Below are 72089 nucleotides of genomic sequence, written 5' to 3'. Positions count from 1 at the left end.
TCCTTCTGATAGGGACTTCGCACTTATAGAAAAGCGACACCGAAGGTATGCACCACAAGTTTTTTGTCCAAATGAATGGTACGATATTATACGGCGATCAAACAAAAAAACACCTTTTGCAGTCACAGTTATGACGCAGGAAGATTTTTTAAACTTTACACCTACTCTTACAAAGTTTATTTGACATTTATAAAAATATTTTGAAATGATTGTTGACAATTTTGAATTGTCAGTTTCAACAACATGTTTACTCATCTAGAATAAGTGTTTTGAAATGTAAAAACATAACAATTAATGTTTATAATAAATAGTATTGTTTCTCTGTAAGTAGATAGCAGTTTTTCTTTTGTATTGTTGCTCGTTTCAATAAATTAAGTCTGTTCTGATTAGGCTAAAAATGCGTTACGTAATGTAACCAGTGCGGTAATGAACTTCATTACGCAACTCAAATCACCTCAAATGAGTGCGGTAATGATGACTTATCCAAGCAGTCGTAGATAAAATAAATTTATCAATTGAAGGGCTTAGTGTGAAACAATGAGAAGGCACAAATATAAAATTATTTTATATCGGAAAAATCGATTTTGAAATTTGTACAAAATCTGTAAAATTAATGTTTCCGTCTTTTTACCTTTTGGGTTGTTTACATTAATAACACAACTGTATATATCTATCCAGGATACTGAAATAATAAAAAAAATATATAGAAAACTATAATAAATATACAGGGTGTCTCAGCGAGACCGGTCATTAGACGTTTCTGGTGTTCTGGCCTAAATAAAAAATTGAGAATTCAAACGTAAGTATTATCAATTACGTTCTCTTCGTCTAAAATATTTTCAGTTTTCTAGCACTTCTGGTTATACCGGAAGTCGCCACCTACTTTATTTTTTTTAAATGGAACACCCTGTATATTTTTACATATTTGGATTTGTCTGTTTTGAAGGTTTATAAATAACTTTACTTTTTGCAATTTGATTCGGCCGTTCTCGAGTTAATCGAATTTTTCTAGAAAAATCTGCTCCAGCGGACATTTGTTCAAAAAATCATAGAACACTCGATTTTTGAGATAGCAATTTAGGATTCAGAACATGCTTAAACAACATGATGGAGTATGTTTTGGTGCCAAGAACGGCTGTCTAGATCGTTTGGTCACTTTACTATGACACGTTAACTTTTCGAAATTTGGAAGCACCATAACTTTTTAACCATATTTTATTACTTAGTCGTCTTCGGCGTCTCATTTTACATCTTTTCTACTCCATATGTCCTATGCCTAACATTAATAGTTTGAGAAATAATTAGGGTTTTTTTGAAAAATGCTCACATATCATATAGATATTAACCTAGTGTGCCATGGAAAACAAATGTTTAATGACTTATTGACAAACATCAAAGTCTGATTTACGTTGTTTGATGCTTGTGAGTCTAAAACCAGTTAAAATGGATATTAATAACGTAAATAATGTTTATACAAATAAAGAAGTTCTTAGTAGAACTTGCAGAATGTTTAATGAAAATTATTCGCATTTACCTCCGATGACAAAAGATAAATTTAAAAGAATAGAAGCAAATTTTTTGCATTTTGGACGAATTAATCACGTGTTAAACTGACCAAAAAATGTAGTAGATAATGCAACGGGAGAGGTGAATGCCTTGGCTTATTTCGAGCCCAGTCCCAACACCTCAATTCGAGCTGCCAAAGAAGATTTAAGAATCATACTACGAACTTTGTCGCGCTTTTTATGAATAAAAAATAAATTAAGAATTTCTTGATTTGTGTAAATATTACTTTCGTTATTGTTATCGATTTTAACTCTTTTCAGTACTAATATTAAGGGACATAACAGATAATTATTTGCTCACATGCGTCAAGTGACGTAAACAAGTGAGTCTTTGACAAGAACTCATTAAGAAGGCTTGTTTTTCATGGCACACTAGACTAAATATCCATATGATATGTGTGCATTTTTCAAAAAACCCTAATTATCTCCTAAACTATTAATGTTAGGTATGGGACATATGGGATATAAAAGATGTAGAATGAGACGCCGAAGACGACTAAGTAATAAAATATGGGGGGTGCCATTTGAAAAAATTAATTTATGGTACTTCCAAATTTTGAAAAGTTAACGTGCCATAGTAAAGTAACCAAACGTTCTAGATAACCGTTCTCGACACCAAAACATACTTCATCATGTTGTTTAAGCATATTCTGAATCCTAAATTGATATCCCAAAAATCGAATGTTCTCTGATTTTTTGAACAAATATCTGCTGGAGCAGAATTTTCTAGAAAATTCGAATAACTGGAGAACGGCCGTATCAAATTGCAAAAAGTAAAGTTATTTATAAACCCTGAAAACAGACAAAGCCAAATATGTAAAAATATACAGGGTGTTCCATTTAAAAAAATAAAGTAGGTGGCGACTTCCGGTCATACCGGAAGTGCAAGAAATCTGAAAATATTTTAGTCGATGAGATCGTAATTGATAATACTTAAGTCTGAATTCTCAAATTTTTATTTTCACCAGAACCCCAGAAACGTCTAATGACCGGTCTCGCTGAGACACCCTGTATAAATAGAATTTTATTTTATCGGGAGGTGGTACAACCGGCCCTAAGTCAATAACAAAAAAGAAAATAAATATAAAGGAATAATGTTTAAACTAAGAAAATGGCTCTGCTTCATTAATAATTTCAGGTTCCTCTGTTTCTTCAGCACTTTCAGTTATTTTCGGCTGTAAATTTTGGAAAAAACAGCCTTTTCATATTGTCGTATTTTTTTTTTTGAAATTTTAATTGGTTCAAGATACTTTCTATCTAACTGATCAAGTGTAGTGTATACTGGCCTTCCTCGTTTTGACTCATCATGAACGGAATGTTTGACGTAAAAAACTTTAGTATTCTTATTACTAACTCGAAATGAAAACGCATTAGCAAAGTCTAAGTTATGGCCAGTATTATTTTTTATGTTTGTAAGAGTAGGTGTAAAGTTTAAAAAATCTTCCTGCGTCATAGCTGTGACTGCAAAAGGTATTTTTTTGTTTGATCACCGTATAATATCGTACCATTCATCTGGACAAGAAACTTGTGGTGCATACCTTCGGTGTCGCTTTTCTATAAGTGCGAAGTCCCTATCAGAAGGAAGATGAGTATGACCACTTTACCAGTTGTAACCATAAACTCATCATTAGCCAATTTTTATTTTGCCCTGGGCAATTATCTGTAAATATAATTAGGTGGTCAATTTCGGTCTTCGTCATAAGAAATTTTAGGAGGATTGAAGCGACTTCATCACTTCCTCTTTTTGCTATATCTTCTGGTATCTTTGCCATTTGTACAATCATGAATGCCTAAGTTGTATAACCAGATTTTTCTGCAATAAAACGCTGGACCCGTTGTTAATTTCGGGATTGGTAATGCCTGTTGTAAGTCAAATGAAATTATTTGTGTTTTTTGATTCTTGAGTCGTTATTTAACAAATCCTGCATTGCTTTCGCTTTAGTTTTATGTGTCGTCAGGTCAATGTTTAGTCGAGACAATTTCTGATTTTCATTTAATTTTGTTGCAGAGTCTATTCTGATGTTAAGTTGATCACAAGTTTTGCAAGTGTCGGATTTGGGTAATTTAAAGCCAATATTGTATTCTATATGTGTGCTCCAGAACAGGTTTGATATGTTGTTGTTGACACCACGGAACATAATACTCAGAATAAAGACGCGATATGGTCATATCACAGTTAAGGTATACTTTCCCTAGATTTTCAGCCCTGCTATAGTGACTTTGGTATTTAGGTATTAAATCTATATGCTGTCTAATACTCTGGTTTTGCTGGTCACTAATTTGATTGGGTCGGCCACGTTTATCTTTTTCTGGTACAGGAGTTCCTCTTATTTTCTTTGAAACGATGTTGTTCAGTCTACCCTTTGATTTTTGCAGACCGTGAACATTTAGAAACTCGGTTTTACACACGTTTACTGTTTGGCCATTAGCATTGACAGAATAAATCGCATTGGAATCTACTTGATTCTTGTCGTTTTTGCCTTGTCTTGTAAGATCTCTTTTTCTTTGCTATAGCAATGCATCCAAAGAGATACCCATTCTGCAATTCCCATGATCCCAAATTCCAAAATTCATTGAAAATACGGTTTTCATTACCATCTAGTTTCTCTCTACATCTTTTTTTACACTCACAAGGAGGTTCTAACTCTCGAGCTGCAACAGTCTTTTTGGTTTTGTCACTGCTGTCCCAGATTTCTTCTTATTTTTCTTTTTGATCGTGGATATGTGTCTTCTTTTCGATGTTTCCATCTACTTCTAGGGGCAGGTTCAGGTGTATCAGCCCTAATCCGTTTTAATGTTCTGCTCCCTGTTTCCCCATCTGATTCTTTTATACCATCGTTCTATATTGAAAAAGCAATACTAAACTAGCCACCCAATGACAACCCAATTTGCTTGCATAGAATTAACAATGGCAATACAATAACATGCCACATAAATGAAAAAAAGTCATTTACCTGTTGATTTGTATCTACCTTTTCTGCATCACTAGGTACATAATCTCTATCAATATCACTATCATCGACTGGAGAATCTACATCGCTCATTTCACTGTTCATTATATTAAAATTATTCGATTCACATGCACTTAAGTCACGACGCGTTACAATTTTTGTGTGACTTGTCATTGTTTATTTTCACAAAACAAATGCGTATGTAGCAACGCAAGATCATTACTACGAATTTGTGGTGCTATGCTTTGGAATATTATCAAGCTATTTATTCCGTGACTTATTATACTTTTATCTACGACTGCTTGGATAAGTCATCATTACTGCACTCATTTGAGTTACGTAATGAAGTTCATTACCGCACTGGTTTCATTACGTAACGCATTTTTAGCCTAATCAGAACAGACTTAATTTATTGAAACGAGCAACAATACAAAAGAAAAAGTGCTATCTACTTACAGAGAAACAATACTATTTATTATAAACATTAATTGTTATGTTTTTACATTTCAAAACACTTATTCCAGATGAGTAAACATGTTGTTGAAACTGACAATTCGAAATTGTCAACAATCATCAATGTCAAATAGACTTTTCTAAAGAAATTGAATTTTTAATAATTTTTAGCAGTCGTAGATAAAATGCTGTATATCACACGTGGGCTAGAGCATAATTACAGTACTCGTATGATTACACTCGTACTGCAATTATGTTTCTAGCCCACTTGTAATATAAATAACTAATATAGTATTTTTTTTTTTAATATTTAAGGATAAGGGTGACGGAAAATTCTCGATGTAAGATCCTTGGGACGACCAATTGGCAGTTAGGTTATGAGATATAGGAGTTGAATTATAGAAACTGACCAGTATCCAATTTAAGTTTGGCGCGAACGAAGGGTCAGAGGGGCGGTAACGGCCCCTAAGGGACAAGCCCTCTTCCATCCAATGATTCAGGACCCTACGACTTCAGCTATCATATCGCAGTTGAGGGTACGACCACCTTCAATATGCCCCAAAGCAAACAATGAATTGATAATGAATATTAATTTTTGGAACGAAATTAAAATATCGATTGATTCGAAATTCTAAATCTTTTGTTGTAACGTTATTCACCTTAAACATTAAGTAATAATCGCGGGAGATGTCGGAGGGTACAAATCCGTTTACGACTCCCACGTCGAGCCGGAAGTTATTTATATTACAATGAGAGCGACCGCGGCTTCCTGATTTGACAAGAATACCTTAACTAAACGACCCCGCTCAATCTACTCGACGGTACCCGAGACTATAAAACCATAAAACGCGATTTATAGGTTTATTGCTGCTGCTTCTCATTTGCCGGGGCGTTGCAAAATGTAACCTTTTATACTCCACCACTTTCAACCCCCTATTTCACCACGTTCTTCACATTTTCTTTAACTTTAAACAAAAAATATATCTTCATACAATTTTTTTTGTGAAATTTATATCATTAGAATTATGTCAGTAAGGCCCACTTTTACCACCTCTTGATAAATTTATCCGATAGATAAATCCAGCTCTTAGCCAATGAGAGCGCTTAAAACCGCCGTAACCATGGCAACTATCCTCTAGATAGTTTATCAGGAGGATGGTAAAAGTGGGCTTAAATGTGGTACAAATTCATTAATCTGTTATTGCCATATAGATAATTATTTCGCAAGACAAGGTTTGGCAAGCTTTCTTAATTTGACATAGAAATGGCTGCAAAAAGCTTGTTTGGAGACGATTATCCATTATGATTAAGAATGGTGGTGATATTTTTTCAGCATTTATTTTCTGACAAGTTTCACATCATGTTAATGACAGTTATGATGCTGAAATCATTTACAGTGACTCACATAACTGATTGGACACCTATGTATTATACATAAAATATATATTTATCTTCACAATTGATGATTACCCCTTCTTTAGTGTATTTAGTATATTCTTAGAGACCTTTCCTTGAATAATTTAGTAAAATTTTCTGTAAAGTTACATCCATTTTGAAAATAAACACACATAAATCATCTGACACTCGATTTGCTACTCAAATTTAATCAGCTACTTATACACAGATGGTACCACTAATTAAAAATTTGATTGTTGTTAATGACAAATACAAAGTTTGTGTAAAGACAACAATATTATTTGTATCTTTGGAACAATGGCACCGAAAAGAACAGAAACGACCATTCAAATAAGAAAATTGGTTATTGCCCATCATGAAGAAGGAAAATAGGTTCGGGAAGTTTCTAAAATTGTGAAGATTAGTCGATCAACAGTACATGACATTATAAAGCGCTTCAAAGATGAAGGTAGGGTAACAAATAAACCAAGAAGTGGCGCACCAAGAATGTTAAATGAGGCGGAAAAACGAATTATTGTGCGAGAAATTAAAAAGAATCCTCGCTTGAGTGCCCCTAAGATTTAGAAAGTAATCGCCGCGTTATTAGAAGTGCAGGGTATAATGGTAGAATGCTCGAAAAAAATTCTTTATAAACTACAGAAATCGTATACTTCACTTGAAGTTTGCAAAAAACATGATTGAGAAGTCTATTGATTATTGGAACAAGGTAATTTTTGTAGATGAAAGTAAGTTTTGTAAAAGGTAAAGTAAGTAAGGTTTGGCGGAAATGTAATGAACAGATGAACTTCTAAACAACTTCCAATTTTATCAGGATAATGATCCGAAACATAAGGCCCATAATGATTACTTTACAACTGCCCAAAAGTAATCGAAACACCTTCACAATCACCTGATTTAAACCCATATGACCCGAAGCGAACCATAATCCTCCAAACCAGAACTCATTAAAGAGTTGAAAGAAGAATGGGTAAATATATCCTCCACAATTACCTAAAATTTGGCCAACTCGATTCCAAACAGATTGACAGCTGTTTATCGGCCAAGGGAAATCCCACAAAATATTAAAATTCGATTAAATAATATGATATAATATGCCATCGAACAGAACTCTCTCGTAATTTGAGTTATTTTTTTGTTTTGTTTATTTGGTGTCGTAAGGCATGATATAAATAAAACTTTTTCGCTGTTTTATTATTAATAAGTATATTTTCTGCATATTCTCTCTAATAAACATCTTGCGTTCTTGTTGATTTATTTAAAATTTGCTTATTTTTATGCTATAGCTTAGTGTCCGATCATTTATGTGAGTTATTACTTTTGGCTTTTCTAGGACAGTAGGTGGCTAATATGGATGTATTTAGGCCATAAAATGTTGTTGAATACACATTCTTTTCCCGCGTGACGGCCGATTCTCGAGGAAGTTCCAATTTGTTCTTTTGAATTGTATAAAGATATCTTTTCTCCAATTTTCTAGCTAGGCTCAATGGTAACACTCGGGAAACGGAGCATGTTATAAAAAAAGCTTTTAGAACAAAAGTTGTAGCAAATTTTATTCTTAAAAATATTGTTCTCTTGCACTCTTGCTCTCAGATGGATAGATATCGAGGAAAATATGAAAATTTGATAAATTTCGTTGTTTTGCTAGTTATTAGTGATAACGTGATAACATTCGGAAAACGGAGCGTGTTATTAAAAAAGTTTTGGAACAAACGTTGTAGCAAATTTTATTTCTAACAATATTGCTTTCTTGCATTTTTGCATTCAGATGCATAGATATCGAGAAAAATACGAAAATGTGAAAATTTCATGAATTTCGTTATTTTACTAGTTGTTAATGGTAACACTCCAGAAAAGAAGCATGTTATAAAAAAACTTTTAGAACAAAAGTTGTAGCAAATTTTATTCTTAACAATATTGTTCTCTTGCACTCTTGCTCTCAGATGCATAGATATCGAGAAAAATATGAAAATTTGATAAATTTCGTTGTTTTGCTAGTTATTAGTGATAACGTGATAACATTCGGAAAACGAAGCGTGTTATAAAAAAAGTTTTGGAACAAAAGTTGCAGCAAATTTTATTTCTAATAATATTGCTCTCTTGCATTTTTGTATTCAGATGCATAGATATCGAGGAAGATACGAAAATATGATAATTTGATGATTTTCATTACTTTACTAGTTGTTAATGGTAACACTCCGGAAAAGAAGCATGTTATAAAAAAACTTTTAGAACAAAAGTTGTAGCAAATTTTATTCTTCACAATATTGTTTTCTTGTACTCTTGCTCTCAGATGCATAGATATCGAGAAAAATATGAAAATTTGATAAACTTCGTTATTTTGCTAGTTGTTAATGATACTTAACTAATTACGTGATAACATTCGAGAAACGGAGCGTGTTATAAAAAAAGTTTTGGAACAAAAGTTGTAGCAAATTTTATTTCTAACAATATTGCTCTCTTATATATTTGCTCTCAGATTCGTCAATATTGAGAAAAATACGAAAATTTAAAAATTTGATGAATTTCTTTGTTTTACTATAAGCTAATGGTAACATTCGGGAATTGAAGCATGGTATCAAAAAACTTTTAGAACAAAAGTTGTTGCAAATTTTGTTATTAACAATATTGCTCTCTTATATATTTGCTCTCAGATTCGTCAATATTGAGAAAAACACGAAAATTGAAAAATTTGATGAATTTCTTTATTTTACTATAAGCTAATGGTAACATTCGGGAATTGAAGCATGGTATCAAAAAACTTTTAGAACAAAAGTTGTTGCAAATTTTGTTATTAACAATATTGCTCTCTTGTATATTTGCTCTCAGATTCGCCAATATTGAGAAAAATACGAAAATTGAAAAATTTTATGAATTTCCTTGTTTTACTATTAGCTAATGGTAGCATTCGGGAATTGAAGCATGTTATAAAAAAACTTTTAGAACAAAAGTTGTTGCAAATTTTGTTATTAACAATATTGCTCTCTTGTATATTTGCTCTCAGATTCGCCAATATTGAGAAAAATACGAAAATTGAAAAATTTGATGAATTTCTTTGTTTTACTATAAGCTAATGGTAACATTCGGGAATTGAAGCATGTTATCAAAAAACTTTTAGAACAAAAGTTGTTGCAAATTTTGTTATTAACAATATTGCTCTCTTGTATATTTGCTCTTAGATTCGTCAATATTGAGAAAAATACGAAAATTTAAAAATTTGATGAATTTCCTTGTTTTACTATTAGCTAATAGTAACATTCGGGAATTGAAGCATGTTATCAAAAAACTTTTAGAACAAAAGTTGTTGCAAATTTTGTTATTAACAATATTGCTCTCTTGTATATTTGCTCTCAGATTCGTCAATATTGAGAAATATACGAAAATTGAAAAATTTCATGAATTTCTTTGTTTTACTATAAGCTAATGGTAACATTCGGGAATTGAAGCATGGTATCAAAAAACTTTTAGAACAAAAGTTGTTGCAAATTTTGTTGTTAACAATATTGCTCTCTTGTATATTTGCTCTGAGATTCGTCAATATTGAGAAAAATACGAAAATTGAAAAATTTGATGAATTTCCCTGTTTTACTATTAGCTAATGGTAACATTCTGGAATTGAAGCAAGTTATCAAAAAACTTTTAGAACAAAAGTTGTTGCAAATTTTGTTATTAACAATATTGCTCTGTTATATATTTGCTCTCATATTCGTCAATATTGAGAAAAATACGAAAATTTAAAAATTTGATGAATTTCCTCGTTTTACTATTAGCTAATAGTAACATTCGGGAATTGAAGCATGTTATCAAAAAACTTTTAGAACAAAAGTTGTTGCAAATTTTGTTATTAACAATATTGCTCTCTTGTATATTTGCTCTCAGATTCGCCAATATTGAGAAAAATACGAAAATTGAAAAATTTTATGAATTTCCTTGTTTTACTATTAGCTAATGGTAGCATTCGGGAATTGAAGCATGTTATAAAAAAACTTTTAGAACAAAAGTTGTTGCAAATTTTGTTATTAACAATATTGCTCTCTTGTATATTTGCTCTCAGATTCGCCAATATTGAGAAAAATACGAAAATTGAAAAATTTGATGAATTTCTTTGTTTTACTATAAGCTAATGGTAACATTCGGGAATTGAAGCATGTTATCAAAAAACTTTTAGAACAAAAGTTGTTGCAAATTTTGTTATTAACAATATTGCTCTCTTGTATATTTGCTCTTAGATTCGTCAATATTGAGAAAAATACGAAAATTTAAAAATTTGATGAATTTCCTTGTTTTACTATTAGCTAATAGTAACATTCGGGAATTGAAGCATGTTATCAAAAAACTTTTAGAACAAAAGTTGTTGCAAATTTTGTTATTAACAATATTGCTCTCTTGTATATTTGCTCTCAGATTCGTCAATATTGAGAAATATACGAAAATTGAAAAATTTCATGAATTTCTTTGTTTTACTATAAGCTAATGGTAACATTCGGGAATTGAAGCATGGTATCAAAAAACTTTTAGAACAAAAGTTGTTGCAAATTTTGTTGTTAACAATATTGCTCTCTTGTATATTTGCTCTGAGATTCGTCAATATTGAGAAAAATACGAAAATTGAAAAATTTGATGAATTTCCCTGTTTTACTATTAGCTAATGGTAACATTCTGGAATTGAAGCAAGTTATCAAAAAACTTTTAGAACAAAAGTTGTTGCAAATTTTGTTATTAACAATATTGCTCTCTTATATATTTGCTCTCAGATTCGTCAATATTGAGAAAAATACGAAAATTGAAAAATTTGATGAATTTCTTTATTTTACTATAAGCTAATGGTAACATTCGGGAATTGAAGCATGGTATAAAAAAACTTTTAGAACAAAAGTTGTTGCAAATTTTGTTATTAACAATATTGCTCTCTTGTATATTTGCTCTCAGATTCGTCAATATTGAGAAAAATACGAAAATTGAAAAATTTTATGAATTTCCTTGTTTTAATATTAGCTAATGGTAACATTCGGGAATTGAAGCATGTTATAAAAAAACTTTTAGAACAAAAGTTGTAGCAAATTTTATGCCTAACAAAACACTCGTTGATAAAAATACGAAAATTTCATGAATTTTATCGTTATATAAATATTCTCTTTCTAAAGCGTTTAAATTGAGTTGTTTCCTTGTTGATGTGTGGTTGGTTAGATAGCAACCCTTGAAAACCGGGTGTTAATATTAATTGTATCGTACGTTCATGCTAAATAACTAATTATACAGTGGTACACTAGAGACAGGACGAAACCGGGTCCCTGAACACTTAAAATAGTAGATGGTGTTTTAGTTTCCCCGTTTCCAGCTCGACGTTACTCGCACATCCCCGGGGGTTTTTTCCGTTCCGTGAGTTATTTCATTATGTCAATAACCGACTTTCGTGATGTTTGCATTTGTAAATTGACCACACCAAGCAGGTTTAGTTTTGTCATAACATTTCTAAACGTTTTTTACTTAAACAATCTTTATGTTCTTCCAGAATTAATTTTGTCATCGCAGTTGTTGTTGGTGATTAATCGACGAGTGTTTGTTTAGGACATGTTTGCGGCCCGATGTAAAGATTAAAATGAAACCAAGCATGAGACTTTATAAATAAATATTATACCCGGAGTAAACATCATCAGCGATTGTCCACGTTGCCCAAGCACAATGCGATTAACGAACGGAAGAAACGAAGAATTGGTTAGGGGGGTTAAAAAATGAAGGAAATAAAGGGGAAATAAATAACAGCACCCCTTTGACTAATATTTCTTTCTAATTGGATCTTTGATTAAAATTCGTTCGATTATTAGTATAGTAAATGGTTATTAGTAATTTTGTTTGGGTTCAAAGCGAACCAGTTTCCGGATTAAGTTCATTTATATGATGATTTCGCGTTTGAATAGATCATGTATCCGTCTAGGTTGGGTCCGTTACAGAAACGATGGCCTAGTAACTAGACTGAGGCGAAATGCAATTTGGCCATTTCATAATTTATGCCGGGATCAAACGGCTCTAACGTATCGCGTTAGGAGGATTAATATTTATGGCAATTAGGATCTAAACCCGGTTCAAATTCGAAATTTAAATTTAATAATTCGTCGTTTTAATAGAAAGTAATGTTAAAAATACTGATATGACGTCATTTCGTGTATGTGATCTGGTGCCCTCTGTTTCTCATAACTTCCGTCGACCCGATCATGGCCCTCGAGAGACCTTATGACAAATGTATCCTTCCGCCAACTTCAAATTAGTTCGTAGCCGTGCGCGGGATAGAGATATTACCTTTCGGGTGACCCTTGCATCCTTATTCTACACGTTACATAAACCATCCGAAGAACCTTCACATATATAAGGGAAATGGACGTAATTGATTCTCAGAAATTGATACATCTATTTGCTTTACCCCCCAAAACCAACTTGTAATAACTTTTTGAAAATGAAAATCTAATATTTGTAGTGGTTAATTTTTTTTAACGTTTTCTTTACTCCCCGTCACAAGAGTAAAATAAAACTGTGGAACGCCCAAACTTTATTATCAGCAATCTTTTTATGACCTTCAAGCATATTCACCCCGTCAACTTTTGCATTGTACCGAGCTGAGCACAACGCGAAAAGTGTAGCCGAAAAGAAACTTTGTACTGATACGAAGGGAAATTCTCATACATTATGCATTCGAACAAGAAACATCTAACGTTACGTATATCGTAAAAAAGTAAGATGTACTAAAATTATCATATAATGTAACTTAACTGGAGGGTTAAAAAACGGTTAACAAGTTTTCCACAAATTTGTTCTCTCTTATTTTTGGTCTACTATACACTAATATTGCTCTTTCTGCCAAAATTGGGATTTTTGATGGTTTAAATCATCAACTACAACCTTAGCTTTAATTTATACAAAAACTTTTATCGCTAAAAAACACAACGAAATTGCTAAAAAGACCAATAAAACCCCTAGAATAGAAAAATATTCCGATCCACACCATTACAGATTCAATGATTGCGTTAATCTTGATTTGAGGTGGCTTTTCTTGATGGGACACGTTTGTAGTTATTTTACTAAATACGCTTTTCATACACATTTTCCATAATAGTTACAATGTCATAATGAACCTTACAATGACCCTTCTTAGTATTACAATGTCATAAAGAAGATCAAAACCAAGCAAAACGACATTTCTTACTATTCGAAAAAATTGTTGATTATTTCAAAAATTTATTTCTCAAGAACTAAAAGTGATTTTTCAAAACGGCTTTTTGCATTAAAAAGAGGATACTTTAATTAATAAATGGTGATATTTCCACAAGGATCCTTCAAGAAATTAATTTTATAGCGAATTTTAAAAATTATCGATTACATCGAAAATTTTATCAAAACTTCAAATATTGTTTTTTCAAAAACTAAAAGTTATTTTTCAAAACGGGTTGGTTCATTGGAAAGAGGGCACTCTTATTAACACTTTGAGAAATTTTCATAATCATATTCCAAGAAATGGATTTTATACGAATTTTTAAAACTTAATCAGTGAAAATTGCAAAATCGATCATTTCAAAAATTTATTTCTCAAGAACTAAAAGTAATTTTTCAAAACGGCTTGTTGCATTAGAAAGAGGATACTTTAATTAATAAATGGTGATATTTCCACAAGGATCCTTCAAGAAATTAATTTTATAGCGAATTTTGAAAATTATCGATTACATCGAAAATTTTAATAAACTTCAAATATTGTTTTCTCAAAAACTAAAAGTTATTTTTCAAAACGGGTTGGTTCATTTGAAAGAAGACACTTTTATTAATACTTTGGGAAATTTGCATGCTCATATTGAAATTTTTAAAACTTAATCGGCGAAAATTGCAAAATTCGAAAAAATTATTGATTATTTCAAAATTTTTTTTCTCAAGAACTAAGTGATTTTTCAAAACGGCTTTTTGCATTAAAAAGAGGATACTTTAATTAATAATTGGTGATATTTCCACAAGGATCCTTCAAGAAATTAATTTTATAGCGAATTTTGAAAATTATCGATTACATCGAAAATTTGATCAAAACTTCAAATATTGTTTTCTCAAAAACTAAAAGCTATTTTCCAAAACGAGTTGGTTCATTGGAAAGAGGACACTTTTATTAACACTTTGGGAAATTTTCATATTCATATTCCAAAAAGTGGATTTTATACGAATTTTTAAAACTTAATGCGCGAAAATTGCAAAATTAGAAAAAATTGTCGATCATTTAAAAATTTATTTCTCAAGAACTAAACGTGATTTTTCAAAATGGCTTGTTGCATTAAAAAGAGGATACTTTAATTAACAAATGGTGATATTTCCACAAGGATCCTTCAAGAAATGAATTTTATAGCGGATTTTGAAAATTATCGATGAAAGTTGCTACATCGAAAATTTTATCAAAGCCTCAAATATTGTTTTTTCAAAAACTAAAAGTTATTTATCAAAACGTGTTGGTTCATTGAAAAGAGGACACTCTTATTAACACTTTGGGACATTTTCATATTTATATTCCAAAAAGTGGATTTTATACGAATTTTTAAAACTTAATGCGCGAAAATTGCAAAATTAGAAAAAATTGTCGATCATTTAAAAATTTATTTCTCAAGAACTAAAAGTGATTTTTCAAAACGGCTTGTTGCATTAAAAAGAGAATACTTTAATTAATAATTGGTGATATTTCCACAAGGATCCTTCAAGAAATTAATTTTATAGCGAATTTTGAAAATTATCGATTACATCGAAAATTTGATCAAAACTTCAAATATTGTTTTCTCAAAAACTAAAAGCTATTTTCCAAAACGAGTTGGTTCATTGGAAAGAGGACACTTTTATTAACACTTTGGGAAATTTTCATATTCATATTCCAAAAAGTGGATTTTATACGAATTTTTAAAACTTAATGCGCGAAAATTGCAAAATTAGAAAAAATTGTCGATCATTTAAAAATTTATTTCTCAAGAACTAAACGTGATTTTTCAAAATGGCTTTTTGCATTAAAAAGAGGATACTTTAATTAACAAATGGTGATATTTCCACAAGGATCCTTCAAGAAATGAATTTTATAGCGGATTTTGAAAATTATCGATGAAAGTTGCTACATCGAAAATTTTATCAAAGCCTCAAATATTGTTTTTTCAAAAACTAAAAGTTATTTATCAAAACGTGTTGGTTCATTGGAAAGAGGACACTCTTATTAACACTTTGGGACATTTTCATATTTATATTCCAAAAAGTGGATTTTATACGAATTTTTAAAACTTAATGCGCGAAAATTGCAAAATTAGAAAAAATTGTCGATCATTTAAAAATTTATTTCTCAAGAACTAAAAGTGATTTTTCAAAACGGCTTGTTGCATTAAAAAGAGAATACTTTAATTAATAATTGGTGATATTTCCACAAGGATCCTTCAAGAAATTAATTTTATAGCGAATTTTGAAAATTATCGATTACATCGAAAATTTTATCAAAACTTCAAATATTGTTTTCTCAAAAACTAAACGATATTTTTCAAAACATGTTGGTTCATTGGAAAGAGGACACTTTTATTAACACTTTGGGAAAATTTCATACTCATATTCCAAGAAATGGAAGAAGAAAACAATATTTATTTGGACTTATATCAAAATTATAACAATAAGAAATACGAAAAGAAATACATATATATAATAGAATAAATATAAAAAAAGAGTCCAAAAGGGCTATAGACGTTAGTCTTCCTGCCCGTGATTTTGAGTTTGGTTTGGTTGTACTTGGGTCTTCTCAGTTGGGCCTTATTTTTTTAAGAAGTGTGAGCCGTGTTATGGGACAGCGGGTAAGGGAAAGGGGAATGATGATGAGATTTTTTAAGGCGTTTTTGGGGAAGTTCATAGTTGCTTTAAGGGCTAAGGATTGTAGACGGGAGTTTATAGGAGGAATCTTTGTAAGGTCGTAAAGGAGTTCATTGGAAGGGTTGAAAAGTGGGTTGTGAGGGTGTCTAATGCGGGTGATAATTCTCAGGGCTGCTCTCTCTGCTACCTCCAGATGGTACTGTGATCCTCTCGGCGTTTCAGTCATGATTAATGAGGCATATTCAATAATAGGTCGGCATATTGAGGTGTATATGTGAGTAGCGCATTTGGTGGATATCCCTCGGCCTCTATATGAGAGTGAGCGGAAGTGTTTGGCGCGGTTTTTGACTTTCATTTCTACCTTGATGGCGTGGGTAGAGAATTTAAGGGTTCTATCCAAGGTAATGCCGAGGTAGTTACAAGTTGGGGATGCTGTGATAGGAGAAGATTGAATTATTATTGTGGGAGGAGCAACGCGAATAGGGAGGAAGGAGATGAAGAATTGGGTTTTGGAAGGATTTATCAGGATACGCCATTTTCGGTACCATTCCTCTATGTTTTGGATGAGCGTCTGCAGCCTTAGGATTGATGATGGAATGTCTACATCATGTGCGACGAGAGTAGTATCATCGGCATAAAGTAGGGCGTAAGACAACGGATCGAAGACGTCTGGGTTGTCGTTGTAGATGTCATGGCAGTTGACGTTGTACAGTGCTGGCGAGATGGGAGAGCCTTGAGGGAGACTTTGTTGAGCGGTGAAACTGTGAGAGTAGTAGTTCTTCACTTTAACCAATGAGGAGCGGTTTGAAAGAAATTCTTTTAGCAGGTTAAGAAGATAAGATGGGATTTTCAACATAGCTAGCTTGTACAGTAGACCTCTGTGCCATACGGAGTCGAATGTCTTCCGAACATCCAGGAAGACTGCGGCGGATTGTTGCTTTTGGAAACGTGCTACTTGGAAGTTTGAGACAAGCACTGCCAAGGGATGAGATGTAGATCTACCTTGTTGGAATCCAAATTGGTATGACGGAATCCTCCTTGCAACAACATCGAGCAGCTTGTTCTTCAAGTGCACCTCGAAAAGCTTCCCCATTACGGGTAGCAATGAGATAGGACGGTAGTTCGCAGGGTCGGATAGAGAAGAATCTTTCTTGGGGATGCATATGATAATAGAGGTCTTCCAATCTTGTGGGAAATGCTGGGTGGTAAGGCAATAGTTGTAAATTTTTCTTATGTATGCGTGGATATCAACATCCAGCTTCCTTAAGATTTCCCTTGAGATGTTGTCGTATCCAGGGGCTGTGTTGGTTCCTCTGTTAAGAAGTGTGAAGTATTCTTCTTCCTGCATGAGAGCATCTTGAGGTGTTTCGGACGAATTGGGAAAGGCGTGTTGGTACCAATTGTCTATTGTGTTTTTGTTGTGAGGGCAGAACAGAGCCTCATTGCTGAAGGAAAACACCCTCTCAAGGTATTCAGCGTGGATATTTACAATTTTTTCCGGACTAGAGTGTGAGCAGCCATCCATAGGGTCAATAAGCTCCTGGGTTTCTGGGGACTTTTGGTACTTCGAAAGTTTGCGGACTTCTTGCCAGTAGTTTTTACCCTTGCTTCTGTTGATTTTATCACAGGCCTCAATGTATTTTTCACTTCTGAATTACTGCACTAGCTTTTGAATATTTTTATTAAGCTCATTGAACATTTTTTTCAGAGCAGGCTCCCAAGAAATGGATTTTATACGAATTTTTAAAACTTAATTGGCGACAATAGAAAAATTCGAAAAAATTCTCCATCATTTCAAAAATTTATTTCTCAAGAACTAAAAGTGATTTTTCAAAACAGCTTTTTGCGTTAAAAAGAGGATACTTTAATTAATAAATGGTGACATTTCCACAAGGATCCTTCAAGAAATAAATTTTATAGCAAATTTTGAAAATTATCGATTACATCGAAAATTTTATCAAAACTTCAAATATTGTTTTCTCAAAAACTAAAAGTTATTTTTCAAAACGGGTTGATTCATTATAAAGAGGACACTTTTATTAACACTTTGAGAAATTTTCATAATCATATTCCAAGAAGTGGATTTTATAGGAATTTTTAAAACTTAATCGGCGTAAATTGCAAAATTCAAAAAAATTGTTGATTATTTCAAAAATTTATTTCTCAAGAACTAAAAGTGATTTTTCAAAACGGCTTTTTGCATTAAAAAGAGGATACTTTAATTAATAAATGGTGATATTTCCACAAGGATCCTTCAAGAAATTAATTTTATAGCGAATTTTGAAAATTATCGATTACATCGAAAATTTTATCAAAACTTCAAATATTGTTTTCTCAAAAACTAAAAGTTATTTTTTAAAACGGCTTGGTTCATTAGGAAGAGGACACTCTTATTAACACTTTGAGAAATTTTCGTACTCATATTCCAAGAAGTGGATTTTATAGGAATTTTTAAAACTTAATCGGCGTAAATTGCAAAATTCAAAAAAATTGTTGATTATTTCAAAAATTTATTTCTCAAGAACTAAAAGTGATTTTTCAAAACGGCTTTTTGCATTAAAAAGAGGATACTTTAATTAATAAATGGTGATATTTCCACAAGGATCCTTCAAGAAATTAATTTTATAGCGAATTTTGAAAATTATCGATTACATCGAAAATTTTATCAAAACTTCAAATGTTGTTTTCTCAAAAACTAAAAGTTATTTTTCAAAACGGGTTGGTTCATTGGAAAGAGGACACTCTTATTAACACTTTGAGAAATTTTCGTACTCATATTCCAAGAAGTGGATTTTATAGGAATTTTTAAAACTTAATCGGCGTAAATTGCAAAATTCAAAAAAATTGTTGATTATTTCAAAAATTTATTTCTCAAGAACTAAAAGTGATTTTTCAAAACGGCTTTTTGCATTAAAAAGAGGACACTTTAATTAATAATTGGTGATATTTCCACAAGGATCCATCAAGAAATTAATTTTATAGCGAATTTTGAAAATTATCGATTACATCGAAAATGTTATCAAAACTTCAAATATTGTCTTCTCAAAAACTAAAAGTTATTTTTCAAAACGGGTTGGTTCACTGGAAAGAGGACACTCTTATTAACACTTTGGGAAATTTTCATACTTATATTTCAAAGAGTGGATTTTATAGGAATTTTTAAAACTTAATCGGCGAAAATTGCAATATTCGAAACAATTGTTAATTATTTCAAAAATTTATTTCTCAAGAACTAAAAGTGATTTTTCAAAACGGTTTTTTGCATTAAAGAGAGGATATTTCAATTAATAAATGGTGATGTTCCCACAAGGATCCTTCAAGACATTAATTTTATAGCGAATTTTAAAAATTATCGATTACATCGAAAATCTTTGGAATTTTTAATCGTATTAATCGTAGGTTCGAAATTTATGTGTTTGAAAATTTTTGACATGAATCCTGTTAACTTTTTTGTAGGTGCATTACCGTATGCAGTAATAGGTCTTATTGGCATATTTTCTTTGTGAAGCTTAAGTAAAGAATTTTTTAAAAGAAGAATTATAATTTTTTAAAGATGTTTTTTTCCGAATTATTAAGAAAAGGATTGATTAAAGTATTTTTTCATTCTTTAATTATATTTCTAGTATTTTTAATGATCTTTTCTAAAGGATTGTTTTTTAGTTCAATATAATTATTTTTAATCAAGAAATCTATTGTTTTTTCATTATTTACGTTTATATCATAATGTTTAAATTTTATGTAAGATTCTACTGAAGATGAGAATTGTTTCCTCGAAATCGATATAGAAAATTTATTTTTATTTAAATTGACTTGATATAAATAAAGTTGTATTAAATGAAAAAAGTCCTTTTGGGGTTGTCACCTAAAAGAGACACTAATTCCTGTGAATGGTGGAGTACTAAGTATTAATACTAAGTATTATCGTGTTGATTGTCCAGCTCATACCCCAAAAATTATCTTCTGGACGCCGTTGAATCTTTGGCTATACAGTTACAACAGTTAATAAATCGAAAATAAAAATTAAATACGCTTTGCAATCTCAAGATATAAAAACCTTAATAGGAAAGAGTAAAAGAAGTCTTGTCGTATCATCCCCTTCGTAAAGATTTTCCACCCCAGAGACTTGACCCGACAAGAATCATCCGCGTGTGCCCATGTACCGAACTAAGAAAATCATCTACGAAGATGGCTTATTTCAGGGCGGTAAGAAAAAGCGATAAAAAAGTAAGCTAGACGGAGAAAATGTTCGTCGCGTCTTTTCTGTGTAAAAGAGGAATCGGTGTGTGAGTGAAAGAAAATTACACGGAAAACCGCCCGGCCGAGACGGATACATCTTCCGCGGCCGCTGAAGTGATGATAAACTAATCCAACTTAGATAAACCAATCTGAAAATTGCCCCTCATATTTTTCCCCGGATCTGACGCCCTCCCTTATTTATGACCCTTTTCTCTTTTCCAAGGAAACATTCTCCTCTTCATTCACTTTTATTGCTAACAAATTGAATACGTATAAACGATTTTTTTTGATTACTTCGAATTTGACAAATATTACAAGTTTTGTTTAATAAGAAAATTATTTATAAATATATTTATTTATTTATAATTCACTCATACATCGATTTAAACGTAAACAACAACTTTCAATCGAATTAATCACACACAAGTCTTATTTAATCGATACAAAATCATTAATTTTTCTTATTTAACATTTATTTAATCTTTAAAATTAGACTAGTACGCATAGTTTATTTATAACAAATAATAATTACTTTAATCGTTTAATGATACATGGAGAGAGAAAGAATCGATCAATTTGAATGAGAAGAATCACAGATTGAAATAGAAAGTAGTCAAAAAAAAAATAAATTAATTAGGCAGTGATCAAAATTTCTTTTTTGTTTTAGTCTTAAAAAGCGTATCACATAACTTAACACTTATTACGGTTTATAATCATTCTTGGGGGCATCGTTTTCATCCCCTATTTCGCCTCGTTTTTCCTTCAAATTTTTTTGTATTACAAAGAGAGCTAATAATTAATTTTCCCAAAACTTCCTCATTCAACTAAGCGCTAATAAAGGTTCAAATAAATCTGTACGCGTCGTTACCACTTTCCTTTGGTTATTTTTTGGCTGTTTTTGTTTCTTCCCAATCAAAAATTTCGATAACTTCACTTTCGACTTGGATAACTTCTTCGTTACACTTCTTTCCGTCGCCTCCAAATCGATTAAAGCTAAATGTTCCAAAATATTCTTCGGCTTTTTCTTTTCTTGGGTTATTTCTAATTTTTCCTCGGCCAGTTTTGATTTGGTCCCATTTTTGTTCGCGTAAACGACGACGAAATGCGAATAAGAGGGAGTGTTGATGTCGGCGAAATCCCTAAAATTCTCGAATTGTTCGTGTTGACTCGGTCTTTTATTGTTGTTGTAAAACGATGGTCTTCCATGTCCGTTGTGATAAAACGAGTACCCCCCATCGTAATCGAATTCTTCGCTATCTTTATCATTGTAAAAAGTTCCTCCTTTAATAACCCCGAAATTTCCCGATCCCAAAATGCTGTTTTCGTTTGGGGATCGATCTTCGTAATAATCGCCTTTATACCCGCTTATTCTGGCCGATTCAAATCCGACGTGTTGTTGGTAAGCTGTTGGGCGGTGGCTGTAAGCTGTTTCTGGTTGGTAATAAAACGGTCTTGAATGGCCTAAAGGTTGGTCGTTGTATTGCGCGAAAGATGGGTAAAAATTTTGGCTGTCTTGAGAAACATCTAATTTTTCATTTTCATCGTTTTCCATATACATATCGGAATCGTCGAGATTTGATTCTTTTTGGTGGGTTGGCTCGGCTTCCTGATCTACTGGGAGTACTCCTAAAAATTAAAAGAAAACTTAATTAAGTAACTTTTACATCACCTCAAAAAAAATTATCTAAAACTTAGCCATTAAGAATTCTTTTTTGTTGATAAGGTCATAATTACTTTTTTATGTCGCTTTAAAAACCTCATTTGGGTTTGGTGAAAGGAAAATATGTTAATAAACAAGTAGTAGTAATTGTATGGTTAAGTTGTCGGTTGGAGTTGAATTTATTAACAACTCCAGAAATGAAACGTTCGTGTGTGGTCATTCTCAATCAGAAATTAGAAAATTCATTTTAGAATTGTTTATAAGAATAATTTTTGATTTAATTTCTAAAATCTTTACTTTAATAGAAATGCAATTAGTATTTCGGAAGCTTGAATAGGAAATTCCAAGAAATGAAGACTTTCAGAAATCAATCAGAAAACTGAAAATTTAATTGGAGAAGGATGTCTTGTAAAAGATCGGAATGTATAAAAATATTTTCCGTTCACCCCTTAATGCCATTTATGTGGCACTTTGTCGCTTTTGTGGGACACCTGTATATAACAAAAATTTATATTTAAAGGTTGTCAAAAATAAGAAAAAAAAAAACGAGAAATTATGACAAATCGCATAAAAGACTAAAATGTATTCCTCGTCTATTGAGAAAGTCTAAACAGGTCTAAACACAAAAGGTTTAAAGAAAAAAGAAAATTTGCTTTATTTTATGTATAACAGTTTTTAAAAAATCGTGAAAAATCGAAATCTTAAGATGTCTTGATGAAATATTTGTTACTTATAAAGGAAAGTGTGTTCTTTTTCATGATCAAAACCGCATTTGAAAATCTTTATTGGTTCTTGAGATAATAGATTTTGAATCAACCTCAATTTTTAGCTACATATCAAATTGATGTCAGAGTTTATAAAAAATCGTAAAAAATCTAAATTTTAAGATATCTTGATGAAATATTTGTTACTAATAAAGGAAAGTGTGTACTTTTTCATGGTGAAAACCGTATTTGAAAATCTTTATTCGTTCTTGAGATAACAGCTTTTGAATCAACCTCAAATTTTAGCTACACAACAAATTGATGTATAGTTTATAAAAAATCGTAAAAAATCGAAATTTTAAGATATCTTGATGTAATATTTGTTACTTATAGAGGAAAGTGTGTACTTTTTCATGATCAAAACCGTATTTGAAAATCTTTATTCGTTCTTGAGATAATAGCTTTTGAATCAACCTCAATTTTTAGCTACATATCAAATTGATGTCAGAGTTTATAAAAAATCGTAAGAAATCGAAATTTTAAGATATCTTGATGAAATATTTGTTACTTATAGAAGAAAGTGTGTACTTTTTCATCATCAAAACCGTATTTGAAAATCTTTATTCGTTTTTGAGATAATAGCTTTTGAATCAACCTCAGTATTTAGCTTCATATCAAATTGATGTTAGAGTTTATAAATAATCGAAATTTTAAGATATCTTGATGAAATATTTGTTACTTATAGTAATGTAAAAGATCGGAATGTATAAAAATGTTTTCCGTTCACCCCTTAAAGCCATTTATATGCTTTGTCGCTTTCGTGGGACACCTCTATATAACAAAAATTTACATTTAAAGAAGGTTGTCAAAAATAAGAAAAAAAAAAACGAGAAATTATGACTAATCGCATAAAAGACTAAAATGTATTCCTCATCTATTGAGAAAGTCTAAACAGGTCTAAACACAAAAGGTTTAAAGAAGAAAGAAAATTTGCTTCATTTTATGTATAACAGCTTTTAAAAAATCGTGCAAGATCGAATCTTAAGATATCGTGATGACATATGTGTTACTTATAGAGGAAAATGTGTACTTTTTCATGATAAAAACCGTATTTGAAAATCTTTATTCGTTCTTGAGATATCAGCTTTTGAATCAACCTCAATTTTTAGCTACATATCAAATTGATGTCAGAGTTTATAAAAAATCGTAAAAAATCGAAATTTTAATATATCTTGATGAAATATTTGTTACTTATAGAGGAAAGTGTGTACTTTTTCATGAACAAAACCGTATTTGAAAGTCTTTATTCGTTCTTGAGATAATAACTTTTGAATCAACCTCAATTTTTAGCTACATACCAAATTGATGTCAGAGTTTATAAAAAATCGTAATTTTAAGATATCTTGATGAAATATTTGCTACTTATAGAGGAAAGTGTGTACTTTTTCATGGTCAAACCCGTATTTGAAAATCTTTATTCGTTCTTGAGATAATAGCTTTTGAATCAACCTCAATTTTTAGCTACATATCAAATTGATGTTATAGTTTATAAAAAATCGCAAAAAATCGAAATTTTAAGATATCTTGATGAAATATTTGTTACTTATAGAGGAAAGTGTGTACTTTTTCATGATCAAAACGGTATTTGAAAATCTTTATTCGTTCTTGAGATAATAGCTTTTGAATCAACCTCAATTTTTAACTACATGACAAATTAATGTTATAATTTATAAAAAATCGTAAAAAATCGAAATTTTAAGATATCTTGATGAAATATCTGTCACTTATAGAGGAAAGTGTGTACTTTTTCATGATCAAAACCGTATTTGAAAAGCCTTATTCGTTCTTGACATAATAGCTTTTGAATCAACCTCAATTTTAAGCTACATAACAAATTGATGTCATAGTTTATAAAAAATCGTAAAAAATCGAAATTTCAAGATAGCTTGATGAAATATTTGTTACTTATAAAGGAAAGTGTGTACTTTTTCATGATCAAAACCGTATTTCAAAATCTTTATTCGTTCTTGAGATAATAGCTTTTGAATCAACCTCAATTTTTAGCTATATAACAAATTGATGTCATAGTTTTAAAAAATCGTAAAAAATCGAAACTTTAAGATATCTTGATGCAATATTTATTACTTATAGAGGAAAGTGTGTACTTTTTCATGATCAAAACCGTATTTGAAAATCTTTATTCGTTCTTGAGATAATAGCTTTTGAATCAACCTCAATTTTTAGCTACATAACAAATTGATGTCAGAGTTTATAAAAAATCGTAAAAAATCGAAATTTTAAGATATCTTTATGAAATATTTGTTACTTATAGAGGAGAGTGTGTACTTTTTCATGATCAAAACCGTATTTGAAAAGCTTTATTCGTTCTTGAGATAATAGCTTTTGAATCAACCTCAATTTTTAGCTACATATCAAATTGATGTCAGAGTTTATAAAAAATCACAAAAGATCGAAATTTTTAGGTATCTTGATGAAATATTTGTTACTTATAGAGGAAAGTGTGTACTTTTTCATGGTCAAAACCGTATTTGAAAATCTTTATTGGTTCTTGAGATAATAGCTCTTGAATCAACCTCAATTTTTCGCTACATATCAAATTGATGTCAGAGTTTATAAAAAATCGTAAAAAATCAAAATTTTAAGATATCTAGATGAAATATTTGTTACTTATAGAGGAAAGTGTGTACTTTTTCATGATCAAAACCATATTTGAAAATCTTTTTTCGTTTTTGAGATAATAGCTTTTGAATCAACCTCAATTTTTAGCTACATAACAAATTGATGTCAGACTTTATAAAAAATCACAAAAAATCGAAATTTTAAGATATCTTGATGAAATATTTGTTACTTATAGAGGAAAGCGTGTACTTTTTCATGATCAAAACCATATTTGAAAATCTTTATTCGTTCTTGAGATAATAGCTTTTGAATCAATCTCAATTTTTAGCTACATATCAAATTGATGTCAGAGTTTATAAAAAATCGTAAAAAATCGAAATTTTAAGATATCTTGATGAAATATTTGTTACTTATAGAGGAAAGTGTGTACTTTTTCATGTTCAAAACCGTATTTGAAAATCTTTATTCGTTTTTGAGATAACAGCTTTTGAATTAACGTCAGTATTTAGCTACATAACAAATTGATGTCATAGTTTATAAAAAATCACAAAAAATCGAAATATTAAGATATCTTGATGAAATATTTGTTACTTACAGAGGCGAGTGTGTACTTTTTCATGGTCAAAACCGTATTTAAAAATCTTTATTCGTTCTTGAGATAATACCTTTTGAATCAACCTCAATTTTTAACTACATAACAAATTGATGTTATAGTTTATAAAAAATCGAAATTTTAAGATATCGTGATGAAATATTTATTACTTATAGAGGAAAGTGTGTACTTTTTCATGATCAAAACCGTATTTGAAAATCTATATTCGTTCTTGAGATAATAGCTTTTGAATCAACCTCAATTTTTAGCTACATATCAAATTGATGTCATGGTTTATAAAAAATCGTCAAAAATCGAAATTTTAAGATATCTTGATGAAATATCTGTTACTTACAGAGGAAAGTGTGTACTTTTTCATGGTCAAACCCGTATTTGAAAATCTTTATTCGTTCTTGAGATAACAGCTTTTGACTCAACCTCAATTTTTAACTACATAACAAATTGATGTTATAGTTTATAAAAAATTGTAAAAAATCGAAATTTTAAGATATCTTGATGAAATATTTGTTACTTATAAAGGAAAGTGTGTATTTTTTCATGATCAAAACCATATTTGAAAATCTTTTTTCGTTTTTGAGATAATAGCTTTTGAATCAACCTCAATTTTTAACTACATACCAAATTGATGTTATAGTTTATAAAAAATCTTAAAAAATCGAAATTTTAAGATATCTTCATGAAATATTTGTTACTTATAGAGGAAAGTGTGTACTTTTTCATGATCAAAACCATATTTGAAAATCTGTTTTCGTTCTTGAGATAATAGCTTTTGAATCAACCTCAATTTTTAGCTACGTAAGAAATTGATGTATACTTTATAAAAAATCGTAAAAAATCGAAATTTTAAGATATCTTGATGAAATATTTGTTACTTTTAGAAGAAAGTGTGTACTTTTTCATGATCAAAACCGTATTTGAAAAGCTTTATTCGTTCTTGAGATAACAGCTTTTGAATCAACCTCAATTTTTAGCTACATAACAAATTGATGTCATAGTTTTAAAAAAATCGTAAAAAATCGAAATTTTAAGCTATCTTGATGAAATATTTGTTACTTATAGAGGAAAATGTGTACTTTTTCATGATCAAAACCGTATTTGAAAAGCTTTATTCGTTCTTGAGATAACAGCTTTTGAATCAACCTCAATTTTTAGCCACATACCAAATTGATGTCAGAGTTTATAAAATATCGTAATTTTAAGATATCTTGATGAAATATTTATTACTTATAGAGGAAAGTGTGTACTTTTTCATGGTCAAAACCGTATTTCAACATCTTTATTCGTTCTTGAGATAATAGCTTGTGAATCAACCTCAATTTTTAGCTACGTAAGAAATTGATGTATAGTTTATAAAAAATCGTAAAAAATCGAAATTTTAAAATATTTTGATGAAATATTTGTCACTTATAGAGGAAAGTGTGTACTTTTTCATAATCAAAACCATATTTGAAAATCTTTTTTCGTTCTTGAGATAATAGCTTTTGAATCAACCTCAGTATGTAGCTACATATCAAATTGATGTCAGAGTTTATAAAAAATCGTAAAATAATAATAATAATTTAATAATAAATAATTTTTAAATTTAAAAATTTTTCATACCATAATAATTTCGCGTAGGCATTTAACATTAGCATGTGTTAATAAAGATTATGATGAATTATGTGCAAATTTAATAGGTGTTATGAATATTTTTGCGACGTCGCCTACAAAAAATATCCTCGACAACTCTTCCGCATTATCAAGATGACAAATTTAAGTAATTTGCAATTTAAATGGTATAAAAAAATCGTCAAGGTTAAATTTGGAAAATTTTATAACTTCTTTACGTTACAACGAAACAATTACGTTATTTAACGCTCTGATAATCATTATTTTGATTGCGTTCTTAACAACCCGATTTCGCGATGATTAATAAAAATTTATTAAAAATTAATCCTTGTTTTGTGGTATTTCTTAAGATACAAAAAATTGAATAAGAAATAAAAAATAGAAGCAGGAAATAATGAGTAATAATAATAATTATTGCGGTTTGGAGCAATTTTAAAATTTTTTATGATAGTGTAACAGGTGGCATTGATATTTCAACGATTAATTTAGCAATTTATTCCCATTCTCTCATCGAATTTAACGGCTAAGTAATTATTGTTTTTCTTAAACCACTTACGTTGCTAAATCTTTTATTTAGTGGTTATAAAGAAGCGATGGGTACGAATTGCTGAATAAAACATAAGGAGAAATTGAACGTTCGCATCTGAGTTACGCAACTTGACAAAATGGAAAAGCTTTTTTCTTTTCACGCTCATCGTGCTTTTTCGAATTCGTAATCGAATCGATCAGATGCACTCGCGTAATGCATCCACACGTTCCATCACACGTTTATTCATTTACCGGAAGAGAAAATATGCTCTTTTCATCAATACATTGAAGAATCATTAAGTACTTATTAATATTTTATGACGAGGAATAAATTTGTATACATAAATTATTATGTAATATTCATTATATATTTTTTTATTAAGTATAATGTATGTAAATCGTTTCAATAATGTCAAAAGTTAAATGAATCAAGAAAGATTGCATCTTTCTCTTAAACTATTTAAAAATGGTCGAGTATGAAGTCGAGAAATGTGAAGAAAGCTAGAATACCTTCACCTTAAACGACGGTCAACTTTTTCTCGTTTCAAGATCTTCTCGGTTGTAGTAAAATTTCGCCGGGAGAAAGTTCGTTTCGTTTTCATCACTTCCTTAAGAAATTTCATCCTTACATAACATGAATATTAAAAAAAATAAGGATTTAATAAAAACAATCGTGACATTTAAAATCGTTTTAGATTAGAAAAATGTTATGATTACGAAAGAAATTCCAACAATAGTACCATGATTAAGTGTGACCCAATTTATCATATTCGACTTATGACATGTATCTTTTTGATACGTCTAAATTGAAGAGATAAGCAATGTTACATAAATTATATAAATCGTATAACACACTTCCTGTTGTTCTGTTTGATTAGACTTTATTTAATTTTTTCTTATTGTTATTATTAATCGTTGTCGTTTTTTCGCAAGAGATAAGTGAAAGCGTTTCGTTGGCATGATGATGCTACATTACTTAAAGTGCCACCCGAAACCAGCATTAACATTAAATCACTGCTCGCGAGTTCGGTACACGCCTAAAAAAAATATTCTTCTCGGTTTGTCGTTACGTAAACCACGTCGCCCAAAAATGGAGATCGACAAAAATGTTGTTGCTTCATTCGCTTCCTACCTACTTCAGAAGCAGATGCAAGATTGTAATTGTTGTAGAGATAATGCTCGCGATGGTAATTTTGTAGTGTAGTAATCGACTTGTTTACACCTACACCTTTTACTTGGGAGGTTGTTGTGTATGTTCTAAATACTTGTTATTCAATAGTATTTAATGCATTATTGATATCATTCTTGTGCAAGAAATTTGGATATTTAATTAGTAGTTTCATGCTTAGAGTTTCGTAATGGAACCACTTCATTTTTCACAAATTAAGACATGTAAAATAGGGTAAAACGACATTAATTTCAATTTTAATAAGAAACATAAATGTGATCTAGAAAAATATACAAATAAATATAAAAGTTATATTAAAACAATTTCGCCATTAGTTTCCGCTGTTCAAAAATTTTATTTTCAACTTGTACGTTACTCCCTATTCTGAAGATGCTGTTAGGACAGGCGAAACATGTAATAAAGAGACGTATTATTATTATATAATACAAAAAATTTTTTTATTAACCAGTAAAAGTGCAAAACTCACAAAAAAAACCTTAAAAATGGACTACTACTTCTTTCGACTTTTTAAGAAATCGTGAAAAATCGAAATCTTAAGATATCTTGATGCATTATTTGTTGTTTATAGAAGAAAGTGTGTACTTTCTCATGAACACAACCGTATTTAAAAATCTCTATTTATTTTTGAGAAAATAATTCTTTAATTTGAAATCAGCAATTTTATTTCATAGTTTTTAAAAAATCGTGAAAATTCGAAATCTTAAGATATCTTAATGAAATATTTGTTACTTATAGAGCAAAGTGTGTACTTTTTCATGATCAATACCGTATTTGAAAATCTTTATTCGTTCTTGAGATAATAGCTTTTGAATCAACCTCAATTTTTAGCTACATATCTAATTGATGTTATACTTTATAAAAAATCGTAAAAAATCGAAATTTTTAGATAACTTGATGAAATATTTGTTACTTATAGAATAAAGTGTGTACTTTTTCATGATCAAAGCCGTATTTGAAAATCTTTATTCGTTCTTGAGATAATAATTTTTGAATCAACCTGAATTTGTAGCTACATAACAAATTGACGTCATAGTTTATAAAAAATCGTAAAAAATCGAAATTTTAAGATATCTTGATGAAATATTTGTTACTTATAGAGGAAAGTGTGTACTTTTTCATGATTAAAACCGTATTTGAAAATCTTTATTCGTTCTTGAGATAATAGCTTTTGAATCAACCTCAATTTTTAGCTACATATCAAACTGATGTCAGAGTTTATAAAAAATCGTAAAAAATCGAAATTTTAAGATATCTTGATGAAATATTTGATACTTATAGAGGAAAGTGTGGACTTTTTTATGATCAAAACCGTATTTGAAAATCTTGATTCGTTCTTGAGATAATAATTTTTGAATCAATCTGAATTTGTAGCTACATAACAAATTGACGTCATAGTTTATAAAAAATCGTAAAAAATCGAAATTTTAAGATATCTTGATGAAATATTTGTTACCTATAGAATAAAGTGTGTACTTTTTCATGATCAAAGCCGTATTTGAAAATCTTTATTCGTTCTTGAGATAATAATTTTTGAATCAACCTGAATTTGTAGCTACATAACAAATTGATGTCATAGTTTTAAAAAATCGTAAAAAATCGAAATTTTAAGATATCTTGATGAAATATTTGTTACTTATAGAGGAAAGTGTGTACTTTTTCATGGTCAAAACCGTATTTGAAAATCTTTATTCGTTCTTGAGATAATAGCTTTTGAATTAACCTCAACTTTTAGCTACATAACAAATTGATGCATAGTTTATAAAAAAATCGTAAAAAATCGAAATTTTAAGATATCTTGATGAAATATTTGATACTTATAGAGGAAAGTGTGTACTTTTTCATGATCAAAACCGTATTTGAAAAGCTTTATTCGTTCTTGAGATAATAACTTTTGAATCAACCTCAGTATTTAGCTACATAACAAATTGATATCATAGTTTATAAAAAATCGTAAAAAATCGAAATTTTAAGATATCTTGATGAAATATTTGTTACTTATAGAGGAAAGTGTGTACTTTTTCATGATCAAAACCGTATTTGAAAATCTTTTTTCGTTCTTGAGATAATAGCTTTTGAATCAACTTCAATTTTTAGCTACATATCAAATTGATGTCAGAGTTTATAAAAAATCATAAAAAATCGAAATTTTAAGATATCTTGATGAAATATTTGTTACTCATAGAAGAAAGTGTGTACTTTTTCATGATCAAAACCGTATTTAAAAATCTTTATTCGTTCTTGAGATAACAGCTTTTGAATCAACCTCAATTTTTAGCTACATAACAAATTGATGTCATAGTTTATAAAAAATCGCAAAAAATCGAAATTTTAAGATATCATGATGAAATATTTGTTACTTATAGAGGAAAGTGTGTACTTTTTCATGATTAAAACCGTATTTGAAAATGTTTATTCGTTCATGAAATAATAGCTTTTGAATCAACCTCAATTTTTAGCTACGTAAGAAATTGATGTATAGTTTATAAAAAATCGTAAAAAATCTAAATTTTTAGATATCTTGATGAAATATTTGTTACTTATAGAGGAAAGTGTGTTCTTTTTCATGATCAAAACCGTATTTGAAAATCTTTATTCGTTCTTGAGATAATAGCTTTTGAATCAACCTCAATTTTTAGCAACATAAATTGATATCGTGGTGTATAAAAAATAGAAATTTTAAAATATCTAGATGAAATATTTGTTACTTATAGAATAAAGTGTGTACTTTTTCATGATCAAAACCGTATTTGAAAATCTTTATTCGTTCTTGAGATAACAGCTTTTGAATCAACCTCAATTTTTAGCTACATATCAAACTGATGTCAGAGTTTATAAAAAATCGTAAAAAATCGAAATTTTAAGATATCTTGATGAAATATTTGCTACTTATAGAGAAAGGTGTGTACTTTTTCTTGATCAAAACCGTATTTCAAAATGTTTATTCGTTCTTGAGATAATAGCGTTTGAATCAACCTCAATTTTTAGCTACATAACAAATTGATGTCATAGTTTATAAAAAATCGTAAAAAATCGAAATTTTAAGATATCTTGATGAAATATTTGCTACTTATAGAGGAAAGTGTGTACTTTTTCATGCTGAAAACCGTATTTGAAAATCTTTATTCGCTCTTGAGATAATAGCTTTTGAATCAACCTCAATTTTTAGCTACATATCAAATTGATGTCAGAGTTTATAAAAAATCGTAAAAAATCGAAATTTCAAAATATCTTGATGAAATATTTGTTACTTATAGAGTAAAGTGTGTACTTTTTCATGGTCAAAACAGTATTTGATAATCTTTATTCGTTCTTGAGATAATAGCGTTTGAATCAACCTCAATTTTTAGCAACATAAATTGATGTCGTGGTGTATAAAAAACCGAAATTTTAAAATATCTAGATTAGCGGTTCTCAAACTTATATCCTTGCGTATAGTCTCCGATATTTCTGGTGGTTTTTATGACCCTCAGAAACAGTAGTGGCAGTAATTATCACCCGGAAAAAGTACCTGGACATGATTTATGATAGGTCCTCCTAGGGAACTAGGTCCAGGGACGCACTTCTTTTTTATTTTATTTTAAATTCAACAAAATAAAACAGAAATGTAGTAAAGAATATAAATTTACTTATACTTAAATGATTTTACAAAAAAAGCAAGTATTAATTTATAATATAAAAATTAAAACATATTTTTTATAATTATCTTAGAATTAGTGTGAAAAGATAATAAATTTTATAATAATAATCATAAATTATTTAAGCAAATGTACTTTTTAGATAGATTTAAATAAATTGTTGTATTTTCACACAAAGTAATGATATTTAAGTTTTTAAATATTATGTTATTGAAATTTTCGTTAATGAGGACCTGAACAACTCACGCCAGAGTTTGGGGTTCGTAAACTATCTGTATACAACCCCATCTTTGTTCGTTATATGACTGCAATTAAGTCATTAAAACCACCAGAAATATCGGAAACTATACCACTAAGGCTATTTTAAAAATCAGGTAGTACCACTGAACAAAAAAAAACAATAATGATAATGCAAATATAAACTGTTTTGCGTACCACTTGAGAACTTCTCGCGTACCATCAGTGGTACGCGTACCATAGTTTGAGAATCACTGATCTAGATGAAATATTTGTTACTCATAGAGGAAAGTGTGTACTTTTTCATGATCAAAACCGTATTTGAAAATCTTTATTCGTTCTTGAGATAATACCTTTTGAATCAACCTCAATTTTTAGCTACATAACAAATTGATGTCATAGTTTTAAAAAATCGTAAAAAATCGAAATTTTAAGATATCTTGATGAAATATTTGTTACTTATAGAGGAAAGTGTGCACTTTTTTATGATCAAAACCGTATTTGAAAATCTTTATTCGTTCTTGAGATAATAGCTTTTGAATCAACCTCAATTTTTAGCTACATATCAAATTGATGTCATAGTTTTAAAAAATCGTAAAAAATCGAAATTTTAAGATATCTTGATGAAATATTTGTTACTTATAGAGGAAAGTGTGTACTTTTTCATGATCAAAACCGTATTTGAAAATCTTTATTCGTTCTTGAGATAATAGCTTTTGAATCAACCTCAATTTTTAGATACATAACAAATTGATGTCGTGGTGTATAAAAAATCGTAAAAAATCGAAATTTTAAGATATGTTGATGAAATATTTGTTACTTATAGAGTAAAGTGTGTACTTTTTCATGATCAAAACCGTATTTGAAAATCTTTATTCGTTCTTGAGATAATAGCTTTTGAATCAACCTCAATTTTTAGCTACATATCAAACTGATGTCAGAGTTTATAAAAAATCGTAAAAAATCGAAATTTTAAGATATCTTGATGAAATATTTGTTACTCATAGAAGAAAGTGTGTACGTTTTCATGATCAAAACCGTATTTAATAATCTTTATTCGTTCTTGAGATAATAGCTTTTGCATCAACCTCAATTTTTAGCAACATAACAAATTGAAGTCATAGTTTTAAAAAATCGTAAAAAATCGAAATTTTAAGATATCTTGATGAAATATTTGTTACTTTTAGAGGAAAGTGTGTACTTTTTCATGATCAAAACCGTATTTGAAAAGCTTTATTCGTTCTTGAGATAATAGCTTTTGAATCAACCTCAATTTTTAGCTACATATCAAATTGATGTCAGTTTATAAAAAATCGAAATTTTAAGATATCTTGATGAAATATTTGTTACTTACAGAGGAAAGTGTGTACTTTTTCATGATCAATTCCATATTTGAAAATCTTTATTTGTTCTTGAGATAATAATTTTTGAATCTACCTCAATTTTTAGCTACATTACAAATTGAAGTCATAGTTTATAAAAAATCGTAAAAAATCGAAATTTTAAGATATCTTGATGAAATATTTGTTACTTATAGAGGAAAGTGTGTAGTTTTTCATGATCAAAACCGTATTTGAAAATCTTTATTCGTTCTTGAGATAACAGCTTTTGAATCAACCTAAATTTTAAGCTACATACCAAATTAATGTCAGAGTTTATAAAAAATCGTAAAAAATCGAAATTTTAAGATATCTTGATGAAATATTTGTTACTTATGGAGGAAAGTGTGTACTTTTTCATGATCAAAACCATATTTGAAAATCTTTATTCGTTCTTGAGATAATAGCTTTTGAATCAACCTTAATTTTTAGCTACATACCAAATTGATGTCATAGTTTATAAAAAATCGTAAAAAATGGAAATTTTAAGATATCTTGATGAAATATTTGTTACTTATAGAGCAAAGTGTGTACTTTTTCATGAACAAAACCGTATTTGAAAATTTTTATTGGTTCTTGAAATAATAGCTTTTAAATCAACCTCAATTTTTAGCTACATAACAAATTGATGTCATGTTTTAAAAAATCGTAGAAAATCGAAATTTTAAGATATCTTGATGAAATATTTGTTACTCATAGATGAAAGTGTGTACTTTTTCATGATCAAAACCGTATTTGAAAATCTTTATCCGTTCTTGAGATAACAGCTTTTGAATCAACCACAATTTTTAGCAACATAACAAATTGATGTCATAGTTTTAAAAAATCGTAAAAAATCGAAATTTTAAGATATCTTGATGAAATATTTGTTACTTACAGAGGAAAGTGTGTACTTTTTCATGATCAATACCATATTTGAAAATCTTTATTTGTTCTTGAGATAATAATTTTTGAATCAACCTCAATTTTTAGCTACATAACAAATTGAAGTCATAGTTTATTAAAAATCGTAAAAAATCGAAATTTTAAGATATCTTGATGAAATATTTGTTACTTATAGAGGAAAGTGTGCACTTTTTTATGATCAAAACCGTATTTGAAAATCTTTATTCGTTCTTGAGATAATACCTTTTGAATCAACCTCAATTTTTAGCTACATAACAAATTGAAGTCATAGTTTATAAAAAATCGTAAAAAATCGAAATTTTAAGATATCTTGATGAAATATTTGTTACTTATAGAGCAAAGTGTGTACTTTTTCATGGTCAAAACCGTATTTGAAAATCTTTATTCGTTCTTAAAATAAATTGTATCAATTTAACATGTATGTCTATAGTTCAATTAAAAAAATCGTAACTCCAGAAAAATTTATCTTCATCACATCGAATATAGATTAAATTTGGCACAAAATGATTGAAAGATTAGAGACTTTCAACTTAATATGTTAATTGTCCCATCTTCCCCTAAATCTCGTCCAGACCACACTCTTGAAGTTGCCGCTTAGTAATATAACATCTCTTTGTTATCTTTTTCTCTTAACTTGTAACAGTACGTAATAAAATAGTAATTAACGTTCTTTACTTAATTTGTAAAGAAGGTCGTAAGATTCAAAACGTAATTACAAAATATAAACGCCCTTGACATAAACGTTAATATAATTCAATACATAATTTATGATGTGTATAAAATTGAAAATTGTCCGTTTAATCGGCTCCATAAAATGATCGGGAAGTTTATAAAAATTTTTCGTCGTCGTTATTTAAACCCATAACCATCTATTTGAACAATACCACTTTGTTTGCGACATAAAATCTTTCAACAGACCCCCGGCATAATATCTTTCTGTCGTAACGACCAACATTGCTCGGAAAATAGTGTATTTGTTCGTAAAGTGGGTCGTGACATGGAACTGGAACGATGATTTCTTCTTCGACGTTTTCTACTCGATTTGAAATGTTAAATAATAAATAACCTTGTTTTAACAAGGTTTAATAAAAAAAGATTTTCTGAAATAAGTAAAAAAGAAAGTTTCGTAATCAACAACGCGGTAGAACTAAAAGAATTTTTTTCCGTAAAATGTTCTAAATAACATCAACTGGGAAATTAGAAGCCCACAGCTCAACGAACATTTTAACTCGCGTGTCGACACGAATAATGATATAATAGAAGCGGTGTCACACATACTTAATTAACAAACCAGGATTTTAAAGAGATCCCGAAGAATCTAATCGTTTTGTAGACTAACCGAGTTTATAAAAGGTTAAATAGAAAGCGCTTTAAAGAACATTAAAGGAACGGAAATGTCTTAAGCCCGTAGGCAATCCGGAGGCGCCTTAATTATTATATACACATTTTGCTCTCACTTTGATGAAGACTAACGGTTTTAAAATTGCGCAACGAAATAATGAAGAGAAGTGAACGTCGAAACGATTTGTTCCATTGCTATACATATTTATCCGTAACATCTCGCAAGAAAAAGTTGTAACTTAGGAGATTGTCTCAATATGAATACACTCGTATTTAACCGTATTATTTATATCTTAGCTCATTTCCTTTCTAAATCCCACAATTTTATTTTTATCGTCATAATGATAACCCTCCCACAACTTTATTCATATTAACGCGTTTATATAATATCACACAACGCGTTATGTTACGAGAACAAACAATAATGCTGAATAGAATAAGCTAGTTTCAAAGATTTTTTTTTTATTTAGTACCGTTTTCTCGATTGAATTTAATTTTTCGCTTAATTACATTACACAATAATGTAAATTACGCGCGTTCTCTAAGCGATTTTTGCACTCTTCTGGGTGTCCTGGTGGATGGTGTTACATAAAGTCACTTTGAATTGCAAACGTTTTATCCGCGACCGATAATAATAATAATAACCGCTACTTGCACCGCGAAGCCCAGATTAATAAACAAGTTTTTCTTTCGTTAAATGTCTCTTACAACTTTGCGGCTTTTGTAATAAACACATGAAGTATATTAAAATAAAATTTAATTTAAAATAAATACGATTTGTTTTGGTGTATTATTAATAAGTTAATTTATTTTGTAAAAGAGTGTATAATTACTAAGAGGAAATTAATTGAGCGTATTAATAAAGATATTAAAGTAATAATAATAATAAACAATAAACTTGTTTATACACCCCTTTCCATTTAAGATTTTTAAGGGGTTGGTTTCTGGCGGCGGGGGGTTGAAGTGAGTGAGTCAATTTTTGCATAAAAAGTTGTCCCCCTTGGTTTTATTCTTTATCTATTTCAGCGATTTTCTTTTTAAACTTCCGGATTTACAGAAATTGAGGTGGAAACTTTTGAAATGAACACCCTGTATATAAATTTATGAGCAAAAGTTGATGTTCGATAGTCTCCTATCGTTCTTCCACAATCACCCCCTTAAAAATAATAAACATAAACATAGACAAAACAGAAAAGAACGTGAAAAGAGAAAAAAAAAAAGAAAGAGATAAGAAAACACGAACAAGAGAGAATTTATGCGCAAATACGGCAGAGCTGAGGTATTAACATCATCGGTAACCCTGAAAGGTGCATTGAGCCGAAAACAAGGCTGCCCCATATCGACGCACATAGGGGTATTTGATACTAAAAGTTGGTCAAAACTCTTTTTTTATTCGTATGTTAGTGAATTATTCTGATTCGTCACACGAATTCTCCTCATTTGGTTCTTCGTCTGCATGGACACTTTTTTGACTTTCTTGGGTAGAAGTTATTGCAGCTTTTGATGGAAGAAGAACCAACTGGTCATGATGGTTTCTTTGGAGAACGCTTTTGTTGATTTTCTCGGCAATGGGCGTATACTTGCAATAAGCTAGCTGTATAAAGTAATATACAACTGAGCTGTTTCGTATACATATGTTTCAAATTTAGCGACATCAATCTCATGTCCACTCGATATTGCTTCCAATATAATCTTCAATCTGTAAATTAAGGTTTCATCAACTCCAGTAATTTCGCTTGTCGATTTAGGATCTTGGAAAAATCTTCTAGCCGAATTTCTGTCATTAGTATTTCCAAAACCAGCTTTTGGAATATCTATCAAGAAACCCATCTCCTGCCTGAATTTCGCTTGAATTAGTTTTTTTGTCTCGGCTATAGTCTTTTTATCTTCTCCAGATCTTGCTTGCCACTTTCCAATTGGAAGCTTGTATGACAAGTGAAGGTATAATTCAAATAACTGTATTTTTGCATGAAGGACGGATATTCCCAATGATAATGATTCACATCTTTCTTCTTTGATACGTTAAAGCTTTTTGAAGTCAACTCACACAAGTAGCACCGCATTGTAGAAGCTGTGTTAGTTGTGGCATTGCATATTTTTCCATCGACCATAGTAAATAGTAGTTTGTGTCCAATTTCAAGATCAGGCCTTCTTTTCAAAGGTACTTTATTTTTTTGTAGTTAATTTACTTGATGTTCTACATATATGATTTCATCTTTGGCAACATGCTTCGTTTCATGAATAAACTTCATTCTTATGGGCCTACAATATCGGGGGAAGGATGGCACTGGATTTTGCCACAATATTTTATACTATACCTTTGGAAGATATAGTTTACTGCATCCTTCAAAGACTTCGTCCAGATACTGGCATAAACGATATATAAATGTGGTCCAGTATATCTTGCAATTTCACCTCAGCACATGTGGATATTACTCGAAATGCCTCAGGTTTTGGATAACACTGCTGTTTTGTGTTTTGTAATAGTGAGTAACACGCAAAACGCTGTTTGTCAACTTTTCTCACAATATTGATAACACACTGTGTTTCTTACTAACATAGATAACGCTTCTGTAGGTGATAGTTGTGGTATATGATGTACTTTACTAAAGCATTTGCAGAATTTGCTTGCCCTCGTTGACGATTTCGTAATATCTTTTAAAATATTGGAAGCAGCTAAATTGCCCTCAAGCTCATTTGTGCTGCAAATCTTAACTGCTGTGGATCTGTATCTTTTCGTAAATTTTTTCAACAAAAGTATCACTGACTTTTAGGAAGACTAAAAGTAAGTGTTTTGAAGTACCGAGAATTGCAACGTAACCGAAGACGAGATTCCGCCATTTCAAAATGACTGCCATTTGATGCGCTATCTATAACACCATTCCCAAAACTCATTATAATTGTTCTTTTCTGTAATTAATAAATTTGAGTTTTGGCCAACTTTTGGTATCAAATACCCTATGTGCGACGTTTAAGTAGGACTGTGCACGTCCGTTGCATGACGTGCACAGTCCTACAGATCCAGAAATCTCAATAACCAGTTTTGAAATTTGGTAAGAATAGCATTTTTTAAAAAACTGACGTTTGTGAATGGGTGGTGTGAGAGTTCCCTTAAACCTGATATTGAGGGTGTGCATATCCGTCCTGTACCGTATCTTCCGGCGAAGGCCTGTCGTTATAATATTGAAATAAGCTGTTGCGCAATGTAATTTTCTGCGGTTGATCATATTTAACCAGCTTATTTCAATCAACTTGTGACTAATGTGCTCTCGTCGCCTTATACCAAAAATTAGTCGCAGACATGAATTTTGTACTTTTTGTATTTTTTGAGTTATACGTTTAGATAGAAAAGAGGAGTGTCCATAGTTAAAACCCGATAACACCAGGCTCTCACAAAGTAAACGTTTACTGTATGCCGCCCGGATCTTTTTATTAATATACTCATTGAAAGTTAGATTCTCATCAATAATTATTCCCAAACTTTTAACTGAATCTTTGCACGTTAATTGTTGGTTTCCTATGCGTATGTCAAGTTTGAGTTTAATTCTTTCCCTAAGTTTTTTCGGGTCAAAAACAATAACATCGGTTTTTGCTGAGTTAATTAATAAATTATGACGACGAGACACATCCACAAGGTTATCTAGGTCAGCACTTATCCGCCTGCAGGCCTCCTCCACCTCACCCTCGCCAAAAGACCCATAAAGCTGAGTGTCATCGACATATTGGTGCATATTGCAAAAAGATACATGCTTGTGAAAATCGCTAGTGTATATTGAGAAAAGGACCGATCCCTGTGGGACACCTGTCGATACCGTCATTGCCTCCGACACCCGACCATCCACACTCACACGTTGCACCCTATTATCCAAAAAACTCCCCAATAAATTAACTGCCTTGCACTTTAACCCTATATGGTGCAGTTTGGACAGCAACATTTTATGGTTCAAAGTGTCGAAGGCCTTCGAGTAATCAAGCAGACAAAGAACGGTAATTTTATCGCTATCCATCGCTCTCACAATGTCATCCACAACGTCAACCAGCGCGGTAGCGCAACTGAAACCAGATTGTCGGTCCGGCAGAATGCTGTTGTTTACAATATATTTGCTAAGTTGTTCAAATAAAATCTTCTCCATGACCTTTGAGAGAACCGGCAATATACTTATTGGTCTTAAGTCAGACAACCTTTGAGGATTATTAATTTTAGGGAGAGGGTTTAGCAACGATATCTTCCACGCAGCCGGGAAAGAACTAATCTCTATGACATAACTTACAATATGCCTAACATATGGTATAAGATGGGGGCAACATAATTTAATAATTTTTATATTTAAGCTGTCATAGCCCATAGCATATAAATATAAACAATAGTTTCCTCAACATTGGCTTCAGCAAATTCAAAAACCTTGGCTATATAGTGTATTATTAAGATAATAATTGTAAAGGTCAGCATCATGCCCCGATATACCCACACCGACAAAGTGCGCATTCAACTGGTTTAGATTTTTAAGGTGCCTCGGTACTGAAATTTGCTTCTTATTAAACAAACCCGCTTTTCTTAATGCTCATTGTTTTATAAAAGGTCCATTTCTGCGGTAGCTTTGTTGCTTTAAATTCCCGATATGCCCTGTTCCGAATTTTTTGCATAGACTTGATTGTATCAGTGATCCATGGGGACTGAGGTCTTACAAAACTGCAGATTTTCAGTGGACAATGTACCTCTAGAACACTACATAGGGCGTTATTGAAAAAATTTACCTTAGAGTCCCCGTCGGGAATATCAAAAATGTGAAAAAATGGTATTCTATACAGATCATCAGCGAAGTGATCGTATTGAAAATATTTGAAAGAGCGAAAGGTTCTAATCAGAGGCGGATGTGGTGGGGTTTTAAATTTTAGATTGCAGTATATTATATCATGATCTGACATACTTCCCCCGTCTGCGACACCCACCTCACTGACCATGCTGCGGTCAGATACCAGTATCAGATCAATCAAAGTGGACGATGATTGGGTTAGTCGTGTTGGTCCCTCAATGACTTGATACAAGCCCGTAGAATCAACTAAATCTTGTAGCGCTAGGGACTTACGGGTGGTCACGGTCAACATATCGATATTAAAATCCCCAAGAATCACCACCCTGTCCACCGTAGGCAATATAATCGAAAGCGCGTCCTCTAATTCATTGAGGAACAAATTATAATTGACTAACGAGGGTCTATACACAACCGCCAAGGCAAGACTCAATCCGTCCAGTCGTATCTTGACCCACAGTTGCTCTATTGCATCACTCACATCGACTGTGGTAACTGTATATACAACGCAATGCTCCCCGCTCTAGTCTCTCTATCTTTCCGAAGCACCTTATATCCGTTCATAGATATTGCATTATTATCGATTCCAGCAGACAGCCAAGTCTCGCTCAATGCAAACACATGATAGCCACCGTCAGCCAACACACCTTCAAAATCATTAAAAGATTTAAGCAAAGATCTAATATTTAGATGACCGATGCTAAACATCTGTACAGTCCGCAACAGTTACGCAGAAACTCCTGCAAAAAAGAGAAACTAAGAAAGAAAAAAAAAACAATATATGTATATAATACAAATGTATGTATACATCAAGCGCCGAGCGCCCCCCAACAGATGCTCCCCACACCCGCCTGAACCGAGAAAAAACAGAAAAAATATAATAAAAAAAAACTTAAGAATGGATGTCGGACGAAATATCAAAGGAAAAAAAATTTATATATATATATAAAACAAAAAATTAAACGAAATACTTAATACTTAGGAAGTAGAATGGAAACAGACATGGTGACGACTTCCAGGCCTTATATATGACGAACTCATCTTCTAACTCGGGGCACCTCCTTGGGTTGTGGTTGGTGCTTTTCCTTCGCTTCCAATAGTTCTTCTTGATGGATAACAGTTAGCTTTGTTCCATTTGGAAGAAGAATCCTGATGCGTAAATCCTCGGTCCAGCAGTTTTCGGCTCCGAAATAATCCTTTGCATTCTTATAAACTTCGAGCCGTGGTTTCGTAAGGGATTCTGTTAATAAGATCCCCGTACCCTCATATTTTCGTTTGTTTCTCCATATTTCGGCTCTATAATTATATGTCGTAAATTTAACAATAATATGACGATTCGATGATTCAGCTGATTTACTGTTTCTCTTCTTCATTCTACCCAATCGATGGCAGCGATCAATCATCGCCGAATTGCAATTAAAATTATTGATGTTCAGCTTCTTAATTGCATCTTCGACTACACTCATTGTATCTTCATTCTCATGCTCGGGAAGTGGCGATTGTAAATGTTTTGTAGCCAAGAAAAAGTAATTAAAATGGATGTTTATGTTTTTATCTCATTCAGAACAAGAAGGTTAATAACATTTCTATAAAGAATATATCTCGTAACATTATAACCAGAATAAAACAACAGAATCAAGTTGATTTCAGAGAGTACAGTTCTCTAACTATTTCTATCTTGCTTTGTTGCTTTCCTGCGAATAATGCACCATAACTTTACGAACATACTGTATATTTAGATTATGACACTAATTTTGTAACAATCGAGCCATGTCAAAAATTGCTTTCCTTGAAGTTGACTTGAATTTTATCTGACTCAAGTAGTTATTAGTTTTCATGTTTTTGCCTTAGTTCTACATTGGCAAGAATCAGAAGAGGAGTATCGTTATGCCTTCTTTTATGCTTTTTAATCATTAATGAATTTTGATTTTTCAAATCTTTCTCACTACTCTTTGCATCTGTATTAGTTTCTATATTAAAACTTTCGTTTACAAAGACAACCACACCCAATCCAAGCAAAATCTTGTTCATCTACGCTAAAACTAGATAAACCTAACCGAACCCAACTTATCCAAAGCCGAACCAAAACTAAGTAAGCCAAAATCTTTCGCTGTTATTGTGAATGATCATTTAAATTAAATTTTAAATCAAACGCATCTCAGTTTCTACTTTTCTTCGTTCTGAATACAAGAATGTTTCAACAAAATATCATTTTACCATAAAACCTCATCTCAAATTAACCCATTGACGCCTAGCATTTGATTTATCATACGTTTTATTGTGAAATGTGACAATGCCGTTCAATTCATATTAAAACATTTTTTATCAACAATACCTTGTCTATACACCAATATTATTATCAATTGTGCTACTACAAGAAGTGCTACTGCCCATGATATCAGAAATTACATCTAATGATGACGACGATATGAATATCTTTTTAGCTATGCTCTTCAAGAAAGAATTGAGCGATTTCTGCAACACCAGCATCTAATTTTACAAAACTCAGCCACTACTGGATCACGTAAATAATCAATCACAGAAAATGTTGCAGCCCCTAGGTACATCATTTTCTGTAGATTACAGTACAATTTATAAAAGCCTATAAGATATGGCTTTAAATTTTGTTGTCTAACGAATTCTGAAGGTTATCAATTAAAATTTAGTCGGTATTGTGGAGCTGGTGATAAAATTCAAGGAAAGACTTATGCGAAAAGCTCTATACACTTAAACAAAGCACTGTATGTTTGAACCATTTCTTCAACTCGCTGATATTGCAGCATACAATTCAATCATACAACATAAATTGCATTGGCACAATAAGATCAGATAGAATAGATAAAGCTCCGCTGAAGGATTTGAAGAAAGAGAGTAGTCACTAATCAGGGGGTATCACTAATATGTTGGAATGGTAATAATCAAGGCTACTCAAGCTACCCGACTTTATAAGAAGAATAGTACTAGCAACTGCTCCAGATTATGTAGCTAAGTATTTCTAAAGACTATCAGAGAGTCCTCACCAACTTTCGGAGAGTGAACAGGTTGAGATTTGTATTCAAGTGGACACGCAGAATTTATCTATCGTGAGAGTAATTGTCAAAAAACGAACACGGTTCGAATTTTGCTGCGAATTTTCTCAATATAACACGTTTAAAGATAACGTCTAAAAGAAAATTTTTATTAATTAAAGTGTGTGAAGAAAATTTAGTTCTTTGGAATACCAAATCTAAAGAACATAGAAATCGGGATGCAATTTTAACAAGTATTGGACAGATATCTAGTCTTCTGACAACATAATTTGGTCTTCTGACAGTAAATTTAAGTCGTGTACTAACAGTATTTGGTTTATTAGTAGTAGTGTGTAGTCTTCTGTAAGAAAGATGTGCTTCATTTGCAACATCTAGTCTTTCATTAGTAATACTTAGTCTTTTGCCAGCAATATCTTGTCTCTTTCATCATTTGAGGCGTTTAAGTTTATATTTTCTAATAATTTTCCAAAATACTGTCAAGCCACTATTAAGCTCGAGAGTTACTCCCAGAAGTTTATCTCAAGTAGATACTTAGCTTTAAAACCAAAAAAATACCCGGACGTCAATGGGTTAAATGTAGCAATCGAACCTCGAACCCAAAGGATATGGCAAATCAGCTGGACTGTTACGATTTTCATTTCGAACAGAATCTTATCAATATTTCAATCTTACCCTTATCTCAAAGTGTCTCAATCGAATATCATAACCAATTCAATCATATAAACTAGATATGAATGTATTTATAAATTTGACAGTTTCTTCTTTAACAATTCATTCCTGTAAATTTTAATAATATTATCTTATAGTTGTTATATCACAACATAAACTAGAATCTTTAAGCTTCAAATTAACATACATATCATATTAGGATTCTTAAAAACACAATAGATATGTTTCTTTGAAAATTTCGTTTTATTTTTGATTCATAAATTTGACAAGTTCTTCTTTAATAAGTTTTTCTTGGAAATTTCAGTAATATTATCTTATTCTTTTTATATCATATCATAAATTAGAATCTTTAAGCTTCAATATAACATACGTATGATATAATAATTCTTAAAAACACAGTCGATATGATTTTTAATATGACAGTTTCTTCTTTAATAAGCTTTTCTTGAAAATTTCAATTATATTATCTCATTGTTTTTATATCATATCATAAATTAGAATGTTTAAGCTTCAATTTAACATACATGTCATATCGTGATTCTTAACAACACAATCGATATGATTTTTTTAAAATGTCGTGTTATTTTTGAGCCATACATTTTACAGCTTCTTCTTTAACATTTTTTTCTTGGAAATTTTAATAATATTATCTTATAGTTGTTATATTACAACATAAACTAGAATGTTTAAGCTTCAATTTAACATACATATCATTCTCAAAAACACAGCCGATATAATTTTTTGAAAATTTCGTTTTATTTTTGAGACATAAATTTGACAGTTTCTTCTTTAACAATTTATTCCTGGAAATTTTAATCATATTATCTTATAGTTATTATATCACAACATAAACTGGAATCTTTAACTTTCAAATTAACATACATATCATATTAGGATTCTTAAAAACACAATAGATATGTTTCTTTGAAAATTTCGTTTTTTTTTGATTCATAAATTTGGTAGTTTCTTCTTTAATAAGTTTTTCTTGGAAATTTCAATTATATTATCTCATTGTTTTTATATTATATCATAAATTAGAATATTTAAGCTTCAATTTAACATACATCTCATATCGTGATTCTTAACAACACAATTGATATGATTTTTTTTAAAATGTCATGTTATTTTTGAGCCATACATTTTACAGCTTCTTCTTGGAAATTTTAATAGCATTACCTTGTAGTTGTTATATCGTAACATAAACTAGAATCTTTAAGCTATAATTTAACACATATATCATATTATGATTCTTAAAAATACAGTCGATATGATTTTTTGAAAATTTCGTGTTATTTTTGATTTGTAAATTTGACAGTTTCTTTAAAAAGAGTTGAGGCAACGAGGAAAGAATTGTAATAAAGTTGTTACCAAGTAAAATGTAATTTAAACTTTATTAATATTTTCATTGAGAATAAGAAAAAAGAACATAAAAACTACATAAAGTCTCGTAACACCAGAACATTTTATATTGTGTTTATTTTATGCTAGTGAAAGGATTCTTTTTATCCGATTCTTTTTAAGTACCCAATAACCAATCCAAGCAAATCACCTTATTTAAAGAAAAAAGACTGTCCATAAAGCAAAATTTAAATCATCGGGCGTTAATCTTACTCTTCCGGGTACGTTCCATAAAAACTTAACACACTCTAAAATCCTCCACATAATAAAACCTTTTAGTACACCTATAATTTAATGGTTCTGCTTGAAATTCTCTCGTTATTATAGCGGAGAGTTCATAATATTTATACTAAAATCGTTGCGTAATCGAAATTCATTGCTTTAATAAACCATACGGTGCGTTTCCTTTGCAAAATCAGAAAGTAAAGGAGGACGAACAACAAACGAAACGGCAGCGGGCAGTTTTAACAGTTTCATTCGACAACTGTTGCACACGTTTCAAACTTCCTCCTAGATTTTACTTTCTAGTCAACAATCGATTTCAAGCGTTATTACATCGCGATCGCGAGTTACGTAAACAAGGTAAAACTCACACGAGGATTCTCAACTATATATTTTAAATAAAAATAATTTAAAATGAACTCGACACGAAGAAGGTGGTTCCACTTCCTTTAAAGGTCACTTTCTCTACAAAACGTAACAAATAAATGATAAATAAATACAGAAATTAATTTCTTTTGTATCATTAAATTAAAGGTCGATGAATTTATAATCGATTCTTGAATTGATCGGTATGAGTAATTAAATTGTTTCGTTTTCTTGGAAATGTCTTATTGCAATCACAATGGTTTTTTTTTTTTTTTGATTTTGCGTTGAAGATCGTATCGAGAGAAAGTAAAGCGAAATAAATCGCGCAATTGCTCAAGTTCTCGCTTTAACTGACTTTGCAATAAGTTTCCCAAATGTTTGTTGAAAAGGCACAAAGGCTTCGCCGCCAAATTTCGCAATAACTCAAGTTTCGCAAAAGCTTGAAATGAGAATGAGAAGTGATTGTTTAAATATTTGATTTTTCAACAAATTAATCAAACAAATTTTATGATTATTACAAATGTTCTTCTTCTCCAAGTTCACTTCATAATATATCTTATTCCTTTTACATCATATCATAAAGTAGAATCTTTAAGCTTCAATATAACATACGTAAGATTTATTGAAAATTTCGTATTTTCTTTGATTTATAAATTTGGCAGTTTCTTCTTTAATAAGTTTTTCCTGGAAATTTTAATAATATTATCTTATAGTTGTTATATCACAACATAAATTAGAATCTTTAAGCTTCAAATTAACATACATATCATATTAGGATTCTTAAAAACACAATAGATATGTTTCTTTGAAAATTTCGTTTTATTTTTGATTCATAAATTTGACAGTTTCTTCTTTAATAAGTTTTTCCTGGAAATTTTAATAATATTATCTTATAGTTGTTGTATCACAACATAAACTAGAATCTTTAAGCTTCAAATTAACATACATATCATATTAGGATTCTTAAAACCACAGTAGATATGTTTCTTTGAAAATTTCGTTTTATTTTTGATTCATAAATTTGACAGTTTTTTCTTTAATAAGTTTTTCCTGGAAATTTAAATAATATTATCTTATAGTTGTTGTATCATAACATAAACTAGAATCTTTAAGCTTCAAATTAACACACATATCATATCAGGATTCTTTAAACACAGTAGATATATTTCTTTGAAAATTTCCTTTTATTTTTGATTCATAAATTTGACAGTTTCTTCTTTAATAAGTTTTTCTTGGAAATTTCAATTATATTATCTCATTGTTTTTATATCATATCATAAATTAGAATGTTTAAGCTTTAATTTAACATACATTTCATATCGTGATTCTTAACAACACAATCGATATGATTTTTTTTAAATGTCGTGTTATTTTTGAGCCATACATTTCGCAGCTTCTTCTTTAACATTTTTTTCTTGGAAATTTTAATAATATTACCTTATAGTTGTTATATTATAATATAAACTAGAATGTTTAAGCTTCAATTTACCGTACATATCATTCTTAAAAACACAGCAGATAATTTTTTGAAAATTTCGTTTTATTTTTGAGACATAAATTTGATAGCTTCTTCTTTAACACTTCATTCCTGGAAATTTTAATAATATCATCTTATAGTTGTTATATCACAACATAAACTAGAATCTTTAAGCTTCAAATTAACATACATATCATATTAGGATTCTTAAAAACACAATAGATATGTTTCTTTGAAAATTTCGTTTTATTTTTGATTCATAAATTTGACAGTTTCTTCTTTAATAAGTTTTTCTTGGAAATTTCAATTATATTATCTCATTGTTTTTATATCATATCATAAATTAGAATGTTTAAGCTTCAATTAAACATACATGTCATATCGTGATTCTTAACAACACCATCGATATGATTTTTTTAAAATGTCGTCTTATTTTTGAGCCATACATTTTACAGCGTCGCCTTTAACATTCTTTTCTTGAAAATTTTAATAATATTGCCTTATAGTTGTTATATTACAACATAAACTAGAATGTTTAAGCTTCAATTTAACATACATATCATTCTCAAAAACACAGCCGATATAATTTTTTGAAAACTTCGTTTTATTTTTGAGACATAAATTTGACATCTCCTTCTTTAACAATTCATTCCTGGAAATTTTAATAATATTATCTTATAGTTGTTATATCACAACATAAACTAGAATCTTTAAGCTTCAAATTAACGTACATATCATATTAGAATTCTTAAAAACACAGTAGATATGTTTCTTTGAAAATTTCGTTTTATTTTTGATTCATAAATTTGACAGTTTCTTCTTTAATAAGTTTTTCTTGGAAATTTCAATTATATTATCTCATTGTTTTTATATCATATCATAAATTAGAATGTTTAAGCTTCAATTTAACATACATTTCATATCGTGATTCTTAACAACACTACAAATATGATTTTTTTAAAATGTGTTATTTTTGAACCATACATTTTACAGCTTCTTCTTTAACATTTTTTTCTTGGAAATTTTAATAATATTATCTTATAGATGTTATATTACAACATAAACTAGAATGTTTAAGCTTCAATTTAACACAAATATCATTCTTAAAAACACAGCCGATATAATTTTTTGAAAATTTCTTTTTTTTTTTAATCATAAATTTGACAACTTCCTCTTTAACAATTCATTCCTGGAAATTTTAATCATATTATCTTATAGTTGTTATATCACAACATAAACTAGAATCTTTAAGCTTCAAATTAACATACATATTATATTAGGATTCTTAAAAACACAGTAGATATGTTTCTTTGAAAATTTCGTTTTATTTTTTATTCATAAATTTGACAGTTTCTTCTTTAATAAGATTTTCTTGGAAATTTCAATTATATTATCTCATCGTTTTTATATCATATCATAAATTAGAATGTTTAAGCTTCAATTTAACATACACGTCATATGTTGATTGTTAACAACACTATAGATATGATTTTTTTAAAATGTCTTGTTATTTTTGAGCCATACATTTTACAGCTTCTTCTTTAACATTTTTTTTCTTGAAAATTTTAATAATATTATCTTATAGTTGTTATATTACAACATAAACTAGAATGTTTAAGCTTCAATTTAACGTACATATCATTCTTAAAAACACAGCCGATATAATTTTTTGAAAATTCCGTTGTATTTTTGAGACATAAGTTTGACAGCTTCTTCTTTAACAATTAATTCCTGGAAATTTTAATAATATTATCTTATAGTTGTTATATCACAACATAAACTAGAATCTTTAAGCTTCAAATTAACATACATATCATATTAGGATTCTTAAAAACAGAGTAGATATGTTTCTTTGAAAATTTCGTTTTATTTTTGATTCATAAGTTTGACAGTTTCTTCTTTAATAAGTTTTTCTTGGAAATTTCAATTATATTACCTCATCGTTCTTATATCATATCATAAATTAGAATGTTTAAGCTTCAATTTAACATACATGTCATATCGTGATTCTTAACAACACTATAGATATGATTTTTTTAAAATGTCGTGTTATTTTTGAGCCATACATTTTGCAGCTTCTTCTTTAACATTTTTTTCTTGAAAATTTTAATAATATTACCTTATAATTGTTATATTACAACATAAACTAGAATGTTTAAGCTTCAATTTACCGTACATATCATTCTTAAAAACACAGCCGATATAATTTTTTGAAAATTTCGTTTTATTTTTGAGACATAAATTTGATAGCTTCTTCTTTAACACTTCATTCCTGGAAATTTTAATAATATCATCTTATAGTTGTTATATCACAACATAAACTAGAACCTTTAAGCTTCAAATTAACATACATATCATATTAGGATTCTTAAAAACACAGTAGATATGTTTCTTTGAAAATTTCGTTTTATTTTTGATTCATAAATTTGTCAGTTTCTTCTTTAATAAGTTTTTCTTGAAAATTTCAATAATATTATCTTATTCCTGTTATATCATATCATAAATTAGAATCTTTAAGCTTCAATATAACACACGTATGAAATCATAATTCTTAAAAACACAGTCGATCTGATTTTTAATGACAGTTTCTTCTTTAATAAGTTTTTCTTGGAAATTTCAATTATATTACCTCATCGTTTTTATATCATATCATAAATTAGAATGTTTAAGCTTCAATTTAACATACATGTCATATCGTGATTCTTAACAACACAATCGATATGATTTTTTTTAAATGACGTGTTATTTTTGAGCCATACATTTTACAGCTTCTTCTTTAACATTTTTTTCTTGGAAATTTTAATAATATTACCTTATAGTTGTTATATTACAACATAAACTAGAATGTTTAAGCTTCAATTTAATATACATATCATTCTCAAAAACACAGCCGATATAATTTCTTGAAAATTTCGTTTTATTTTTGAGACATAAATTTGACAGCTTCTTCTTAAACAATTAATTCCTGGAAATTTTAATAATATTATCTTATAGTTGTTATATCACAACATAAACTGGAATCTTTAAGCTTCAAATTAACATACATATCATATTAGGATTCTTAAAAACACAGTAGATATGTTCCTTTAAAAATTTCGTTTTATTTTTGATTCATAAATTTGACAGTTTCTTCTTTAATAAGTTTTTCTTGGAAATTTCAATCATATTATCTCATCATTTTTATATCATATCATAAATTGGAATGTTTCAGCTTCAATTTAACATACATGTCATATCGTGATTCTTAACAACACTATAGATATGATTTTTTTTTAAATGTCGTGTTATTTTTGAGCCATACATTTTACAGCTTCTTCTTTAACATTTTTTTCTTGAAAATTTTAATAATATTACCTTATAGTTGTTATATTACAATATAAACTAGAATGTTTAAGCTTCAATTTAACATACATATCATTCTTAAAAACACAGCCGATATAATTTTTTTAAAATTTCTTTTTATTTTTGAGACGTAAATATGACAGCTTCTTCTTTAACAATTAATTCCTGGAAATTTTAATCATATTATCTTATAGTTGTTATATCACAACATAAACTAGAATCTTTAAGCTTCAAATGAACATACATATCATATTAGGATTCTTAAAAACACAGTAGATATGTTTCTTTGAAAATTTCGTTTTATTTTTGATTCATAAATTTGACAGTTTCTTCTTTAATAAGTTTTTCTTGGAAATTTCAATTATATTATCTCATCGTTTTTATATCATATCATAAATTAGAATGTTTAAGCTTCAATTTAACATACATGTCATATCGTGATTCTTAACAACACAATCAATATGATTTTTTTAAAATGTCGTGCTCTTTAACATTTTTTTCTTAGAAATTTTAATAATATCATCTTATAGTTGTTATATCACAACATAAACTGGAATCTTTAAGCTCCAATTTAACACACATATCACATCATAATTCTTAAAAATATGTAAAATATAATATTATCTTATTGTTTCTATATCTAAGTAAGTTAATAACGTAACATATTCGTTATTATTATTATGGTAATAAGGACATAGTCATCATCGATACATCACGTTCTCCCGCCGCGGCGATTTCCTTAACAACGGGTTACGTTTTGAAAAATTGAGACTTGTGACGGACGCGCGGATTAGAAAGTAACGGTTTCTTGATGGAATGAATATCTTTGTCGTCCATCGCGGCTAATTACCGGAGGACAAGTGGAACACCATCATCGTACTCGTTTCGTTGTTGCAAAACGAATACTTAGTTACAACATTATCGCTTCTTTTGGATGCGATTCAATCGCAAAATCGAAAACGATTTTACTTGATTTTTCTTTTTAAATCAAATTGCGATGATAAGTAGCAAAAAATTTTACATGGTGGTATTCGTTCTCCTTGACTATCCTTTAAGAATCCTCTAAGAAAAGAAAATAATTTGCATGGAACACAAATTCTTGGGAGTCGTTGAGTTGAAGGAAATATTACGAAAGTTTCTCAAGATCCCAAGTAAATCGGTAAGAAAGATTGTTTTGGTATTATTTTTTTTAATTAAAATTTTTATTGAGACATCAATACTTTTGCAACATTTCAAGCAAAACTAAGACTAATGCAATCGGATTATGCAAAATACAAACAAATCGATCAGTTCTAGGAATAAAGAAATTTAACATTCACTTTTTAGCGAATCAAAAATTTAAAACGTGACTTGCAGAGTGTAAGGAAGAGATAATTTCACGCGGATGAAGCCGTGAAAAAATGATTATGCACGGTTATTACGTTTCAAATGTTATTTAAGTCAAGTATGACCCAATTCTTTAATAACAACAATAACATTGAGAAAATTCGTTAAATAATGGCCGGTTAAATGTCACTTTAATAATTTAAATCGATTTATGGATTGATTATAAGCTCGTTATTATTATTACAACTACGCGGTGTCTTTACCAAGGAGTGGTCTTCAAATGCTATTCTTGTTCCTGTATCTGTAATGGTTATTGTCTTTCGAGGTCGTAATCAATTGTGAATCATTACCGGAAATTACAAAAATTTTGGAATAAATTAATAATTAAAAAAGAAACACTTCGTGGTAACTTTTTGTTCAATTAATGAGGCAGAATCGGTTACGCTCTCGATTCAAAAATTACGTAAAATCCCATTTTGTTCCGGACAAGTAAATATTTTAATTAAGAAAAGCACTATGCCTTATGAGCATCATTGACACACATCCATTAAATGCAATAATAATAATAATAAAAGAATCTTCTTTAATATTTGACATTTAAAATAAATTTTATTTTATAATCATGGTCAAATAGTCCATAAATTTTTTAATTAATAATTATTAAAAATTAATTTACTCACTTTGAATGGTTTTTTGAGGATATCCGCAAATCAGGATAAGAATGAAATAAGAAATGCTTAAAGCACGCATATTTCGATTGTGTGATTGAATTGAATTTAAGTTAAGTTCACAAACGGACACTGCACCAAAGACGCGGAGTGAATAACCAAGAAGTTGCTTGAGCTGTATACTTAAGTAGTGGTAGAAACTTTCTAACCGTCCACAAACCAATATTCAAGCATTTATTGGCCCCCACTGCTATTTATTTCGAGTTCATCTACCTTCCATATTATTTATTAACTAATAGTTAATTAATAATCCTAAAAATATCTGTAAAAAAAATTTAAAATTAAATGTTATTAAGGAAATATAAGTTGGGGGAAAGAGAAAATATGTTGTTAATGACGATTTAATCGGTGGAAATTTGTTTAAGTGTCTGCAAGAAACCGTGTGGTGGAGATAATTTGGGGAGTAATTAAAGGTTGCACACAGGAAACTAAAATTTGAGATTGTATAAAAGTTACGACATTGTTATCTTAATTTTAATGACAAATTACACCAGGATGTCTAAAAAACCAATCATATCGATTGTGTTGTTAAGAATCACGATACGTTTATGATATGATATAAAAACTATTAGGTAATATTAATGAAATTTCCAGGAAAAAATTATTAAAGAAGAAATTGACAATTATGCAAAAAAAATTTTCAAAAAATCATATCATCTGTATTTTGAAGAATCATGATATGATTTGTATGTTAAATTGAAGCTTAAAGATTGTAGTTTATGATATGATATAAAAACTATTAGGTAATATTAATGAAATTTCCAGCAAAAATTATTAAAGAAGAAATTGACAATTATGCATAAAAAATAATACGAAATTTTCAAAAAATCATATCATCTGTATTTTTAAGAATCATGATATTATTTGTATGTTAAATTCAAGCTTAAAGATTGTAGTTTATGATATGATATAAAAACTATTAGGTAATATTAATGAAATTTCCAGCAAAAATTATTAAAGAAGAAATTGACAATTATGCATAAAAAATAATACGAAATTTTCAAAAAATCATATCATCTGTATTTTTAAGAATAATGATATGATTTGTATGTTAAATTGAAGCTTAACGATTGTAGTTTATGATATGATATAAAAACTATTAGGTAATATTAATGAAATTTCCAGCAAAAATTATTAAAGAAGAAATTGACAATTATGCATAAAAAATAATACGAAATTTTCAAAAAATCATATCATCTGTATTTTTAAGAATCATGATATGATTTGTATGTTAAATTGAAGCTTAACGATTGTAGTTTATGATATGATATAAAAACTATTAGGTAATATTAATGAAATTTCCAGGAAAAAATTATTAAAGAAGAAATTGACAATTATGCATAAAAAATAATACGAAATTTTCAAAAAATCATATCATCTGTATTTTTAAGAATCATGATATGATTTGTATGTTAAATTGAAGCTTAATGATTGTAGTTTATGATATGATATAAAAACTATTAGGTAATATTAATGAAATTTCCAGGAAAAAATTATTAAAGAAGAAATTGACAATTATGCATAAAAAATAATACGAAATTTTCAAAAAATCATATCATCTGTATTTTTAAGAATCATGATATGATTTGTATGTTAAATTTAAGCTTAACGATTGTAGTTTATGATATGATATAAAAACTATTAGGTAATATTAATGAAATTTCCAGGAAAAAATTATTAAAGAAGAAATTGACAATTATGCATAAAAAATAATACGAAATTTTCAAAAAATCATATCATCTGTATTTTTAAGAATCATGATATGATTTGTATGTTAAATTGAAGCTTAACGATTGTAGTTTATGATATGATATAAAAACTATTAGGTAATATTAATGAAATTTCCAGCAAAAATTATTAAAGAAGAAATTGACAATTATGCATAAAAAATAATACGAAATTTTCAAAAAATCATATCATCTGTATTTTTAAGAATCATGATATGATTTGTATGTTAAATTGAAGCTTTAACATACATTAACGACATTGTTATCTTAATTTTAATGACAAATTACACCAGGATGTCTAAAAAACCTGCTGAAAAGGGACAATAAAAGAAAAAGCGAATGCGTTGTAAATGCATAACAAGAGTAGTATGGAAGATAACGAGAAGATATATCACTGGTATAGGAACAAGCAATAAAGAGTCTGCATTCTGCCCCACAACTAATATTTGCAAAACATTGAAGACATCTGGCATGTAAAGATATCCAATAAACTACATAATTATAAATCAAGCAAAATACTAGACCCAACCTCAAAGCAACCGAATCCAATCCTAAACCCAATTTGAATGTATTCCAACTCCTAAACTAAGTAATCAAATCCCACTGAAACTCTTTGACCAGCTTCAAAGAAGTACCTCTTCTTCTCTTCACCTCGAAAGAGTTTTCTAATTTTTCTTTTAAATATTATGGCAATCTTAGAGAAGGAGCATAAAGGAGTAAAACACAGAGTGGTGGCAGATTTGAAATTGTGATATAAATGCAGATCATGGCCAGAACAAAAGAGCATTACATATTTATAAGTGTTTTCTTCAAATTTCCCATAATTTTCCTTCATTAACATGAATCCGGTTGGCAATTTTGATGTTATTTTGTTGTTGTGTTTTTGACCACTCTGTATAAGATACTCCGATACAACAAATGACAATCTATTTGACAACATCTGAAGAGTAATCGTGCCAACGTAGAAATTTTTTGAATAAACGTTGGCTGAGATATGGAGTTTTAAAGAGTATGTATGTAATACAACCTGTATATAATTAAGCTGAAAGCCGAATCTATGTAATTGTTCAAAAACTTTTAGAAACAATCGAAAATAAAGGTTAATCCTTGAATACTTCATTCATAAATCTTAGAAAGGTGAGGTACATTTCGTAAGCCGAAAGGAATTCGAGTAATTCCTATAAACCAAATAGAGTAGATAATTCTTTGTGATTTTGTGAATATCCTCTTCTACCACGAATGTTTCGAGGTACATTTGATGTATGGAAAAGAGTATTGGCTTAAAACCCAAAGTAATTGTTAAAATAAACTTGAGAACTTATTTTACTATTTACATTCTGATTATAAAAAAAAAACGGAACTAAAACATTTTGTTACGTTAAACAAAATAAAAAATGTGAGCAAAAACTCATTGATCACGCATCTAAAACGATTAGGGTGTGCTCTAACGTAAATTGTGACATTCAAAAAATTCGTTTAACTCTTTCAAGGTGACCGGATGAAAGTTAACAATACAAAAAAAATAAACTAAATAATACAACATTGTTTACAAAAATATCGTAAAAAAAGAACTCTTACGTAATCACTAAATCTGTACAAGATTTTCTCTTGGTTGTCAGAGAAATGTTTGAAACTAGTTATTTTTTTAAAACGGAAAATATATAGTCGGTTCGGATTAAGAGAATGAGGATTGCGTGTATTGACGACCTTTGACTCAGTCTAAGTTCTGAGTGGAATACGAAAGCTTTCTCTTGATGGGAAATCTAAAAATCATGAGATTTTTTCTTAATATAATAAGAAAAAATTAATAAGTTTAATGATAAAGCGAAAGGAACATTGATCTTTACAGCAAAAAAAAAGTAAATTGCGATATAAAACATAAAACACGTTACGAAACATTAATTATTATAGATTATTAATTTAAACAAAGCCATGAAGTAACAAAAAGTTAACTAAGGTACCTTTCACGTTTATTGATTTTGGTACGCTTTTTAGAAATCCATTAAAAAATTAATTTTAACTGTTAAAGTAATTGATCTTATTTCTTTTATTATTATTATTATTATTAATATCCATAACTCTATATATAGTATGTTCCCGGATCGAGTTACAAAGAGGAAAAAAAATGTATCAACCAATTCAGTGTAGAAGGATAAGTAAAGAATTTAAGGATTATAATATTAAATTAAATCCCAATTAGAACAATAAAACTTTCAAAAAGATTATTTTAGCAGACTTGGCCAATAAATTAATAATGCCCTAATATATTATACATAAAATTGCACGCCAAAAAAGAAAATGTTAAAAAATGTTATGGAGAAGATTGGTATTGTGAAAATTCATGATCATCTAATCTCACTAAGATGCTAAGATGTTCTATTGATTTTGCTTGACTTTTTTCATATTTCTTAACATGTTTTCAACAACACTCGTTGGTATTCTTCAATATATCCTCTATGTAGGAGGATACTTCCCCCATTCTGCATTAACCCATTTGCATCATGCGATTGGTTTTATCTCTTTCCGGCATAGTGGTGCACTATGTGCATCACCTATTATGACATGGTTGCGGCACACGAAATCGGATGGGTCTTATGACCCTAGTTGCACAGGAAAATTAAACGTCTTCAATTTTTCATTGACTCAACTTTTTACATACTAAGTACCATACTGAACATAATTGATAATGAATTTCATCACCAATTTCCTGTAAATGGGTGATGCATTTTTTGAATCACTATGCAACTACCAGTTTTGTTACTTAGAAATGTAAAAGTGATCATATCAATCAAAATATTAGGTTTGTGTTTGTAATGGAATTGTGAAATGTAATAATTCGAATTATTCATGAGATTTATGAATTATAATTTCCAAATAAACATAATAATGGAATCAAAAATAAAATATGATACAAGATAGTTATTATATAGCCTAGAAACAAAACAATCAATTCAGAACAAAAGATTACAATTCTAAGCAATTCAAATACAGTTGCACTGATAACAGTCCTGTTTGAAGTATATTATATTGATGAGAAATCAATGATAGCTGAACAATAAGATAAAAAATAACATATTGAAATAATACAGAAGCAAAACAATAAATTTAAAACAAAAGGATAATGTTAAAAATGAGTATATATGATTTATACGGTAACCAAGTAATTAAGTAGTTTTAGTAATTATTAATAAGTAAGTAATCAAGTTATAACAATATAGATATAGTCAACAATCTTTTAAAAAAAAAAAAGCACTTATCTCGCCTCCCATCCCAGCTGTGGTGGGAAAGATACTTGAGTAATATATCCTTTTGTTTTCAATTTATTTTTATTTTACTGTGAAACTTATTTTCTGTGATACCTTTGAAAACAATCTCGAGTTTTACTCAAGCAGAGTGGTACATTACAAACAGTACACATCCAGAATGTCTGCTTTGTTTTTTTCTTGGATTGGATCCAGATTGTCTGATTGGTAATGGCACATTTGACTTGAATCTCTTCACATTTTTGTCTGCTGACACAGGCCTTGATGTGGAAGCTCCTTCAACATGTGATTGACTTGTTAGCCCAAAAACAATATTTCGTCTGAAATTTTTCATTGTTTGCCGTTCTATGGGCAAACATTTGTGTAGAATGAAGGAATTGACAACAAACAACCACATCAATAAAGTAGAAAAAAATCCTGTGCCACCACTTGCGGCTCTTCCTGTCGATTTCATAGGTTGTCTTCATCTGATCAAACTTGTCAACAAAATTCATGTTTTTATTATAACCTGCAATCGCTGCTGGACATGAGAATCCTACTCTCTCTCCAGTTCTTGATCTTCTCATCACTTGTTCAACTTCCATAGGATTGTAGAAGTTTGATAACAAATGAACAGCATTATTGTCCTTCCACTTCATGGCAATAATCGTTCCACTAGCATACCATTCATGTTCACCACGTGTCATTTTCTTATCATCCTTGAAATGCGGTAAATTTATTCTCTTCTTATTAACTGTCCCACATGCATTGATGTTAGCACTTTTCAAATCTTCCATCAAGTTATAAGATGTGAAATAGTTATCGAAGTAGACTGTGTAGTTGTAACCTTGATACTCTTCCACAAGCCTTTTCACTACATTCTCTCCTAAATTCTTTTGCACAGTCTGTCCGATTTTTCCTGTGTAAATTTCAAATTTTAAAGCATAGCCGGACTTGTCACACAGCACCCAAACTTTGTAGCCCCTTTTAATTGGTTTTTTGGGCATGTACTGTTTTAAACAGGACCGCCCTTTGAATTTTATCATTGATTCGTCCACAGCCATGTCAGGATTTGGCTTGAATGAGGAACGGAAGTTTTTTGAAATGGAATTGAGAAAAGGTCTAAGTTTATACAGTTTATCAAACGTTGGATCACTTCTCCTGGGTTGTAGACTGTTATCATTCAAATGAAGGTTTCCAAGAAGCCAGCTAAAACGGTTCAATGGCATCAATTTCGAGATGAATGCATCATTGAGGTCAATTTCTGAAGACCAATAATCTCTATACCTGGGCAATCTTTTGATTCCCATCATGATATTAATCCCAAGAAATGTTTCCATCTCTTTTCTGTCAGTTGGGATGTACCTTTTACCTGATTGCTGCGCATAGAGATTGGTTGGGAAGACTAAACTGTCAATAATTTCATCATCAATGAACGTTTTGAATAGATCATAAGGGGAGGGACTGGCTAAGTTCGTGATACTTTCAGTAGGACCTGTCTCTTGATTAAAAACACTATCACTTATTGATGGACTAAAGTTTGTGCTCCACTGAGGGGGAATTCTACTTCTTACAGCAGGTGTTGATGGTTGTATAGTAGCAGGTGAAGGTGGTAGTAAAACGTCTGTACCAGATGAAGTTGATGCTGCAATGTTGTCTGCCAGAGGTTGAACAGTGGCAGGTGAAGTTGATTCTACAGTCGGAGAAGATGGCTGTCCATCGTCATCAATGATGGCATCAGGTAGAGTAATGTCAAATATGGGAACATTGTCTGTATTGGAAGTTTCCAGCTGAAAATCATCTTCATTATTGTCATCATCAGTATCAATATTGGAGTCCACATCTGAAGGAATCTCGTCATACAACAGCATATTCAGCAGCTTCATCAGTAAGTCTCTTGTTCATTTTTACCTACCACAGGAAAATAGCAAGTTTTGTAAATATCTGAAGTAGGTACTAGATACATGAACTATGGAGCAAAATGAGCATAGATTAGATTTTCAACTAACATGTAATTAAAATGGGATAAGAAAAATTTTATTGGTGGTATAGCATTCCTCATAACATGATTTTTCCCTATACCAGACAATTCCAAAGTACCAATTACCTATGTAAAAATATCAAGATTAGATTCATTTTTTTGAAAAGGCATTCTTATTCTCCATGTAGGTTACTGAGCATACTATATTATTCTGTAATCAATTGTATAAAAATAGTATCCAACAGGTCACTCATTTGGTTTGGATCTCACGACAATTGTCTACTCATGACATGAATTTTTCCCGATGTCACAGGAATAAAATTTAATTATACAAGATATCAAGATCAAATTGAATTTTATAAAAAAGACATTCTATCTCATTCTCCATATAATTTAGATTATTCACTATATTATTTTATAATCAATTGTATAATAAGAGTATAAAAAACAGTACTCAAAATAGCCCACTTCACTCATTTGTTTTGAATGTGGCAATTGTAGGCTATGGTGTCCCCCTTGTTGCACAGTGATGCATTTTTTGACATCATGCGAAATGCCTATATTTGGTAAACAAACAGTTAGGTCACAAATATTGTCACTTTCTTCACTCAAAACAATCAATATTATCAATAAAAATCACTCACAAAGATAAATAATTTCACTTACCGTAATTATTCTATCAGTTACTGACAGCTTTTGTATGCCTAGTTTGTAACGGGCAAAATAATTCACAAGGATTCAAAAATTGAGGTTATGATGGAACTAGCACATTGCACCAACTTGTGGAGACTCTAGGAACTATTTCTGATCGGTGTTTCAAGAATTCAATCACTGTGTAGTACGAGAAATAGCATTTTGTGGGGTGATGCATAATATGAATCACTATGCAACCAATGCAGACAAATAGGTGATGCATGGAGTGCACCACTGTACAAGTAGATGTTATACAATCCATGAATCGTTGTGCCGCAAAGAGTTATGAGACAATCATCATCAATTCATGCTCGCGGAATATTCCACGTTTGTAGTAAATTTATGCAAACTAGCCACTCCTCTTCCCTTCCTATCTAACTCATTTCCATGTTCTCTCCATCACACTTTTTCCGCCCCTTTTCTTTTCCTACTTTTGAACCTCTCAGATCCAATTGTTATTGTAGACGATATAGCTAGAATCTTTAAAGGAGTTTCATCTACGTTTGATCCATCTTTCCTGAAAAAGACAACATTCACTTTCAATACATTTTTTTGTTCTATTCACCTTTTTCGGTCGCTACCATACGACACGTAGCCCATAACAGAAAGAGCCTCTGAACATTCTCACCTTTAATTATTCTAGAATCATCTGCCCTAACACAACAAACCCGAGATAATCACTCTCTCCATAATGCTATTATAAAGTTGCAATGCTCAAGTGAGTAATTTATAAGATGCGTTGTTAGATTGGATGTATTATATGTTTCAGGATTTGATCTTGCTTTGATTCAAAACGAGATATAAAGTTTTGGTCAATAATGCTAAGAAGCACTGTTTAAAATAAAACAATCTAAGTCATCCGTGATGGTATTTGGGAGCCAAGGTATTTTAGGATAGAACGGAGGCAAGTTAAAGTTCCAAAGTTATCTCAGCATAAATAATGCGTCGGATATGTTCAAACCACTAAGGGCCGGTTTATCAATATCTAGTTAAGACGATTTATCTGTCAATTAAAATAAAACAAATAAGAAACAAGAAGACGAATGTTGGGATAAAATTACTTCAAAATTTAATTGTTGTAATATTGGAGTAGTTTACTAAATCGGTGTTTGACACTTATAAAACTTAGAGAATTGTTTAAAATGACTGGTTACCATAGTTACTCATGGCTACTGCTATTTTTTCCATGTCATTATTAAACTTTAAAGTAATTTTTCTCGAAAATTGTCTTATGTAACGAATATTAATATTGACTAAACTAGATTCAGAAAAACATCTTCTTTCATATACCGCAATAAAAAAGGGGGATTGCCATTTGAAAAAAAATATCGATGACGTCATAACTCAGTTACAAATGGCAGAAAAAATTTGTAACCTACACCAAAAAGTTGCAAAAAATTTAAATCTTTAGACCCCTCTTAGGGGTTTTTCCATAAACCGTTCATAATGATTTTATCGCCTATAACCGTTACTTTACGGACACACTGTATAATACAAATAGTGTTTTTTTGTTGCTGATCGAATAGTTGATACAAAATTAATGTCCGTGTAACCAGAAAAACCTTTTTTTCCTAGTTTAAATGAAAACACATCTAGAACAATTTGAATCAGCAAAGTTTATGTTATTTTAGATTGTTCTATGTGTTTTAATTCTTAATGTGTAATTTAAAACCACTGACGCAAGAATTATTAACTAAAACTTAGAGTTGTTCTAGTGAATATAGTAGCTGTTCCAGATTGCTTTAGGCATAATAAGTATATATTTGTAATATGGAATTGAAAATAGAAAAACTATGGTCACATTTTGGTAGCCAAATCTATTTTTAGTTATAACTTTGTAATGCTGTATCCCATAATTTTGATTTTCTAGAACAATAACTAGAACAACTAGAAAAAATCAAAGAAATGGGGGGCTAATTTCCTGCACTCTTTTGAGATATGATTTTTTTAAATTTATATTTCATGACACAAAGAATAAGGGATGATGCATAATCCAACGTCTTGAATACTTCGCTTTAAAAGAAAAAGAAAAATTCCATAGTGCGTTTTATTTTAATAAAATGACGTAAGTTTTATTTAAAATGTTTCGAGAAAGCGAGTAATTTTTTTATTGAAAGGTTGAGTTTTAAAACCAAAAAACGATTTAAAACCGCTTCGCCCCGTCGTCTTTACATTTTTTGTTGATTCACCTCCAGTATTCCTTCTTCACACAATAAATTAAGGAGGGGATGTTAGGAAGTTGATTCGCTAAGAACGCATTTTAGTTGATGTGCGGGCATTTAAGGGTGATAAACTAGTTTAGAAAAATAAAACTTATTACGTGAATTAAGTGATAAATACGTGTTGTGGTTGTGCTAAGTGTTAGGTGATATTAGTGATGTGATATGGTTGGGATCATCGGATTGCTATTTTATGGATGTTAAAAGGTATCGTATTAATTCATTTTTTTTGTCGCAAAAAATTAATTTATCTTTTTTTTATAGCTGAGCTTCGAAGTAAAATCCAAGGGAAGCAACATCCATTCGGTGAGTCGTTTTCAATTTTATTAATTTACCAAAACATATCGGGATAATTCGCGATTTGAACGGTGTGATGTTGCCAGATAAAAACCGTTTGAACGCTACTCATTGGATTTGTGCTTGCAAAATGGTACCATTCAATAAATTTTTACATTTTGTGCTTAACATTGTCAAAACATGAAATAATTTGAAATTGAGTGTAATTACATTCAATTGAGTGCAATTACATTCAGATGTTAACCTGTGAGAGACGTAGATCCTTTCGTTTATTAGCCATTTTATTTAAAATCCTTCATAACTGCACCCCAAAGTACTTATGAGATAGGTTCCAGCAATTATCAACTCATGAGCTTGCTACTCGTTCACGTTCTGATACTATTCTTACATTTCGCGTTCATAGCACTGAAATTTATCATAGATCATTTACAATACAGTCGCTTGCGTTGTGGAATGGACTGCCTTCTGAAATTCGTAATATTTCTAGAATTACTAATTTTAGACATGTTTTAAAGAGCCACTTGCTTACCCTTCAACTGGCTGTTTCCTGATTCTTTGTTCTTTGTCTTTCTCTTTTCGTGCCTTTTCTTTATTTTTCTCTTTGTTTTTCTTTTTCTTGCTTAATCTTATTTGGTGATGTTAATAATATCTAATTATCACTACTTGCCATATTCAGTAAATGTTATTTTTATTTTTGTTTATTCTGTTGGGTCATTTGGCAGAGATCGAAAAAAATGATCCATTTGCGTGTTTAAGTTAAGTGTTTTTTTAGGATTTTTGTGAATTTTTTGATTAATTTTATTGAAAAATATCAAAGTTATACTCTGATTTGAGCCATTTCAATTTTCATCTGATATCAAAAAGTTTTTCATTCCAAATTAATAACTTATTTTCTAAGAATATGAACCTCAAAGCAGGTAAATGTAACGAAAATTAAAAATTTTCGCAGGTGTTGGAAAAATTTTCTTAAAATTTCACTTTTTTTTTTACTAATTATGCAAAAAAAACACTCTTAAAATCATATCATCTCAAAAGTTGGTTCATATATTTCGTAATTTCATAAAGAATCAATTTTCATAATGATTGGTTCATTACTTTTTGAGTTAGAGTTCCCGCATATGTGAAACTCGCGTTTGAAAAAAAAAAATCTCGAAAACTAGAAATTTTGAAAAGTTAACAATAATGTAAAGTAGTCGCCGATTAATCCGCGATTCCAGCACCATGTATTAGTCCTTCTTCTTCCTCACAGGCTTAATTTTGCGCCTGCAGCAGTGCTTTTCGACCTTCCTTCGACTCCAACGAACTACGTCGATTCTGTCGACTCACGCGCTTTTGGTCTATTTCTTCGGCGTAATTGAAGCTTTGCGTGCTAACTACAATTCCTGCTTCGTTCATGATCATCAGAAGAGATGAATTTGCTTCATTGAATAACCCCGTGGCTAAGTACGATGTCAATTCGATGACTTTTAGTCCGGAGTGCAAATGTTTAGGAACTAATCGCCAAATTGTAGAATTAAAGCTTTCATTTGCGTTTTGCGTGTGGCCACCTAAACATCTTTCCAGTAATTCATTCTTCGATAAATCTTCATATATATGCAGAATTTCCTGCTGTATTTCAAGATGCAACGGCTTCAAGAGCTATTCATTTCCATGCTCATAAAATCTAAACGAATACGAATTTCGGTTTTGTAATTTAACATCGTAGGTGATGGTACCCTAAATTTTAACAGATTTGTTTTATCTTTTGGCGGATTTAATACATTACTACTTCATTTCATGTATAATGTAATTCTAAAACTTTTCTTACTCTTATTATTTTTTAAAAAACTTTGTTGTTTTCATAAAAAACTTAAATAAAGATACGTATTTCGTAATGTTGGCTATGAAATTGTACGTCAAACTTGACAAATTGGTTATAAAGTTATTTGACGACAAAGTTTTGAAAATATAAATTATATATAACGCATTAAATTGGCTTTAAAATGTTCTTTATTTCATTATGATATCTCAATTCGTTCTTGAGATACGATTTTTTTAAATTTATATTTCATGACTCAAAGAATAAGGGATGATGCATAATCCAACATCTTGGGTGCTTCGTTTTAATTATTTATTGGGCACGAAGTGTTAAACATTGAAATTCGATTAGTGCGTTTTATTTTAATAAAATGACATAAGTTTTATTTGAAATGTTTCGAGAAAACGAGTAATTTTTTATTGAAAACCAAAAAATGGTTTAAAACCGCTTCGCCCCGCCGTCTTTACATTTTTTGTTGATTCACCTCCAGTATTCCGTCTTCACACAATAAATTAAGGAGGGGATGTTTGGAAGTTGATTCGCTAAGAACGCATTTTAGTTGATGTGCGGGCATTTAAGGGTGATAAAGCAGTTTAGAAAAATAAAACTTATTACGTGAATTAAGTGATAAATACGTGTTGTGGTTGTGCTAAGTGTTAGGTGATATTAGTGATGTGATATGGTTGAGATCATCGGATTGCTATTTTATGGATGTTAAAAGGTATCGTATTAATTCATTTTTTTTGTCACAATAAATTAATTTATTTTTTTCTTTCCAGGTGAGCTTCGAAGTAAAATCCAAGGGAAGCAACATCCATTCGGTGAGTCGTTTTCAATTTTATTATTTTACCAAAACATATCGGGATAATTCGCGATTTGAACGGTGTAATGTTGCCAGATAAAAACCGTTTGAACGCTCTCGTTGGATTTGTGCTTGAAAAACGGTACCATTCAATAAATTTTTACATTTTATGCTTGAAAAATTCTAAAGCTTTAATTATTAACATTGTCAAAACATGAAATTATTTGAAATTGAGTGTATATCAAAGAAAATGATTTCTTTGGGAATTTTTGGCTGCCAAATTATGTGGTATTTCAATTTAATGTTTTCCATATTTTTCATGATATATTTACTTCTTTAAAAAGAATTGTTTATAGAAAATATTCTTTACATTGTCCCTCAACCAAATTGGTGCGTGGATTGTCTAAGTTGCTGGTTGACACAATATCAGAGGGGGTGCAAGGGGTGCACTGCACCCGGGCGCCACCTAGAAGGGGGCGCTGGCGCCTTTTTAATGTTTTCTCCAACAATATCTTATCTTTCTTTTGCAGTATTTAGACCTGTTAGCAGTATCTAGTCTTCAGAAAGCACTATTTAGTCTCCACAAAGCAATTTTAGTCTTTAGAAAGCAGTATTTAGTGTTCCAGATGCTGTATTTAGACCTGTCGGCAGTATCTAGTCTTCAGAAAGCAGTATCTAGTCTTCTGCCAACGTTATGTATGTTTTCTCCAACAATATCTTATCTTTCTTTTGCAGTACTTAGACCTGTCAGCAGTATCTAGTCTTCAGAAAGCAGTATTTAGTCTTCACAAAGCAATTTTAGTCTTTAGAAAGCAGTATTTAGTGTTCCAGATGCTGTATTTAGACCTGACGGCAGTATCTAGTCTTCAGAAAGCAGTATTTAATCTTCCAGAGCAGTATCTAGTCTTCAGAAAGCAGTACTTAGTTTTTTAGAAGCATTAGATCTTTTTGGGAGCCTCTTGTTATCTATACGGATCTTGTACCACCCATTTCTGCAGCTGTTACTTTGCTTTTGTGCTTATCCTGCATTGGCAAAGTTTCCGTATTGGCGATTTCCTGTGCTGTGCAATAACAAGACAAGTCTATTGGTTTCTTGTTCATATTCTTCGCATTCTTTTATTGAACACATAACTATTGCCATGAAAAATCATGTTTGGTTTATAATCAATTTTTTGTTTTCTCTGAACAGTAATTTCAGACTTCATGTGGACTTTGAACAATGTAATTCCTGTTTTTTGCTGAAGTCTAGTTTATAACTTTCGTAATTTCAGACTTTTTCTTGCAAATTAACCTTCTGGCCAAAGTATTCCCGACTATTCCCTTAAGTTTGGTTTTTCACCAGTATAATTCTTAAATTTTTGTTGAAGTATGGATTATGATTATTCCAGTCTTTTTTAAGTTTTTTATATTTCTTTGATTAAGTATATATTTTTTTAAATTAAAATTAATTTTTAATTTTTCCCCCGTATTTTGGGCGCTCTCCCCCCGCATTGGCACTCCGGTTTCCGCACCCTGGCACTTCATTTCACTTCACTGCACAATATCCTCCTTGAAATGATCTGAAACTCAAAAATCAAGCGGTGTTTTTTTCTATATACTTGTGATTATCGTTTGAACTAGAACTAAGCAAAAAAAAAAAACATTTTTGGCAAAATGGCACCTAGTCTAATTAAGATAATTGTTCATGAAATCGATAAAATTATTGCAAAAAAAATGTGTATATGCCGTAACGATTTCTCTGTAGGTCATACGATAGAAAGATGCTATTTGAAAGTGCAGTTCAAATTTCAAGTCAATCGAATGAGTAGTTTTTTAGGTATCGTGTTGTTCTGTATCATAACGATGTTTATAGAAAATATAAATTATACAGTATGTCTCCGGATCGAGTTACAAAGAGGAAAAAAAATTTATTACTGATTTTTCAAACTTATCTCAGTATAAATAATGAGTCGGATATCTTCAAACCACTAAATCTACACTAATTTTATATTCTAACTATACAAGTTAACTAATTATTACAATTTTTATGTAAAAATTATACTTTTCCTAAATTAAAAATTTTTCAACTTCAATTTACGATATGTAACCATAGAAACCATAAAAGTTACAACTTATGTTAGTGAAAAATATACGGACAAATCAAATTAAACTATGACTAATTGAATAATAGTTATTTATATTACAAGTGGGCTAGAAACATAATTACAGTACGAGTGTGGAGAATTGCAGGACGAGGTCGTAGTGTAATTATGCTCTAGCCCACGTGTGATATACAGCATTTTATCAACAACATGTTTACTCATCTGGAATAAGTGTTTAGAAATGTAAAAACATAACAATTAATGTTCATAATAAATAGTATTGTTTCTCTGTAAGTAGATAGCACTTTTTCTTTTGTATTGTTGCTCGTTTCAATAAATTAAGTCTGTTCTGATTAGGCTAAAAATGCGTTACGTAATGAAACCAGTGCGGTAATCAACTTCATTACGTAACTCAAATCACCTCAAATGAGTGCGGTAATGATGACTTATCCAAGCAGTCGTAGATAATAGTATATTATTCAACAAGCGTATAATGGCGGCTGTTACCCACGAAGATGAAGTTGCAATCTGAGTCCTTCTGAATCTTTATCTACAACTATTTAATTTTGAAAAAAAAAAATCAAAAAAAGGAAAAAGAATAAACTTGTTAGACATTTCAAACATAACCTCAATATAAGAAAGCTGTCATTTCTGTTAATGTTTTATTTTTTTATTAGTAGGCTGTGTCAGAACTGTGGAATAATGGCTTCATTATTCAACACTTTGTCAGTCATGGGTAATGCGTGTCATTGCCCGTCAAAAATCAAATGTATAACGAATAGATAATTCAATAGTTGTAGATAAAATATTTTAAATGTAACTTTATGTAACAACACATGACCTCCTAATTCGGCACACATTTGAAGACGAGTTCTAAATTCTTTATAAGAATTACGAATTTCCGCCAGTGGTAGAGATTCTATCGCATTAATTATTCTTAGTTTTAATAGTTCTGCATCATCTTGTAATGGTTCACTGTAAACAATTTGTTCCAATCATCCCCAAAAATAAAAATCCATAATTGTAAGATCAGCATTACGTGCTGGCCATCAAATAGGACCATTTCGTCCAATCCATTTTTGACGAAATTGTAAATTTAACCATTTGGCATAATGTGTGAATGATAAGCTGGGCAACTGTCTTGCTGAAAGTACATTGATCGTATAAAATTTAAAGGTAATTGGATAAATCAGAACCCGTTTCCAAAAATTTTTTTATAAGTTTGCGAGCCCCAACATGAGATGTTTTTGTGTCCGGATATTTTTGCTGGAATTTTTGTATAACTACACGAAAACATGATTCACTAGTCCATTTTTTTTTTTTTTAAGTACTTTTATTGCCAGACCAGTAAATTAACATTACTATACAAGGCTTTTTCTTATACTAAATAAATGTCACATTACATAACTAAAAGGATCTCGTCACTTACAAAATAATAAACATAAGTCAAATTGGATGGTAACATTTAACGTATTTTAAATCAAGTAGATGTCTTGTGGTAGTTTCCTTTTAAGACGACAGTGGATGTTCTTTTTGCTGAGGTTGTATGGCTGTAGTACTTCTGTGTATTGTATGCGTTCGTGAAACCAGGAAGTCATTTTAGATATAAAGGCTGTGATGCTATCAATTTTTAATTCGTTGTGTAGTTGATCATTAGAGATATACCACTCGGAGTCTACTGCTATGCGTAGTATTTTGTTTTGTAAAACCTGAACCTTATTAAGATTTGTTTTAGCCGAGTTTCCCCAGACAACGCAGGCATAGGTAACGAGTGGTCGAATGAGTGTTTTATAAATTAGAATAGTGTTTTCGCATTTAAGTCTTGTTCTCCTGTTTATCAAGGGATACAGTTGTTTCAACTTTCCGTAACCTTGATTAACTTTTTGGAGTATATGGTATTTCCAAGTTAATCTTGTGTCAAGGAATATGCCAAGATATTTAACCGGTTCGTCCGAGTCGTTCCATCTAATAGTTTCTCCGTTAATTGTTAATTCCGGTGAGCTTTTAATTCGTTTGAGTGTAAAAATTTTAGCGATGCACTTGGATGTATTTATTGCTATATTCCAAGACTTGAACCATTTAACTAGGGTGTTTATAGCTATTTGCAGATTTTTAGTCGCATCCTCGAGTTCAAAGCTTTGCGCTATTAAGGCTGTATCGTCCGCATATGCCAGCATGTGAACATTTGGTTGTGGCATATCACTCATGTAGATGTTGAACAGGGTGGGAGAGAGGACGCTGCCTTGAGGTACACCAGCGAGTATATTTTTTGTTTCGGAGAGGGATTCATGAATTTTAACACAGAAGGATCGGTTTTTAAGGAAGGATATTAGTATTTGCTTGATATTGCTGTCAAGATCCAGGTGTAATATTTTATAAATTAATCCGTTGATCCATACACGGTCGAAAGCTTGGGCAATATCGAGAAATAAGGCGGTCGAGTATTGCTTCATTTCAAATCCGTTTTCAATTATGTTCGATAATCGTTGTAATTGATGACTGGTCGAGAACTGGTTTCTAAAACCAAATTGGAAGTGTGGAATCACATTCATTTCGTTTAATGCTTCACATAGGCGGTAATTAATTACTTTTTCTAAGATTTTGGATAATGTAGATAATAGACTAATCGGTCGGTAGCTGGTGATGTTGCTCTTGGGCTTCCCTGGCTTTAGAAACATAAGTACATGGGCGTGTTTCCAACAGTTTGGAAAATAACCTTGTTCCAGACAGGCATTGAGTAATCTCTTCAAAAACTGCACTACTGTTTCCGGTAGATTTTTTATGGTCAAGTTAGGAATTTGATCAGGTCCTGGAGCTTTCTTAGTTTTCAGATTTTTAATAATCTGTCGAATTTCATTTATTGTGACTTTTTGAAAGTTACTGTTCAATACCGGATTATGGTTTTCGTTATATGATATCACAGAAGTTGTGAAATTTGGGGTGCTGAAGATGTGGGGTCTGAATATTTTCT

The 72089-nt window shown here is 30.2% G+C and overlaps 2 protein-coding genes across 2 annotated transcripts; both read right to left on the bottom strand.

The window, feature by feature from the left end:
• Positions 1 to 21136: 21136 nt before the first annotated feature.
• On the bottom strand, positions 21137 to 54422 carry LOC111417212 (uncharacterized). Its single transcript, XM_071199340.1, has 2 exons — positions 54231 to 54422; positions 21137 to 22096 (listed from the first exon to the last, which is right to left on the bottom strand). Exons 1-2 carry the CDS (start codon positions 54298 to 54300, stop codon positions 21291 to 21293), a joined length of 876 nt encoding a protein of 291 aa, XP_071055441.1. The 5' UTR covers positions 54301 to 54422; the 3' UTR covers positions 21137 to 21290.
• Positions 54423 to 54517: 95 nt separating this feature from the next.
• On the bottom strand, positions 54518 to 61118 carry LOC111418406 (piggyBac transposable element-derived protein 3-like). The gene is made up of 2 exons (XM_023050948.2): positions 59777 to 61118; positions 54518 to 54540 (listed from the first exon to the last, which is right to left on the bottom strand). The coding sequence occupies exons 1-2, from the start codon at positions 61116 to 61118 to the stop codon at positions 54518 to 54520; spliced, it is 1365 nt and encodes a 454-aa protein (XP_022906716.2).
• Positions 61119 to 72089: the final 10971 nt, after the last annotated feature.

This window comes from Onthophagus taurus, chromosome 10, assembly GCF_036711975.1.
Source record: "Onthophagus taurus isolate NC chromosome 10, IU_Otau_3.0, whole genome shotgun sequence".
NCBI lineage: Eukaryota > Metazoa > Arthropoda > Insecta > Coleoptera > Scarabaeidae > Onthophagus > Onthophagus taurus.
This window is presented reverse-complemented; position numbering and strand designations above follow the sequence as displayed.

Coding starts and splice junctions, on each gene's coding strand:
- LOC111417212 (XM_071199340.1), bottom strand. CDS start 54,300: ATGCGTGCTTTAAGCATTTCTTATTTCATTCTTATCCTGATTTGCGGA. Junction 22,097..54,230: donor TCCTCAAAAAACCATTCAAA/GTGAGTAAATTA, acceptor TTTAATTTTTAG/GAGTACTCCCAGTAGATCAG.
- LOC111418406 (XM_023050948.2), bottom strand. CDS start 61,118: ATGCTGTTGTATGACGAGATTCCTTCAGATGTGGACTCCAATATTGAT. Junction 54,541..59,776: donor ATGTCCAGCAGCGATTGCAG/GTTATAATAAAA, acceptor TTTTTTTTACAG/ATATTTTTAGGATTATTAAT.